Here is a 70,938-nt window from a genome sequence, read left to right as displayed (position 1 = left end):
CTATCTACTGCAGAGAAAGCCTGTAGAGATCCGTCATACTATCCAGGTCTGTGCCCAAACAATTTGAGTTCTACTATTAAAAAAAATCCACCTTTCCAGAAACAATTCTCTCTCCGTTGCCGCTTGCTATTGACCACCTTCTGCCCCCAGCTGTGCCCTGGACACCATATGTGAATTGACTGCCCCCCATCTATCTTCAGAGCTCGTGCTGTTAGGTGACCTAAACTGGGACATGCTTAACACTCCGGCCATCCTACAATCTAAGCTTGATGCTCTCAATCTCACACAAATTATCAATGATCCTACCAGATACAACCCCAAATCCGTAAACACTGGCACCCTCATAAATATCACACTGGCCAATCATCCTGACCAACCTGCCGCCCAAATACACCTCTGTCGTCTTCAACCAGGATCTCAGCGATCACTGCTTCATTGCTTGCGTCCGTAATGGGTCTGCGATCAAACGACCACCCCTCATCACTGTCAAACACTCCCTAAAACACTTCCGCGAGCAGGCCTTTCTAATCAACCTGGCCCGGGTATCCTGGAAGGATATTGGCATCTTCTACTGACGCATTGAGGTCTGGTTATTCTTTAAAAGTGCTTTCCTCACAATCTTACATAAGCATGCCCCATTCAAAAATGTTAGAACCAGGAACAGATATAGCTGTGGTTCACTCCAGACCTGACTGCCCTTGACCAGCACAAAAACATCCTGTGGCGTTCTGCATTAGCATCGAATAGCCACCATGATTTGCAACTTTCAGGGAAGTTAGGAATCAATACACAGGCAGTTAGGAAAGCAAAGGCTAGCTTTTTCAAACAGAAACTTACATCCTGAAGCACAAACTCCAAAAGGTTCTGGGACACTAAACTCCATTGAGAATAAGAGAACCTCCTCCCAGCTGCCCACTGCACTTAGGCTAGGAAACACTGTCACTACCAATAAATCCACAACAATTGAGAATTTCAAGAAGCATTTTTCTATGGCTAGCCATGCTTTCCACCTGGCTACCCCAACCCCGGCCAACAGCCCTGCACTGCTCACAGCAACTTGCCCAAGCCTCCCCCATTTCTCATTCACCCAAATCCAGATAGCTGATGTTCTGAAAGAGCTGCAAAATCTGGACCCTTACGAATCAGCTGGGCTAGAAAATCTGGACCATCTCTTTCTAAAATTATCTGCCACAATTGTTGCAACCTCTATTACTAGCCTGTTCAACCTCTCTTTCGTAACGTCTGAGATCCCCAAAGATTGGAAAGCTGCCGAGGTCATCCCCCTCTTCAAATGGGGAGACACTAGACCCAAACTGCTACAGACCTATATCTATCCTACCCTGCCTTTCTAAGGTCTTCGAAAGCCAAGTTAACAAACAGATCACCGACCATTTCGAATCCCACCGTACCGTCTCCACTATGCAATCTGGTTTCCGAGCTGGTCATGGGTGCACCTCACCCACGCTCAAGTTCCAAAACGATATCATAACCTCCATTGATAAGAGACAATACTGTGCAGCTGTATACATAGACCTGGCCAAAGCTTTCGACTCAGTCAATCACCACATTCTTATCGGTAGACTCAACAGCCTTGGTGTCTCAAATGACTGCCTAGCCTGGATCATCAACTACTTCTCAGACAGAGTTCAGTGTGCCAAATCGGAGGGCCTGTTGTCCGGACCTCTGGCAATCTATGGGGGTGCCATAGGGTTCAATTCTCGGGCCAACTCTTTTCTCTGTATGTCGCTCTTGCTGCTGGTGATTCTCTGATCCACCTCTACGCAGACGATACCATTCTGTATACTTCTGGCCCTTCTTTGGACACTGTGTTAACTAACCTCCAGACGAGCTTCAATGCCATACAACTCTCCTTCCATGGCCTCCAACTGCTCTTAAATGCAAGTAAAACTAAATGCATGCTCTTCAACCGATCGCTACCAGCACCCGCCCGTCCAGCATCACTACTCTGGTTAGTTCTGACTTAGGTATTTGTAGATGTCCACATATTCTAGGTGTCTGGTTAGAATGTAAACTCTCCTTCCAGACTCACATTAAGCATCTCCAATCCAAAATTAAATCTAGAAATCGGCCTCCTATTTTGCAAAAAAAGCATCCTTCACTCAAACATACCCTCATAATACTGACTATCCTTCCGATCCTTGACTTCGGCGATGTCATTTACAAAATAGCCTCCAACACTCTACTCAGCAAATTGGATGCAGTCTATCACAGAGCCATCAGTTTTGTAACCAAAGCCCCATATACTACCCACCACTGTGACCTGTATGCTCTCATTGGATGGCCTTCGCTTCAAATTCATTGCCAAACCCACTACCACATCCAACTACCTCAGCCCCATTCTGTTATTTATTTTTGCTACTTTGCACCCCAGTATCTCTACTTGCACATGTATCACTCCAGTGTTTAATTGCTAAATTCTAATTATTTTGCCACTATAGCCTATTTATTTCCTTACCTCACCTCATTTGCACACACTGTATATAGACTTTTTTCTATTGAGTTATTGACTGTATGTTTGTTTATTCCATTTTTGTATTTAACCTTTATTTAACCAGGTAGGCTAGTTGAGAACAGGTTCTCATTTACAACTGTGACCTGGCCAAGATAATGCAAAGCAGTGCGACACAAACAACAACACAGAGTTACACATGGCCTCCAACACTCTACCCAACAAATTGGATGCAGTTTCCCACAGTGCCATCAGTTTTGTCACCAATGCTCTCTTTGGCTAGCCCTTGCTTCATACTCGTCGCCAAACCCACTGGCTCCAGGTCATCTACAAGTCTCTGCTAGGTAAAGCCCCGACTTATCTCAGCTCACTGGTCACCATAGCAGCACCTATCCATAGCACGCGCTCCAGCAGGTATATCTCACTGGTCACCCCCAAAGCCAATTCTTCCTTCGGCCACCTCTCCTTCCAGTTCTCTGCTGCCAATGACTGGAACGAACTGCAAAAATCACTAAAGCTGGAGACTCTTACCTCCCTCACTAGCTTTAAGCACCAGCTGTCAGAGAAGCTCACAGATCACTGCACCTATACATAGCTCGTCTGTAAATAGCCCATCCAATCTACCTCATCCCCATACAGTATTTATTTATCTTGCTCCTTGCTCCAGTATCTCTACTTGCACATTCATCTTCTGCACATTCTACCATTCCAGTGTTTAATTGCTATATTGTAATTACTTCGCCACTATGGCCTATTTATTGCCCAACCTCTCTTATCCTACCTCATTTGCACATGCTGTATATAGACTTTTCTACTGTATTATTGATTGTATGTTTGTTTATTCCATGTGTAACTCTGTTGTATGTGTCGAACTGCTTTGCTTTATCTTGGCCAGGTCGCAGTTGTAAATGAGAACTTGTTCTCAACTATCCTACCTGGTTAAATAAAGGTGGGGGAAAAAAATATGAATGGGGTTATGGCTCCCTCTAATGTTCATTCACGCAGTCTTACCTGCTATTGCACTTTGACCAACCAATATCCAGACTGAATCCTACTGTAAAGATGGGATGGTACCTTTTCCCATGTGTTGAACTCGCCTCCATCTCGCCGAGCATAAACAAGCGATATAAATAAATAAATTCAATAAAATAAGATTGAGGCTCTTCCACCTAAAACCAAGACTGGGCACCAACATAGATTCCCACACATCTCAGTCTGAGCTAGGGTTGCTAACTTTCTCACTACCAAATAAGGAACAAAAGGTGGCGTGCCAGTGCACGGTGACACGGCGGTGTGGGTGTAATGGGAATGAATATACTGTGTATATTCTCATTCAATTGGAAAGGCAAAAGGCATTATGAGCTATGTGAGCTGGGCAATTAGCTTTCAGAATGCGATTGTTGTCACTGCTCAATAACTGGTAAACGGAGTGGTGTTTTCCAAAGTTGACATTGGCATTACCTGCTGCATAGACTGTGATGTGTCTAATATCCAGTTCATGCTTTTCCAGACAGTTCCTCAAAGCTTGATGTTTGCCATTTCATCACCGTCTTCATAAAAGTCAAGTAACTTGCACTGCACTCCATCAGACATAGAGAAATATCTGACGCACACTGGAAACATTTTTCTATTTTCCTTGTTTGAGGCATCACTGGCAACTGAGAAATACACCGGCTCGCCTTCCGTAGGAGGCAGATAATAATTTTCCGCAGTAGACGTCACGAAGAATGCGCCGATATTGCTAGCACATTTAGCTAGCGTGGCCTCCTTGTGCAATTCTGTGGATGCATGCCGAGTTTGGTCACTCTCCCCTCCATGGCCAATTGAGAATTCCTAACGGCATAAAGTACAGAAGGCTTTCGCCGAGTCACCACTGACAGCCTTAACCCACGTCTTTTTTTTTTGCTTCCCATTGTTTGTTGTAGCTGCACAGTCTTTTCTTTTTTTGCAGGTTTACCCATATTTCCTTGATATGACAAACCGACCGAAAACAACAACAGAAATTACTTTGCCGGAATTGGCGCGTTTACGCTATTACCGTGATTGGATGAAAATACCAGACAAGGGAGATCACTTTCGGGACAAACCAATTTAGCCCAATATAAGGCACATCCCGGCTAATACGGGACAGTTGACAACCCTAGTCAGAGCTATAGTGGCAGTTACTTTAGCAAGAAAAATGATAAAACATACGAATATTGCTGAACAGGAGCACTTGAGAACTCACATCACTGCTTCATGATCAGATTCAAGTAAAAAAAGTTATCCAATGCTGCGGAGGTGCAGCTGAAAGTTATTTACCTGAGAGAGTCAATAAACGCAGCAACCTCTTCTGGTGTGTAAAGTTTTTTTAGGCGATCCGTTGACCATAATCTTCAATGTGGCCGGGTACATCAGTGCGTAGTCCATATTCATTATCTTGAGTCGAGCCTTCACCTCATCAAACGACACGCGTCTTAGTACAACCGCTGTGGAATAATCATTGAAGAATGAGACCCTTGGACCTTGACTACAGTCAGAACCGATATGCGTCTGGCCGCATCCAGGACGCGCTGCTTGTGGGTGAAGTTGTGGAACTTTCTAACCACTGGCCGTGGGCGCTGGTTGTGACCGTGTATCGGTTCTTGACAGCGATGGGCTCTGTCCAGCTTCACACGACCAGCCCTAGTATCAATTTGTAGGTAGCCAGGGATCCATTCCACGAACATGTATACTGAACGAGTACCTTTCCGGGAGTCCCACAACACGGATATTGCATCTGCGTCCTCGATTATCCAAGCCGTCAATGTGCTCCGCAATTTCGCGCACCTGTTTCTCAAGTGCCTTTATTTATTGATCTAGTTGAAGTTTCCACAGTAGCAATTCTTCCTCCTGCCTCATCCACACGCTTGACAACCCTCTGTAGTTCAGCTGAATGGCCTGCTATTGCTTCCAAAGACCGTTCCTATCTTAACATCGATCTCTTTAGTAATGTTATCCGTCTTCTTTTCAATCACCTTCCTTGTCCTATCGAGATTCTGGAAGGGGTGTAGTTTTCCAACCAGCAATGACCTGAGTGAGGATGTTGAGGACCTCTGGGAAATGGGACCAATGGTCATCTGGTCTTTGCATGGCTCGGTGGTGGGAGGTGGCTGTTTGAACGTTAAATGACGAGACAGAGGCATTGTTCAACAAGTCATGTTCAGTACATCACAACACATCCGGATATCTCAAGCACCCCGGTAAAACACAGAGTTGCAGTAATGAACATTTACCAACAGATGGCATCACTGTGCCATTTTACACCCATAACAGTGGCTGGATGTTGGACTTAATCCTGATAGCCTCCCAGCCCTCAGGGAAGAGCTCCATGTGTTTCTTGAAAGCCATTTCATTAGCAGCATGGTTTTTTAAATCACTACTTGCTGGCTGAGAGGCAGATTCTTTCTGCATCGATGCCACCAAATACCCAGCCCAGCACACTTTCAACCACCCACTTGAAGGTCTGCTCCTTATAAAGGCCAAACTGCATCTTATGCTGACCCGGCAAATGTGCTCTGCTTGCTGGGTTGCCACCTCTGAGCAGTACAGCCCTCCTGGCTGAGTCCACCACTTTGTCTGGAGACACAGCCCTGCTCCATGCTCTTTTAGTAGTTTTTTGTCCTGTAACTCCTTACTGTCCTTTAAGACAAGGATTCCATTTGGCAGTTTTCTGAAGCTGAAGCTGGACTCCCTGTCTGCTGTGAAAATCAAGAGGGAAGTTTTTATTTAATTATTTAATTTTATTTAATAAGCATAAATTATATACATTTTAATCACAGTGAGCAGATTAGATTAATAGATGGAACAATACAATTAAGTGTATAAACTCTATGTTATCTTTAGCTACTTGCTAAAGGACATTTCTACCACAAACAGACACACCAGCATAAGCAAGAGCATAGGATATCGCTCGTGCTTTTTCATTCATAGTTAACATGATGACCCTAGCTTATTTGATATGAATACAATGTTTGGTCTATTTCCGTGGACAAGTGAAGCTTTTTTATTTCACTTTTCTCCTGCAATTTTATAGCTTCCCTGGTGGTCTAGTGGTTAGGATTCGGCGCTCTCACCGCCGCGGCCCGGGTTCGATTCCCGGTCAGGGAACAACATTTTTTACTCACGGAACAATTTCTGGTTGCAAGTCTTTTTCATTGTGTTTCATTCACCTTGTTAACTGTGAATGACAATGAAAAACTTTGCTGGACATGTTAACTGTTTTTCTTCATGTTAACAAAGTCGGTAGAGAAAAGGTGCAGACGCTCGGAAGTACTACAGGGCTACTTTGGACTATCGCCGTAGTGCTGTGAGCTTTCCGGTGCCCTGTTGAAAATGTCAGATACATTAATTTGCTTGACCATGCTGTCGGTCATGTAACATGAAAAAATGCTTTGTGGACTTCACCAGACAGATCTTCTTATTGTCTCGGCCTTAGGCCTATATATCACGGTGGCTTGGCCTATGAGCTAACAGGTTATAGAGCAAACAACGCAATAATCACAACACGCTTTTTTTTATGGATTGGCTTCCCCAGTGAATTTACCCTCACACCGCTACTGCAGAGTGATTTGCTCACCGTGTGCTCCCCTCTTCCCTAGTAAAAGCCAAGTGTGAATACTTTATGTGTACATCGTGTAATATATGTGATGTCACTTGTTGGAGTTAGAAATATAGTTTCCCTGGTGGTCTAGTGGTTAGGATTCGGCGCTCTCACCGCCGCGGCCCGGGTTCGATTCCCGGTCAGGGAACAACATTTTTTACTCACGGAACAATTTCTGGTTGCAAGTCTTTTTCATTGTGTTTCATTCACCTTGTTAACTGTGAATGACAATGAAAAACTTTGCTGGACATGTTAACTGTTTTTCTTCATGTTAACAAAGTCGGTAGAGCAAAGGTGCAGACGCTCGGAAGTACTACAGGGCTACTTTGGACTATCGCCGTAGTGCTGTGAGCTTTCCGGTGCCCTGTTGAAAATGTCAGATACATTAATTTGCTTGACCATGCTGTCGGTCATGTAACATGAAAAAATGCTTTGTGGACTTCACCAGACAGATCTTCTTATTGTCTCGGCCTTAGGCCTATATATCACGGTGGCTTGGCCTATGAGCTAACAGGTTATAGAGCAAACAACGCAATAATCACAACACGCTTTTTTTTATGGATTGGCTTCCCCAGTGAATTTACCCTCACACCGCTACTGCAGAGTGATTTGCTCACCGTGTGCTCCCCTCTTCCCTAGTAAAAGCCAAGTGTGAATACTTTATGTGTACATCGTGTAATATATGTGATGTCACTTGTTGGAGTTAGAAATATAGTTTCCCTGGTGGTCTAGTGGTTAGGATTCGGCGCTCTCACCGCCGCGGCCCGGGTTCGATTCCCGGTCAGGGAATTACTCATTTTGCTTGCGCATTCAATCGAAAGTACCGTTTTTTGACTGCTTGGAAGTATTCAAAAGCCCATAGGCTTCCCCACCTTCAACTTCTGTTTCCAAGGATTTTGCATAGTTCAAAAAATAATAATTATACAGTTAACATGGTGAAAAACAATGAAAAACTTTGATGGTCAGCATGTTAACTGATTTTCATCAGGTTCACTGAGATGACAGAGGCAGATGCTCCGGAGTAGTACAAAGCTGCTTGAGACTATTACCGATGTGCCGTGAGCTTTCCAGTACCCTGTTGAAAATATCAGAAGCATAACTTGCTTGACTATGCTGTAGGTCATGTAACTGTTTGTCAAGTTTAGTCAAGTAGTCAAGTAGTAGGCCTGATTACCAACAATGACGAGACAGCCTACAGGGAGTAGGTGAGGGCCCAGGGAGTGTGGTGCCAGGAAAATAACCTCTCACTCAACGTCAACAAAACAAAGGAGCTGATCGTGGACTTCAGGAAACAGCAGAGGGAGCACCCCCCATCCACATCGACGGGACCGCAGTGGAGAAGGTGGAAAGCTTCAAGTTCCTCTGCGTACACATCACTGACAAACTGAAATGGTCCACCCACACAAACAGTGTGGTGAAGAAGGCACAACAGCGCCTATTCAACCTCAGAAGGCTGAACAAATTAGCTTGGCACCTTAAAACCCTCACAAACTTTTACAGATGCACAATTGAGAGCATCCTGTTGGGCTGTATCACCGCCTGGTACGACAACTGCACCACCCGCAACCGCAGGGCTCTCCAAAGGGAGGTGCGGTCTGCCCAACACATCACCGGGGGCAAACTACCCGCTCTCCAGGAACCGATGTCACAGGAAGGCCAAAAAGATCATCAAGGACAACAACCACCAGAGCCACTGCCTGTTCACCCCGCTATAATCCAGAAGGCAAGGTCAGTACAGGTGCATCAAAGCTGGGACCGAGAGACTGAAAAATAGCTTCAATCTCAAGGCCACCACCATACTGTTAAATACTCATCACTAGCACATTAGAAGCTGCTGCCCTATATACATAGACTTGAAATCACTGGCCACTTTATTAATGGAACACTAGTCACTTTAATAATGTTTACATATTTTGCATTACTCATCTTATATGTGTATATACTGTATTCTATTTTATTCTACTGTATCTTAGTCTATGCCGCTCTGACATTGCTCGTCCAAATATTTATATATTCTTAATTCCATTCCTTGACTTTAGATTTGTGTGTATTGTTGTTAAATTGTTAGATATTACTTGTTAGATACTACTACACTTTTGGAGCTAGAAGGACAAGCATTTCACTACACCCGCAATAACATCTGCTCAACAAATTTGATTTGATTACATGCAAAATGCTTAGTGGACTTCACCAGACATATGTTGCATTGAATTTCCCACTGTGTCTTCTTATTTTTGTTTATATATATTTTTTTTTATATATATATATATTGTGTGGGGGGGGGGGGGGGGGGGCAGATTTAATATTGCGGATAGATTGAAGCTTCCATTAATGTAATTTTCTGCATCATAAATATATATATTTATATATATACACATACATACATATATGTATAAATAAACTCAGGAAAAAAAAGAAACGTCCCTTTTTCAGGACCCTGTCTTTCAAAGATAATTCGTAAATATCCAAATAACTTCACAGATCTTCATTGCAAAGGGTTTAAACACTGTTTCCCATGCTTGTTCAATGAACCATAAACAATTAATGAACATGCACCTGTGGAACGGTCATTAAGACACTAACAGCTTACAGACGGTAGGCAATTAAGGTCACAGTTATGAAAACTTAGGACACTAAAGAGGCCTTAATACTGACTTTGATAAACACCAAAAGAAAGATGCCCATGGTCCTTGCTCATCTGCGTGAAGGTGCCTTAGGCATGCTGCAAGGAGGCATGAGGACTGCAGATGTGGCCAGGGCAATAAATTGCAATGTCCGTACTGTGAGACGCCTAAGACAGAGCTACAGAGAGATAGAACGAACAGCTGATCGTCCTCGCAGTGGCAGACCACGTGTAACAACACCTGCACAGGATCGGTACATCCAAACATCACACCTGCAGGACAGGTACAGGATGGCATCAGCAACTGACTGAGTTACAACAGGAACGCACAATCCCTCCACCAGTGCTCAGACTGTCCGCAATTGGCTGAGAGAGGCTGGACTGAGGGCTTGTAGGCCTGTTGTAAGGCAGGCCCTCACCAGACATCACCGGCAACAACATCACCTATGGGCACAAACCCACCGTCGCTGGACCAGACAGGACTGGCAAAAAGTGCACTTCACCAGGGGTGATGGTTGAATTTGCATTTATCGTTGAAGGAATGAGCGTTACACTGAGGCCTGTACTCTGGAGCGGGATCGATTTTGGAGGTGGAGGGTCCATCATGGTCTGGGGCAGTGTGTCACAGCATCATCGGATTGTGCTTGTTGTCATTGCAGGCAATCTCAAAGCTGTGCGTTACAGGGAAGACATCCTCCTCCCTCATGTGGTACCCTTCCTGCAGGCTCATCCTGACATGACCCTCCAGCATGACAATGCCACCAGCCATACTGCTCATTCTGTGCATGATTTCCTGCAAGACAAGAATGTCAGTGTTCTGGTCATGGCCAGCGAAGAGCCCAGATCTCAATCCCATTGAGCACGTCTGGGACCTGTTGGATCGGAGGGCTAAGTTCCCCTTAGAAATATCCGGGAACATAGAAATATCCGGGAACTTGCAGGTACCTTGGTGGAAGAGTGGGGTAACATCTCACAGCAAGAACTGGCAAATCTGGTGCAGTCCATGAGGAGGAGATGCACTGCAGTACTTAATGCAGCTGGTGGCCACACCAGATACTGATTGTTACTTTTGTTTTTAATATACTTAAGTAACAATAGTATAAATAATTTCAAATTCCTTTTATTAAGCAAACCAGACGCACAATATAAAAATTGACGGATAGCCAGGGGCACACTCTAACACTCAGACATCATTTACAAACAAAGCATTTGTGTTTAATGAGTCCACCAGATCAGATGCAGTAGGGATGACCAGGGATTTTCTCTGTTTAGTGAGTCCTCCAGATCAGAGGCAGTAGGGATGACCAGGGATTTTCTCTGTTTAGTGAGTCCTCCAGATCAGAGGCAGTAGGGATGACCAGGGATTTTCTCTGTTTAGTGAGTCCTCCAGATCAGAGGCAGTAGGGATGACCAGGGATTTTCTCTTTAATTGAATGTGTGACTTAGACCATTTTCCTGTCCTGCTAAGCATTCAAAATGTAACGAGTACTTTTTTATGTAGTAGAAAACACATTATTTTCTTTAGGAATGTAGTGAAGTAAAAGTTGTCAAAAATATAAATAGTTAAGTACAGATGCCACAAAAAACTACTGAAGTTGTACTTCAAAGTATTTTTACTTAATACACCACTGGATGTAGTTTCCTGTTTATCAACTTTCCAGTAATGAGTAATGTCACATTTCCCTCCAGAGGCAGTCAGTGTGTGTGCCAACACTCTTTCTGCTGACACTAGACGGCATCAAGACCAGACCAAGGAAGATACTCGGTGAAACACAACGGTATTTTACTTTTATCTTGATATGAGACCATCATTCTAACCTCTCTATGTTATTAACACTTAAGCCTAACATGTCTTGTGCTGTTTTGAGCTTTTGATATGTCCAATGTTAAGGGGGCAATTTAGTGTTTTGTGTTTCTCAACTGTCTAAAACCCATGAGTGTATATCATCAAGTTTCCCTTAGATGCTGTTCCAAGGTCAGTCTGGTTTGTACTGGAAAGGGGAAGGATTTCATGTAGTTAAGCTGGTCTCCAAAATCTAATTTTATTTGTTACATGTGTCCCGAATACAACAGTCAATCCTTACAATGAAATGCTTACTTACAAGCCCTTAACCAACAATGCAGTTTTAAGAAAGAAAATAATTAAAGAGCAGCAGTAAATAACAACAGCGGGGCTATATACAGGGGGCACCGGTGTCTTAGATCTATACCTGAGAGAAGCCTCTACCAGAAGCTATAAAGCCCATGGAATGACATGATTAAAGAAAAACTCCAGGCGACCCTCTTAAACCTGGTAGAAATAAGTAAAACATGTGTGGCCCTCTGAATGTTGAAGTTCTGATGTGCCTTGAGTTTTTATTTTATTTTATTAGGATCCCCATTAGCTGTTGCAAAAGCAGCAGCTACTCCTCCTGGGGTCCACATGAAACATAATACAGAATTACATGATGTCTATTGATGTTCTAATAGACAAGAACTGCTCAAGGACTGTAACTACATACATTTTTAAAAAGGCACACGTAGCCTAGATATCAGTGCATACACACAAACTATCTTGGTAAAATGGGGGAGAGTCGTTGTGCCCCGAGCTGTTGCTTTATCTGTTTTTTGAAACCAGGTTTACTGTTTATTTGAGCAATATGAGATGGATGGATGGAAGGAAGTTCCATGCAATAAGGGCTCTATATAATACTACACGCTTTCTTGAATTTGTTCTGGATTTGGGAACTGTGAAAAGACCCCTGGTGGGATAAGTGTGTCAGAGCTGTGTGTAAGTTGACTTATGCAAACTATTTGGGATTTTCAACACATTGTTTCTTATAAATAATAAGTGAGGCAGTCAGTCTCTGAGCCAAGAGAGACTGGCATGCATAGTATTTATATCAGCCCTGTGATTACAATGAAGAGCAAAACGTGCTGCTCTGTTCTGGGCCAGCTGCAGCTTAACTAGGTATTTCCTTGCAGCACTGAACCACACGACTGGACAATAATCAAGATTACACAAAACTAGAGCCTGCAGATCTTGCTTTTTGGAGTGTGGTGTCAAAAAAGCAGAGCATCTCTTTATTATGGTCAGACCTCTCCCCATCTTTACAACCATTGAATCTATATGTTTTGACCATGACAGTTTACAATCTAAGGTAGCGCCAAGTAATTTAGTCTCAACTTGTTCAACAGTCACACCATTCATTACCAGATTTAGCTGAGGTCTTGAATTTAACGAATCATTTGTACCAAATACAATTTTTTAAATACGTTTTTTATTTCACCATTATTTAACCAGGTAGGCCAGTTGAGAAGAAGTTCTCATTTACAACTGGGACCTGGTCAAGATAAAGCAAAGCAGTGCGACAAAAAGAGTAGGGAGGTAGGCAATACATAGGCCCTAGAGGCGGAAATAGTTACAATTTAGCATTAATACTGGAGTGACAGAATGTGCAATTGATGATGTGCAATAATAATATGGGGATGAGGTAGTCGGGTGTGCTATTTACAGATTGGCTGATGCTTAAAGTTAGAGAGGGAGATATAAGACTACAGCTTCAGAGATTTTTGCAATTCGTTCCAGTCATTGGCAGCAGAGAACTGGAAGGAAAGGCGGCCAAGGGAAGTGTTGGCTTTGGGGATGACCAGTGCATTATACCTGCTGGAGCGCGTGCAACAGGTGGGTGTTGCTATGGTGACCAGTGAGCTGAGATAAGGCGGGGCTTTACCTAGCAAAGACTTAGATTAGTTTGTTTGAGTGGGTTTGGCGACAGATATGTAGTGAGGGCCAGCCAACGAGAGCATACAGGTCGCAGTGGTGGGTAGTATATGGGGCTTTGGTGATAAAACGGATGGCACTGTGATAGACTACATCCAGTTTGCTGAGTAGAGTGTTGGGGGCTATTTTGTAAATGACATCGCTGAACAATCATTCAAATAATTGGCAACCTCAAATGGTTTTGTGATGAATAAGCCATCTGATTTGATGAAAGATGGGGTTGAATTTGTCTTTTTGCCCATAACTTGAGTACTTTAAATTAAATGTTTCCATTATTCTTTATATCATTGATCTTGTCTTCATAATACAGTTTCTTCTTTTTGAGTTCTCCATTTGCAGTAAGTCAGCCAGTCAGATGTACAGCCAGACTTATTAGCCACTCCTTTTGCCCCATCTCTTTCAACCATACAGTTTTTCAATTCCTCATCAATCCATGGAGCCTTAACAGTTCTAACAGTCAGTTTCTGTTATGGTGAGTGAATGAGGACCCAAAAGCGAACTAACTTAAACAGAGCTTCTTTAATAACCAAACATAGGTAGGCTCAGATAGACCGGCAGATTCCGACAGGACAGGACAAGGTTACAGCAAACATGACGATAGTCTGGCTCAGGCATGAAACACAACAAACAAGAATCCGACAAGGACAGGAACAGAAACAGAGAGAGATATAGGGACCTAATCAGAGGGAAAAAGGGAACAGGTGGGAAACGGGGTGAATGGGTAGTCAGAGGAGACAAGGAACAGCTGGGGGAAAGCGGGGGAGAAAAGGTAACCTAACAACGACCAGCAGAGGGAGACAGGGTGAAGGGAAAGGACAGAGACAAGACACAACATGACAGTACATGACAGTACCCCCCCACTCACCGAGCGCCTCCTGGCGCACTCGAGGAGGAAACCTGGCGGCAACGGAGGAAATCCTCGATCAGCGCACGGTCCAGCACGTCCCGAGAGGGAACCCAACTCCTCTCCTCAGGACCGTACCCCTCCCAATCTACGAGGTACTGGTGACCACGGCCCAGAGGACGCATGTCCAAAATTCTACGGACCCTGTAGATGGGTGCGCCCTCGACAAGGATGGGGGGGGGGGGGGGGGAAGACGAGCGGGGGCGCGAAGGACGGGCTTGATGCAGGAGACATGGAAGACCGGGTGGACGCGACGAAGGTATCGCGGAAGAAGAAGTCGAACTGCGACAGGATTAATGACCCGAGAAATACGGAACGGACCAATGAACCGCGGGGTCAACTTGCGAGAAGCCGTCTTAAGGGGAAGGTTCTGAGTGGAGAGCCAAACTCTCTGACCGCGACAATATCTAGGACTCTTAGTTCTACGCTTATTAGCAGCCCTCACAGTCTGCGTCCTATAACGGCAAAGTGCAGACCTGACCCTCTTCCAGGTGCGCTCGCAACGTTGGACAAAAGCCTGAGCGGAGGGGACGCTGGACTCGGCGAACTGAGATGAGAACAGCGGAGGCTGGTACCCGAGGCTACTCTGAAAAGGAGATAGCCCGGTCGCAGACGAAGGAAGCGAGTTGTGGGCGTATTCTGCCCAGGGGAGCTGTTCTGACCAAGACGCAGGGTTACGAAAAGAAAGACTGCGTAAGATGCGACCAATAGTCTGATTGGCCCGTTCTGCTTGACCGTTAGACTGGGGGTGAAAGCCGGAAGAGAGACTGACGGAAGCCCCAATCAAACGGCAAAACTCCCTCCAAAATTGAGACGTGAATTGCGGACCTCTGTCCGAAACGACGTCTGACGGAAGGCCATGAATTCTGAAAACATTCTCGATGATGATTTGTGCCGTCTCTTTAGCAGAAGGAAGCTTAGCAAGGGGAATGAAATGAGCCGCCTTAGAGAACCTATCGACAACCCTAAGAATAACAGTCTTCCCCGCTGACGAAGGCAGTCCGGTGACAAAATCTAAGGCGATGTGAGACCACGGTCGAGAGGGAATAGGAAGCGGCCTGAGACGGCCGGCAGGAGGAGAGTTACCGGACTTAGTCTGCGCGCAGACCGAACAAGCAGCCACGAAACGACGCGTGTCATGCTCCCGGGTGGGCCACCAAAAACGCTGGCGAATGGAAGCAAGCGTACCCCGAACGCCAGGGTGGCCGGCTAACTTGGCAGAGTGAGCCCACTGAAGAACGGCCAGACGAGTAGGAACGGGAACGAAAAGAAGGTTCCTAGGACAAGCGCGCGGCGACGGAGTGTGAGTGAGCGCTTGTTTTACCTGCCTCTCAATTCCCCAGACAGTCAACCCGACAACACGCCCCTCAGGGAGAATCCCCTCGGGGTCAGTGGAGGCTACTGAAGAACTGAAGAGACGAGACAAAGCATCAGGCTTGGTGTTCTTAGAGCCCGGACGATAAGAAATCACGAACTCGAAACGAGCGAAAAACAGCGCCCAACGCGCCTGACGCGCATTAAGTCGTTTGGCAGAACGGATGTACTCAAGGTTCCTATGGTCAGTCCAAACGACAAAAGGAACGGTCGCCCCCTCCAACCACTGTCGCCATTCGCCTAGGGCTAACCGGATGGCGAGCAGTTCGCGGTTACCCACATCATAGTTACGTTCCGACGGCGACAGGCGATGAGAAAAATACGCGCATGGGTGGACCTTGTCGTCAGAGAGGGAGCGCTGAGAAAGGATGGCTCCCACGCCCACCTCTGACGCGTCAACCTCGACAACGAACTGTCTAGAGACGTCAGGTGTAACAAGGATAGGAGCGGATGTAAAACGATTCTTGAGGAGATCAAAAGCTCCCTGGGCGGAAACGGACCACTTAAAGCACGTCTTGACAGAAGTAAGGGCTGTGAGAGGAGCTGCCACCTGACCAAATTACGGATGAAACGACGATAGAAGTTCGCGAAGTCGAGAAAGCGCTGCAGCTCGACGCGTGACTTAGGGACGGGCCAATCAATGACAGCTTGGACCTTAGCGGGATCCATCTTAATGCCTTCAGCGGAAATAACAGAACCGAGAAATGTGACGGAGGAGGCATGAAAAGTGCACTTCTCAGCCTTCACAAAAAGACAATTCTCTAAAAGGCGCTGGAGGACACGTCGAACGTGCTGAACATGAATCTGGAGTGACGGTGAAAAAATCAGGATATCGTCAAGGTAAACGAAAACAAAGATGTTCAGCATGTCTCTCAGGACATCATTGACTAATGCCTGAAAGACAGCTGGAGCGTTAGCGAGGCCGAAAGGAAGAACCCGGTATTCAAAGTACCCTAACGGAGTGTTAAACGCCGTCTTCCACTCGTCCCCCTCCCTGATGCGCACGAGATGGTAAGCGTTACGAAGGTCCAACTTAGTGAAAAACCTGGCTCCCTGCAGGATCTCGAAGGCTGAAGACATAAGAGGAAGCGGATAACGATTCTTCACTGTTATGTCATTCAGCCCTCGATAATCTATGCAGGGGCGCAGAGACCCGTCCTTCTTCTTGACAAAAAAAAACCCCGCTCCGGCGGGAGAGGAGGAGGGGACTATGGTACCGGCGTCAAGAGCTACAGACAAATAATCTTCGAGAGCCTTACGTTCGGGAGCCGACAGAGAGTATAGTCTACCCCGGGGGGGGGGTGGTTCCCGGAAGGAGATCAATACTACAATCATACGACCGGTGTGGAGGAAGAGAGGTGGCCCTGGACCGACTGAACACCGTGCGCAGATCGTGATATTCCTCCGGCACCCCTGTCAAATCACCAGGCTCCTCCTGTGAAGAAGAGACAGAGGAAACAGGAGGGATAGCAGACATTAAACATTTCACATGACAAGAGACGTTCCAGGAGAGGATAGAATTACTAGACCAATTAATGGAAGGATTATGACAAACTAGCCAGGGATGGCCCAAAACAACAGGTGTAAAAGGTGAACGAAAAATTAAAAAAGAAATGGTTTCACTATGATTACCAGAAACAGTGAGGGTTAAAGGTAGCGTCTCACGCTGAATCCTGGGGAGAGGACTACCATCCAGGGCGAACAAGGCCGTGGGCTCCTTTAACTGTCTGAGAGGAATGTCATGTTCCCGAGCCCAGGTCTCGTCCATAAAACAGCCCTCCGCCCCAGAGTCTATTAAGGCACTGCAGGAAGCTGACGAACCGGTCCAGCGTAGATGGACCGACAAGGTAGTGCAGGATCTTGAAGGAGAGACAGGAGTAGTAGCGCTCACCAGTAGCCCTCCGCTTACTGACGAGCTCTGGCCTTTTACTGGACATGAAGTGACAAAATGACCAGCGGAACCGCAATAGAGACAGAGGCGGTTGGTGATTCTCCGTTCCCTCTCCTTAGTCGAGATGCGGATACCTCCCAGCTGCATGGGCTCAGCACCCGAGCCGGCAGAGGAAGATGGTAGTGATGCGGAGAGGGAGGCGACGGAGAGCGCGAGCTCCTTTCCACGAGCTCGGTGACGAAGATCAACCCGTCGCTCAATGCGAATAGCGAGTTCAATCAAGGAATCCACGCTGGAAGGAACCTCCCGGGAGAGAATCTCATCCTTTACCTCTGCGCGGAAACCCTCCAGAAGACGAGCGAGCAAGGCCGGCTCGTTCCAGCCACTGGAGACAGCAAGAGTGCGAAACTCAATAGAGTAGTCTGTTATGGATCGATTGCCTTGACATAGGGAAGACAGGGCCCTGGAAGCCTCCTCCCCAAAAACAGATCGATCAAAAACCCGTATCATCTCCTCCTTAAAGTCCTGATACTGGTTAGTACACTCAGCCCTTGCCTCCCAGATTGCCGTGCCCCACTCACGAGCCCGTCCAATAAGGAGAGATATGACGTAGGCGACACGAGCAGTGCTCCTGGAGTAAGTGTTGGGCTGGAGAGAAAACACAATATCACACTGGGTGAGGAACGAGCGGCATTCAGTGGGCTCCCCAGAGTAACACGGCGGGTTATTGATTCTGGGCTCCGGAGATTCGAAAGCCCTGGAAGTGGCCGGTGGATCGAGGCGGAGATGGTGAACCTGTTCTGTGAGGTTGGAGACTTGGGTGGCCAGGGTCTCAACGGCATGTCGAGCAGCAGACACTTCCTGCTCGTGTCTGCCTAGCATCGCTCCCTGGATCCCGACGGCTGAGTGGAGAGGATCCGAAGTCGCTGGGTCCATTCTTGGTCGGATTCTTCTGTTATGGTGAGTGAATGAGGACCCAAAAGCGAACTAACTTAAACAGAGCTTCTTTAATAACCAAACATAGGTAGGCTCAGATAGACCGGCAGATTCCGACAGGACAGGACAAGGTTACAGCAAACATGACGATAGTCTGGCTCAGGCATGAAACACAACAAACAAGAATCCGACAAGGACAGGAACAGAAACAGAGAGAGATATAGGGACCTAATCAGAGGGAAAAAGGGAACAGGTGGGAAACGGGGTGAATGGGTAGTCAGAGGAGACAAGGAACAGCTGGGGGAAAGCGGGGGAGAAAAGGTAACCTAACAACGACCAGCAGAGGGAGACAGGGTGAAGGGAAAGGACAGAGACAAGACACAACATGACAGTACATGACAGTTTCTTAACAGGTGCATGTATATCAATAACTGGAAGAAACAATTTCATAAATTCATCAAGTGGATCAGACCAAAAAATATTAACATCATCAATGTAAATCACAGCAGAATCTTTTGTATGATCTCTTATACACTATTTTAGGCCCAGCTGTTGGAACTTTGGCTTTCCTGGATATAGCCACTATATTGTGATCACTGCATCCAATGGGTACGGATACAGCTTTAGAACAAAGCTCTACAGCATTAGTACAAATGTGATCGATACATGTGGATGATCTTGTTCCTGTAGTGTTTGTAAACACCCTGGGTAGGTTGATTAATAACCTGAACCAGATTACAGGCACTGGTTACAGTAAGAAGCTTCCTCGGACAGCTTGATGAAAACCAGTCAATATTCAGGTCCCCAAGAAAGTAGACCTCTCTGTTCACATCACATACACTATCAAGCATTTCAGACATGATTTAGATACTGACTGTTAGCACTTAGTGGCCTATAGCAACACCCTGAAAGAAAAGGCTTTAGATGTGCCAAATGAACCAGCAACCACAACACTTCAATAACACTTGACATACGATCTTAGTAAAGCATTACAGGGATATGGCTCTGAATATTTATATACAGCAACACCTCCCTCATAAGCATTTCTGTCTCTTCTGTAGATGTTACTTCCTTGTATTGCTACTGCTGTATCATCAAATGAATTATCTAATTCACTCTCATAAATGTCTAATATAAATGTTATCTGATGTTAGCAAATTATTGATTTACATTAACATAATCTCAAAGGCTACATGTATTAATATGGGCTATTTTCATCCCTGCTGAAGTAGATAGGTTTTTATCATGGTGTGATATCTGTGTTTGTGTCCCCCCCCCCCCCCCCCCAGGTTTGCAATGGGGCTATATCTGGTGGTCCTCTGGGTCTGTGCTGTGGTGCTGCATTCCCTTGGGAGAGCAGAGAAAGGTGTGTGAATGTGTGTGTATCATCCTTACATGCGTTTACCCTGCAGTGTTGGGGAGTAGCGAACTACATTTAAGTCAACTAGTAATTAAACTACATTTTGCAGTAGCATGGTGGAAGTTGAATTCCAATCAATTCAAATCCATATAGTGGAGTAGCTAACTATTGGAACTACACATTTTTATTTATTTTTTGCAAAAAGAGAAGATGTGTGTGATATAGGCAAGAATTTAATTTCCTTTTCAGGTTCAGAACGGCCTATTTCTCACTTGAAACAGCTTTTGTCTTTATTAATAATCGGTCAAATTACACATTTAGTTAAAGATCGAGTGCAGTCAAATGTGATTTTCCTGTGTTTGACATGTATTTCCACACTATGAGGATGAAAAAAGACTGTGAAATTGTGAAAATTATGATATCCTTTTCATTTAAGAGCTATTTGAAAAGACCGCCTGAAATTTGTCCCTGTTTTGGTGGGATGGAGTTTTGGCCTGTGGTGACATCAACATGCATTCAATTAGTTTGATAGACCAATAAGAAAGAGTTCCAAACCTCTCTGCCAATAACAGCTTGTTTTCAGTTTTGCCCTCCCCACTCAGACCACTCCCAGACACTCTTAGCAAAATTATTGCTTGAGAAATGGCTCTTCGCTAAGAAGCTATTTTCGTTTATTTTTGACTACAGTGATTGCTTTCAATTAAATTGAAGTACTTAATTGTTACCCAGAAATGATTTGATATTGAGCTAAGATAAATGGCAGCATTGAACATTTAACACCTGACCCCAGAGTGATGTGTTTTTGTAATTTGTAGTCTATGACATTTCAGATTTAGATGTGATCATTTTTTTCTCCCAAAGTAGCTTGGATGTAGTGAACTGCTTTTTCAATGTAGTTTTAATTAATTAAACTACAAAACATTAAGAACACCTTCCTAAAATCCTTCTTTAACCTATCTCATCCCCTTCATCTACACTGATTTGAAGTGGATTTAACAGGTAACAAGCTTTCACCCAGATTCACCTGGTCAGTCTGTCATGTCTATGTTTTGTACAGTCAGTTCCTAAGGGCATCTTTAATGTAGCTTAACTTCTAGTGTGAAGTAATTGTAACTATGAATAACTATGAGTAACTATGATTTCAGAGTAGCTTCCCCAAAACTGTTACCCTATAGTGTGCGACCTTACTGAGCTCTATTTCTGTCTCTGTCTGTCTGACAGTAACTCAAACGACTGAAACAAGTTTCTCTGAGAGCACAGAAGGGTTGACTGCGGGGACAGTTACTACAAGGCTGGATGTGACCCGAAGCCCTGCTAGACACACACACCAGAGCCTAGAACCTGACCAGAAGCAAGAACTGCCTCCCTTATACCCCTGTCAGGATGACGAGACGGATTACAGTGAAGTGAGATCACTATGATAGTCTGTGGTCTCTAATGGCCCTGTCTCAAACCATTTTAGATTTACAATATCTTTGTCTCTTAAAAAAAAAAAGTCTTTCTTTTTCTGTCCCCGGTGCGCCAGAGAGTGTACCAGAGGGATTCTCATGGTGTTATGCAGCTGGTTCAGAGCGACGACGATGAAGACAGCGAGGACTATGAAGACACTGACATTGACACCAGCATTCACCCCTGCAACCTATCACCCAGTAACACAAAATGCACAAAGACCCAAACACACACTCACACACGCATGCACACTCGCTGAAACCCTGTCTGTAACTCTAGGTGGACTGGCCTGCTGTCTTATCTACCCAACCAATCAACTCAACTGCTCCTGGAAATTCCATGGTCTCCTTAATGACAGCCAATCCTCTGCCTTTGTCTCGTAAGCCCCTCCCACAATATCCAAGATACATAGAAAATGAAAGGCTTAGCAACAATTGTGATAGTAGAACTTGTCAATTTATTGGTTATTACTGTGCAATTACCATTTTACCGTATAATAAAAATGTAATCTAATTTTAGTACATGACACCCACCTTTAATTAAGGTGTCTGTTAAAAGTGCTGGGGTGTGTGTGTGTGTGTGTGTGAATATCAGTGTGTGTAGGAACAATGAGAGTATCTCCAGTGTGGACTGTGTCTCTGAGGTCATGGGAGGCCAGGGATGGCCTGGCGGTGTGGTTCGAGGCGTGTCTGCTGGCTGCCAGGGGAGTGTGGGTGACGGCGTCACCTCTTTGAGTCTGACTTTCAAAGTGTCACGCCCTGGCGTGTGCTGCATCTACACCAATAAAATGGACACCATAGATATTGAAGTACTGCGCCCGCCCCCCAACATCACTGCCTGGGTCAGAGAGGAGGGTCTGCTGGTCCAGTGGGATCTTCCGTCCAACACCACACCCAGATGCTTCCACTACCAGCTCCAGATCAATGACCTGGTAATACTATCAAATCAAATTGTATTTGTCACATGGGCCGAATGTGAAAGGTTTAGACCTTACAGTGAAAAGCTGACTTACAAGCCCTTAAAGTTTTAAGAAAAGTGTTAAGTAAAAAAATAAATAGATGAGTATACCAGAGAGTTGTCTTAACTTGTGTTCAGTGGTGGCCCTGTTTTTATTAAGAGGCTATTTGTATGTGTGTCTTGAAAGGTGAGGAGCTTCACAGAGGGACTGACATTCACTGAGACCAACCTGGACCACACACAACGGTACGACGTGAAGATGAGGGTGAGGAAGAATAGTAACTGCAGAGGATCTGAACACTGGAGCAGCTGGAGCAACACCATCCGTGAGTCCGCAGTCATCGATATTATCATGACATCTGGATTAGAGGTCGACCGATTAGGATTTTTCAACGCCGATACCGATTATTGGAGAACCAAAAAAAGCCCAGACCGATTAAATCTGACCATTTTTATATATATTTGTAATAATGACAATTACAACAATACTGAATGAACACTTATTTTAACTTAATATAATACATAAATAAAATCAATTTAGTCTCAAATAAATAATGAAATGTTCAATTTGGTTTAAATAATGCCAAAACAGTTTTGGGGAAGAAAGTAAAAGTGCAATATGTGCCATGTAAAAAAAGCTAACGTTTAAGTTCCTTGCTCAGAACATGAGAACATATGAAAGCTGGTGGTTCCTTTTAACATGAGTCTTCAATATTCCCAGGTAAGAAGTTTTAGGTTGTAGTTATTATAGGAATTATAGGACTATTTCTCTCTATACCATTTGTATTTCATATACCTTTGACTATTGGATGTTCTTAAAGGCACTATAGTATTGCCAGCCTAATCTCGGGAGTTGATAGGCTTGAAGTCATAAACAGCGCTGTGCTTCAAGCATTGCGAAGAGCTGCTGGCAAACGCAGGAAGTGCTGTTTGAATGAATGCTTACGAGCCTGCTGCTGCCTACCACCGCTGAGTCAGACTGCTCTATCAAATCATAGACTTAATTATAATATAATAACACACAGAAGTACGAGCCTTAGGTCATTAATATGGTCAAATCCGGAAACTATCATTTCGAGAAAAAAAAACGTTTATTCTTTCAGTGAAATACGGAACCGTTCCGTATTTTATCTAACGGGTGGCATCCATAAGTCAAAATATTCCTGTTACATTGCACAAACTTCAATGTTATGACATAATTACGTAAAATTCTGGCAAATTAATTACGGTCTCTGTTCGGAAGAAATGGTCTTCACACAGTTCGCAATGAGCCAGGCGGCCAAAACTGTTACATGTACCCCGACTTTGCTTGCCCTGGAACGCAAGAGAAGTGACACAGTTTCCCTAGTTAATATTGCCTGCTAACATGAATTTATTTGAACTAAATATGCAGGTTTAAAAATATATACTTGTGTATTGATTTTAAACATCCTTTCTTATGGTTAGGTACATTGGTGCAAAGAGTGTGCTTTTTTTCACGAATGCTCTTTTAAATCATCACCCTTTTGGCGAAGTAGGCTGTGATTCGATGATAAACAGGCACCGTATTGATTATGTGCAACGCTGGACAAGCTCGTTAAACTAGTAATATCATCAACTAGTTAACTAGTGATTATGTTAAGATTGATTGTTTTTTTATAAGATAAGTTTAATGCTAGCCAGCAACTTACCCTGGCTCCTTGCTGCAGGCGTGTAACAGGTGGTCACAGCCTGCCACGCCGTCTCCTCGTGGATTGCAATGTAAATTGCCATAATCGGCGTCCAAAAATGCAGATTACCGATTTATTATGAAAACTTGAAATCGGCCCTAATTAATTAATCGGTCGACCTCTAATCTTTTTTTGAATGTATTTCTACATTTGATTTAGCAGTCTTTTCTGTCTGTTTATGTATACACTGCTGTGTGTGTGTGTGCAGCGGTGGCCCCGTCTGAATCACACAATCAGCTGAACACTCCGGCGGTTGTTGGCATCACTCTGGGGATACCCATGATCCTCCTGGCTCTGCTGCTGCTGATCAGACTCCAGAGGTATTTATTCTGTTGGGTTCATGGGGAGGGAGGAGACACTGAGAGCAAAGACACACAGAGTAAAGAGACAAAGAGACACAGAGAGAGAGCCAAGAGACACAGAGAGAGAGAGCAAAGAGACACAGAGAGAGAGCAAAGAGACACAGAGAGAGAGCAAAGAGACACAGAGATAGAGCAAAGAGACACAGAGAGAGAGCAAAGAGACACAGAGATAGAGCAAAGAGACACAGAGAGAGAGCAAAGAGACACAGAGAGAGAGCAAAGAGACACAGAGATAGAGCAAAGAGACACAGAGAGAGAGCAAAGAGACACAGAGAGAGAGCAAAGAGACTCAGAGAGAGAGCAAAGAGACTCAGAGAGAGAGCAAAGAGACTCAGAGAGAGAGCAAAGAGACTCAGAGAGAGAGCAAAGAGACTCAGGGAGAGAGCCAAGAGACTCAGGGAGAGAGCCAAGAGACTCAGGGAGAGAGCCAAGAGACTCAGGGAGAGAGCCAAGAGACTCAGGGAGAGAGCCAAGAGACGCGGAGGCAGAAAGAGAGCCAAGAGACGCAGAGACACTGACACTGAGAAAGAGCAGAGACACTGACAATAAGACAACATATTAATAGAGTAAGTGCAGAGGTGTTAGATTTTAGCTTCTGTCTTTCACAGTGACACTGAACTTCCTTCCAACGAGAGAGAGCAGAGCGAGCAACTGAGAAAGAGAGCAACTGAGAAAGAGAGCAACTGAGAAAGAGAGCAACTGAGAAAGAGAGCGACTGAGAAAGAGAGCGACTGAGAAATAGAGCAGAGAGAAGCGGAGCAGCAGCAGACAGCAGCAGACAGCGACAGAGCGACTGAGAAAGAGAGCGACTGAGAAAGAGAGCAGAGAGAAGCGGAGCAGCAGCAGACAGCAGCAGACAGCAACAGAGCGACTGAGAAAGAGAGCGACTGAGAAAGAGAGCGACTGAGAAAGAGAGCAGAGAGAAGCGGAGCAGCAGCAGACAGCGACAGAGAGCGACTGAGAAAGAGAGCAACTGAGAAAGAGAGCGACTGAGAAAGAGAGCAAAGAGAAGCGGAGCAGCAGCAGACAGCGACAGAGAGCGACAGAGCGACTGAGAAAGAGAGCGACTGAGAAAGAGAGCGACTGAGAAAGAGAGCGACTGAGAAAGAGAGCAGAGAGAAGCGGAGCAGCAGCAGACAGCAGCAGACAGCGACAGAGCGACTGAGAAAGAGAGCGACTGAGAAAGAGAGCGACTGAGAAAGAGAGCGACTGAGAAAGAGAGCAAAGAGAAGCGGAGCAGCAGCAGACAGCGACAGAGAGCGACAGAGCGACTGAGAAAGAGAGCGACTGAGAAAGAGAGCGACTGAGAAAGAGAGCGACTGAGAAAGAGAGCAAAGAGAAGTGGAGCAGCAGCAGACAGCGACAGAGAGCGACAGAGCGACTGAGAAAGAGAGCGACTGAGAAAGAGAGCGACTGAGAAAGAGAGCAAAGAGAAGCGGAGCAGCAGCAGACAGCGACAGAGCAGCAGAGAGAAACAGAGAGCGGCTGAGATCGACAGAGCAGCAGAGAGAAACAGAGATCGACAGAGCAGCAGAGAGAAACAGAGATCGACAGAGCAGCAGAGAGAAACAGAGAACGACAGAGCAGCAGAGAGAAACAAAGAGCGACAGAGCAGCAGAGAGAAACAGAGAGCGACAGAGCAGCAGAGAGAAACAGAGAGCGACAGAGCAGCAGAGAGAAACAGAGAGCGACAGAGCAGCAGAGAGAAACAGAGAGCGACAGAGCAGCAGAGAGAAACAGAGAGCGACTGAGAAAGAGAGAAGGAAACAGAGAGAATGGGAGGGACCAGAGAGAAACGAAACAGTTACAAAAAATCGACACCCAGAGAAAGATAGAGAGAAGACAACAACTTATTAATAGAATAAGGGCAGAGGTGTTAGATTTAAGCATCTGTCTACAGACCGCACACATTTTCACTGTGAAACAGAACTTCCTTCCAACAAGAGGTGAAAAACACCCGTTTATTCTTAGAAAAACAACAGAAGGGGGAAGAAAATTGCCTTTGTGATTCAACAGTAACTGGCAAGAACAATATGAAAACAGTATACGGTTTAAATGTAATGATATAACGCTATGGTATTAGTTGTCTGATTCCCTGATTGACTGTGGTGTGTGTGTTCAGGGACCGTCTGGACCGTCTGTTTCCCCCCATCCCTGGTCCCCCACTGAAGATTAAACACCTCTTGGAGAGAGACGACCTACTTCAGGTGAATAAACACACGCACAGAGCAGAAACAGTCATGTTTACTTTTGTAAACTAACATATCCTCTCTCTTTGTGGAGCTAACAAAACTTCTCCTCCTTCTGGTTTCCACCGTTTGTCCCTCAGGCCCTGCCGTCCAAATGTGTTGAGGAGATCACAGTGGTGGAGGAAGCTGAGGAAACACCTGTCAATATAGCCAGTTAGACAAGATGGCCTGTTTTTAAAGTAGCCTCGTAAATACCAGCGTGAAGCTTGCGGGATCAGATGGCTTTGCTAGGCCGTTTTAAAGCCCCGTCAACATTAGCCCCTAGGCTCTCTGGCCGATCTGTAAGAAGGATCCCCTTAGCCTATCAGAGGTCAAGATGCAGTCATTATCATTTGTTAATACAGTCCTTTCCGATCTACAAGTAGGACAAGGAGAGTGTGTAAGGGCAAGTGTGACCTTCCTGGTCCCATCCCTCAAGTCTGTGAGTCAACACAGGAAGGAGTAATGGATGGATAGTTATTTTATTTCCAAAGCTGCAATCATGGGACACACACAGTATGGATGAATGATGAGTAGTAGACAGGATATAACAGCATTCCTAAAGAAGATGCATTCTCCAGTTAGCTACCAACTTCAAAGAGGGAACATTAGCTAGCATAAAACCCACATTGGCAAATAACATATCTGACGCCAAACCAACAGCATTAGTTACTAATAACATAAATTGCTAACGTAAAATGTGGATTTTTTTAAATATAATGTCAACTTTATACATTTCCATCCCGGGACCATTCAATTTTCAACTCACCCACAGCAATTCTCCATAAATTTGCTGTGGATTACCCAGAATCCCATACTTTTATCACTGAGTGTATTAGAGAATGTAAACCCACTAATCCACCAGGAAGTGGCATAATACCAATTTTATGCAGGAATTTTACAATTTAATCACACCGTTACACAAGCAGTTTCCTTGGTCAGATATGTTGGATTCTAGCTTGAAATATACTTATTCATATTACCTACTATAAATTATTGATGACTTTACATGTATAATGAATGTATGTGTTTGGGTAAATGGCGGATAAGAACTAGGTGAATAGAAAGTTAATCAGTGGGTCCTATGGAGGGAGGCAAAGGGCAATAGTCTGGTTTCAGTCACTGGTAAGGTAGGACAGCTGTGGATTAGGGAGGAGTGAGAAATTTGGCCTGAAGTGAGAAGGAATAAGACATTTTTGCATTTGTATAAAGAAAAACGATCACATTTACATAAGTATTTAGAACCTTTACTCAGTACCTTTTCCAGCGGTTACAGCCTCAAGTCTTTTGGGGTATGACGCTACAAGGTTGGCACACCTGTATTTGGGGAGTTTCTTGCATTCCTCTCTGCATATCCTCTCAAGCTCTGTCAAGTTGGATGGGGAGCGTTGCTGCACAGCTATTTTCAGGTCTCTCCAGAGATGTTCAATCGAGTTCAAGTCCGGGCTCTGGCTGGGACACAAGGACATTCACAGACTTGTCCCAAAGCCAATCCTGCTTTGTTTTGGCTGTGTGCTTAGGGACGTTGTCCTGTTGGAAGGTAAACCTTTGCCCCAGTCTGAGGTTCTGGGTGCACTGGAGCAGGATTTTATCAAGGATCTCAGCCAGCCATTATGAACGGTAACCCTGGAGCCATAAGGGTTAAGTGCTTTGCTCAAGGGCACATCCATAGATGTTTCACCTTGTCGGCTCAGGGATTCAAACTAGCAACCTCTGTTACTGGCCCAACACTCAAACCGCTAGGCTACCTGCTTAAACCCCACCATCATTAACCCCTAGGCTTGTGGGCCAATCTGTAATGAGGATCCCCTTAACCTATCACAGGGCAAGATGCAGTCGTTACCCTTTAGTTAATACCTATCCAATCCTTTCAGGGAGTGGGATTTGGAAAAAAAACACACAAAAACACATTTCTAAATCTCATGTGAAAGAGGACAAATATTAGTACCCACCAAATTACTACACACACACTTCAAAGCGTTCCTCCATCTGGAACCACAAACGTGCACTTTTGTAAACAACAAAAGCATCTCAAAGGCTCAATTAAATGCATGCATATATATATATATATACACACACACACACACACACACACACAAACAAATCGTCCCATCTCTGTAGGAAAAAATAAAATTGTTAACTATATTACAAGCACTGTGTGTGTGTGTGTGTGGGACGACCTACCACTCCACAGACTCTCGTCTCTCAGCTGTGTTTTGTTCAGGGGGTGTATGGTCGGGGGCATTCTGTCAGCAGGGACTATCTGCAGACGTGGACTTGGTGATTTGGAGGCTGTTATGTTTGCTGTATTGTGTTGCATTATGGGCTGCTACTTTGTGTACTTGTTGATTGTTAATGAAGTGCAGTTACTTTCACAAATGCACAGCTCATAACACTGACAAAAAAGGCCTTGCACGGACTGCTATAACATGGGAGGTAATGGCGCGTGTGTGTAGGGAGGAGTAAGAGTTTATTTTCCATGTTTTTAAATGAATACTTTTGAAATCCTATTGATTCATGTTCTCAGAATAATACAGAGTGACTCACCTGAAGCCTCCATCCTTCAGATTCATTCTGAAACGGTGGACGTACGGTGTCCTCCTGAACCAGAGAGAGGATGAGTTTACACTCGGTTTCAGTAGGGTCATGTAAATCAAAAAGGTGAGACAAACTGGGTGACATTAAAACACACTCAAATGTTGAAAACACTATCCACTCGTTCTGAAAGTGCTTTTTAGTTCTAATGAGGTATTACTACTCATCTCACTGCAATACTTCTTAAGAGTATTGTAGTGAGATGAGTATAGACCATGCCAAGAGTGTGCAAAGCTGCCACCAAGGCAAAGGTTGGCTACTTTGAAGAATCTCAGCTATAAAATATTTTGATTTGCTTAACACTTTTTGGTTACCACATGATTCCATATGTGTTATTTCATAGTTTTGATGTCTTCACTATTATTCTACAATATAGAAAATAGTACAAATAAATTAAAACCCTTGAATGAATAGGTGTGTCCAAGCTTTTTAGATACTGTGGAGATAACGTGATTTACTTGTTATTTTATCTGTGGCCAATGACCTTGAGCCTTCTTGGATGGGCACTTCTAATGTAATTCTATGGCAGCACCCAAGGGGCTAGAATTTTAGAGCTCTACCCTTAGACTTGGCAGTGACCTAGTGTCCCCATGAGTGACAGAACACTGAGCCAATCACGGTGCAACGCTACGTATTTTCTACTGGCTTGCCTTGCCCAACCATTGCAGAAAGCACTGAGCTAGGCTGAAACACCTGCATCTTGGAGCTGCCTCACTCAAGAAAACAAAAAAGAGACCATGTTTGTATGCAGCTTTATTAACTGCCCTGAATGACGGGTCGCCACTGAACATGGGAGACAATGACCAACAACATGGCTTAGTTTTCTTTATTTACTAGGTTATTTCAAATTATTGTTTGGAAGCTTCTTACATATTAAACCACTTGAGTTTTTCCCCTGTCATAACAGCATAATTATTCCCTGTATATAAAGACCGACTTCGCGGCGGGTCAGACAGCGGAGCGAGGTGCTCAGTGCGCTATAGGCTTGGGACATAGCAGCGGCTGACCAAAGAGAGACACACAAGTGGTTTTGGAAAGAGAAACAGATCCGACGCATTCAGATGCTATGCGAGAGATGGGCCTACCGCAGCTCAAGCATCTGTTTAGGGGTGGTGGGGGTTGGGGATGTGTCAAATGTATAGGTCTCAAGAGCCTAAAGTGGCTGTCTAGTAGTACACACACCTAGGACCACTACACACATCACAGCCAGGTGAGTATCTATTTATAAAAAAGGGAGAGGAGTTGCCTTTCAGGAATATTTAAGATCCATGTTCTTATTTGACTTAATTCTCTCTCAACCTTGGTATGAGAATATAGCCACGCTACTATGGTCTCCCTACCCATCCACCACCAGACACATAATATATATCCACTTCACTTCATCCCCACACACACACACCCTTCCCTCTCTCTGTGTGCATCTCATGGGAAACGGACTGTCAGCCTGAACAGGATGTCAACACACCCAGGTCAGAGTGCAGTAGCACCGCCGGCCTGGCGTCAGATGGTATGTGTAATAATATGTTCACAGACAGTCACATTATTAGGTGCTGGTGCAGAAATAACAATAAATAGCAGAACGGTATTCCTGACACCTGACTCCACTGGCCTCCTGTCTAGGAGTGTCTAAATTGGGATGAGGCTAATCAAGCACCAACACACAGGTACCAGAGCTACAGGGAGAGAGCGACCGAAACAACTCTTGTTGCAAAGAGTTGAGTTATTTCTTTCAGGATGTGGTACGGAGAGACTGTCTTGGCCATGCAATGTGTTTGGAAGTGGTTTCTGGCTCTATACCCTCATTCAACGCACACACCAATGTTTCCTGTGGTAGTGTGGTTAAGAGGAGCTCTGGTGCCCACTGGGGGAAGTATTAAATGAAAGCATCGACCATCATGACTTTTAACATTAGTCAAAAAATGATTTAGGCAATGTAAAGTTAAGAGGGAAAGGTAAATGAAGACGAAGTGATGCCATTTAAAAAATATATGTTTATTGACTAGTCGTCAGACTCTCTTCATCAGATGTTGAGACCAACGACATTAGAGTTGTTATATTGGGGCTGAAACCTCAGCATGCTGGTGATAATGTTTCAACCAACCCACTCCAGGATTCCACACAATTCGCCCGACATTACTCACACTCAGCCAACCATACAAAATACTTTGGCCAGTGACAGCGGAACGGTTACACCAGTGTTCCCCATTAACCCCTGTTCACACCAGTAAGACCAGTCATTTAAGTACATCATTCAAAGTAGTGGATGGTATTTTTTTATTATCAGAGCCTTTTCATTTAGTGTTAAAATACTTCGGTAATTGTTACAGATTAAAATGTAATACATCTGGGTTGCACAAAAGTACATTCATTATGTTACTAGACAGAGTACAAAAATAAAAGAGCTGCTAAATGTCGGATCATTTCATATCAGGACCCTGGTGGTAAAAACAGTGCATACCAAAGAGTGAATTATATATAGTATTAAAGCCATACTATTACAGACAGACACATCTGTCAACAACACCACTAGCCGGATGAAACACAGAGGAAAAGAATGAGGGAAAACTTGGAAGAGAGAGATCCAGACTGGGAAATAGAGGACATTTTGTCATTTCATGCAGGAGCCACGGGTAAGTAAAACTATGTTTTATGATTGGTCAGTGGGCCCTCAGTTGGTGCTTCCGTCACAAAAGTATTTGACCCGCCTCTGCAGTTCATCGATTAATTTCTTCTTCGCTTTCTCCAGGCTGGCTTGCCACTCTTCAGAAGGACAGAGAAAACAGCCAATCAGAAAATAGCCTGAGAGCGAGAGTGTGTGTGTCCCCTACAGGGGACCAGTATGAAAATATATGCATTTACTACTGTAAGTCCCTCTGGATAAGAGCATCTGCTAAATCACTGAAACGTAAATGTGTGAGTGTGTCAGAAGCCTACCTTTGTAGGAGCAGATGAGAGGGGCAGAGAAGGTGACTTTTGTCCCAAACTTGTCATTAGTGTACTCAAATCCAGGTTTCTCCAGACCTTTCTTCGCAAACCACTCATCTAGAACGTTCCTCACCGAGGCTGTGGAGTCTGTGGAGGGATTCACAATATCAACGTATGTGTGTGTGTGTGTGTGTGTGTGTGTGTTTGTGTGTGTGAGGTACTGACCCATCTCATCCTCCCCAAGTAGGCCCAGTAAGCGCTGGCTGAGTTGGGCTCTGGTAGCTTTCCTACTGTCCTGTCCTTCAGTCTCCATGCTGTACCTGCCAATCGCGATCACAATCATGCACCACCATCAGGCAGTTACTCCTACTCACTACAAACAAGTCCATTATATAATTGTGTGGTAAAGAGAGAGTTCACTCAAAATACACATTTTCAACATGTAAAAAAACAAAACACTGAGGGACTATTCAAATGTATTGATATTTAGAAAGGAAACTTATATAGATTGTTATCAGTCTTTACCCCGAGAACCTAAGCTGGGCGGAGATTCTGTACTGAGTTTCTGAAAGGGCGGACTTCACAGATGTAAGGGCTGTCCCCTCCAACAGAGTGCTGAGCCTTTGCTTCGCATCCGCAGTGCTGCTGGGTGGGGCCACAGGACCACAGTAGCCAATGAAAGGAGCAAGACGAGACAGCGCCCTCTGGTAGGCCGACTGACATGCTGCAGCCTCACTGGAACCTGTCAATCAAATCTGCCTTTAGCAATGTGATACAGTTCACTCAGTACATTCATTTACTAGCATTATCCTGCACTACGCTCTCATACAGTGCATTCGGAAAGTATTCAGACCCCTTGATTTTTTCCCCACGTTATTACGTGATGTCCTAAAATGGATTGAATATTTTTTCCCCTCATCAATCTACCCACAATACCCCATAATGACAAAGCAAAAACAGGTTTACAGAAATATTTAAATATGTATAAAATAAAATGGAAATATGACATTTACATAAGTATTCAGAACCTTTACTCAGTACTTTAAAGCACCTTTTCCAGAGATTACAGCCTTGAGTCTTCTTGGGTATGACGCTACAACTTGGCCCACCTGTATTTGGAGAGTTTCTCCCATTCTTCTCCGCAGATCCTCTCAAGCGCTGTCAGGTTGGATGGGGAGCGTCACTGCACAGCTATTTTCACGTTTCTCCAGAGATGTTCGATCGGGTTCAAGTCCGGGCTCTGGCTGGGCCACTTAAGGACATACAGAGACTTGTACAGAAGCCACTCCTGTGTTGTCTTGGCTGTCTGCTTAGGGTCATTGTCCTGTTGGAAGGGGAACCTTCCTGAGCACTCTGGAGAAGGTTTTCAAGGATCTCTCTGTACTTTACTCCGTTTATCTTTCCCTCGATCCTAACTGGTTTCCCAGTCCCTGCCGCTGAAAAACATCCCCACAGCATGATGCTGCCACCTCCATGCTTCACCAAAGGGATGGTGCCAGGTTTCCTCCAGATATGACGCATGGGCATTCAGGACAAAGTCTTCAATCTTGGTTTCATCAGACCAGAGAATCTTGTTTCTCATGGTCTGAGTGTCCTTTAGGTGCCTTTTGGCAAACTCCAAGCGGGCTGCCATGTGCCTTTTACTGAGGAGTGGCTTCCATCTGGCAACTCTACCATAAAGGTCTGATTGGTGGTGCTGCAGAGATGGTTGTCCTTCTGGAAGGTTCTCCCATCTCCACAGAGGAACTCTGGAACACTTTCAGAGTGACCATTGGGTTCTTGGTCACTTCACTGACCAAGGCCCTTCTCCCCCGATTGCTCAGTTTGGCTGGGCGGCCAGCTCAAGGAAGAGTCTTGGTGGTTCCAAACTTCTGCCATTTAAGAATGATGGAGGCCACTGTGTTCTTGGGGACCTTCAATGTAATTTTTTGGTACCCTTCCCCAGATCTGTGCCTCGACACAACACGGTCTCGGAGCTCTAGGGACAATTCCTTCGACCTCATGACCTGGTTTTTGCTCTGACATGCAAAACTGTGGGACCTTATATAGACAGGTGTTCCAAATTATGTCCCATCAATTGAATTTACAAGGTGGACTACAATCAAGTTGTAGAAACATCTCAAGGATGATCAATGGAAACAGGATGCAACTGAGCTCAATTTCGAGTGTCATAGCAAAGGGTCTGAATACTTATGTAAATAAGGTATTTCTGTTTTTTATTTTTAAATTCAATTAGCAAACATTTCTACAAGCCTGTTTTAGCTTCGTCATTGTGGGGTATTGTGTGGAGATTGAGGATTTTATTTGATTGAATCCTTTTTAGAATAAGGCTGTAACGTAACAAAATGTTGGAAAAAAGGGAAGGGGTCTGAATACTTTCCGAATGCACGGTATGTGATAAATAAATCCATTCCTACTAATCATGGTCTTTATATACCCTCTCCACGGTAAGTGAAGACACAGGTGATGTCTTTGAGATTGCAGCAGAACCTGCCCTTCTCTGGTTCTGCTACTTCCTCCACAGGCAACGGGAACGACCGCTGCAGGAAAAAAGTCTTCACCACCGCCGTGGACTTACTCTCGTCTACAGAGAGAAGGAGAGAGAGAGACGGGAGGAGAGGAAGAGCGAGAGAGAGAGAGAGAGAGAGAGAGCGAGAGACGGGAGGAGAGGAAGAGCGAGAGAGAGAGAGAGAGAAGGGGTGTGAAGACGGGAGAGGAGGAAGATAAGGAGGATGGTGAGATGGGTATTATGTAGTGTAACCATTTCCTGAGGAGTGGTGTTTGAAACATTTTTTTTAAAATAACGATCTGTGGCTCAGCTCTGGCTGATTAATTGATTGAATGACTGATTGACTGCTCACCGGTGCCAGGCTGGAAGATATCCCCTGCTGTACCCAGGCTGTGGCAGGACCAGCGGATAGCCTCTTTCTTAGAGCTGAACAGGGTCTGGTTCCGGAAGGCGTGACGGTCTAGTCGGACCTCCACCGTCCACTCACACAACTGCTCCACAGACACATTCTCACACACCACACACGGGGGCTGCAGACTCCACAGTGCCAGACACCGCCGGATTTCTGAAACACACACACACACACGCGTTAAGTAAAAGATACTGAGTAAAAGGTTACTGCTAATTGACTGATATTGAGGCTTAGAATGATTCAGAAAGAGGGTAGGTCCAGGGGTAGGGACCTCAATTATTTTCCAATCGTTTCATTTTGAACCACCATTTTCTTTGTTCCGTCCCACTTTTCCGACCAGATAAATACAGTTCTGAACTGGTTCGGACCCCCAAAAAGTACTGGCTAATATTGTTCCTTTCGGTTTCTTTTTAAATCTCTATTTAAAAAACAAATTTTTTTTTACATTTAGCTCGACATTAAATGACTTCACCAATCATGCAGTGCGGATATAGCAGCTTGCTATGGGGCGGGCAAGCTATAGTACAGTGAGTTATTTACGTGTGTGATGGAAAGACAAGTCTAGGGCCGTGAGATGCAATTGACATTTTCCGAGTGGGGAGAGAGCGGGTGAGGGTGGAGGAGGAGGCTTGCCTTGAAGCGCTGGGCATCTTGATATAACATGCATTATCTGAATTAGGCCCGCGGTATTACACCTACGGAGAAGTGGCTTCTATGGAGGAACTTTGAATGTCCTTTAACTTCAGAGTTGGCTTAACGTTGGACCGGAGATAGCTAGCTGACATGCTTGTGTGTGCAGACCGTCACCAGAATTTTTAAAAATAAGGTATTTTTGTAGTTAATAAATACAATGTGAAATGTGATAACTATAGTATCCCCAAGAAGTTAATCCATTCTTCACTAATTCAAAATCTCTCTCTCCATCTTCTGAATCATGCTTGTAACGTCAGTAGGCTACAGCTATTCTTCGGAGGGGGAAGGGCAGGTAGCCCACACACACACACACACACACACACAAAGATGTTCAGCTGGCAGGCAGACACTGGAAGAAGTTTCTGAATGACAGAGGGAGTGCTTTGCGTAGGTGCTTTGTTGCTTTCTTTGTGGGACTGAACATTTTTTGGTCTGGAATATAAAAGAACGCTATTAAAACGGTTGCTTTTAAAATAACGGTTCTGTTCCGGAACAGTATAGACCAGTTTCGTTCCTGGTTCTGATTCTTTTCCTTGAAAAAGGACATTTTCCAGTTTTTTGAGCAGAGTAACAAAGAGAGGACAGTCACCTTCCATCTCTCCCCCTGCAGATCTCTTAGACGGAGGCGGGCCGGAATCGTCAGGTGTCGTCTCCGTGGTAACTGACAACTTGTCACCCTGTAGAGTAGTGCCAACAGCAGCAGTTTCCCCGGTCATCTGACTTGCAGCTGTGGGGAGAGAGAGCATGAGATAGATAGAAGTCAGGAGAGAGAGAGAGCGACAGACATAGACATAGAGAAAGATACAGAGAGAAGATAATGTATTAATAATGGAATAAGTGCTGTGTTAGTTTTTAGAGCCAGCAGCAGCAGTTTCCCATCACCTGACCTGCAGCTATGGGGAGATAGAAAGAGGTCCAGACTAACCGGCTCCTGTTCTGATCTTGTTAGCCTCAGTATTTTTGTACTCTGGCTTGGCTCCTCCTCCATGCTTGACCAGCAACTCCTGGAGTTTACCCTTGTAGTTTGGACCCGCTCTGCCAATGTCTCCGCCCAAAACCCCACTCAGGACCCCATTCAGACGCCTCAGGGCCTCCTTAGCGGCGCAATGCTCTGCCTGCTGCTTTTTGGGGGCCGCCTCTTAGAGAGACAGAGAGAGAGGTGAGGGGGTTACAGGTGATTGTGAGACATCGATTATTTCATGTCCTGGAAAAACTGCAATTACCCTTTATAACCAATGTTTACCTCTCATCAAATGTGCCATTGTGATGACATTTGTGTATATATACAGTGCCTTGCGAAAGTATTCGGCCCCCTTGAACTTTGCGACCTTTTGCCACATTTCAGGCTTCAAACATAAAGATATAAAACTGTATTTTTTTGTGAAGAATCAACAACAAGTGGGACACAATCATGAAGTGGAACGACATTTATTGGATATTTCAAACCTTTTTAACAAATCAAAAACTGAAAAATTGGGCGTGCAAAATTATTCAGCCCCCTTAAGTTAATACTTTGTAGCGCCACCTTTTGCTGCGATTACAGCTATAAGTATGTCTCTATCAGTTTTGCACATCGAGAGACTGAATTTTTTCCCATTCCTCCTTGCAAAACAGCTCGAGCTCAGTGAGGTTGGATGGAGAGCATTTGTGAACAGCAGTTTTCAGTTCTTTCCACAGATTCCCGATTGGATTCAGTTCTGGACTTTGACTTGGCCATTCTAACACCTGGATATGTTTATTTTTGAACCATTCCATTGTAGATTTTGCTTTATGTTTGGATCATTGTCTTGTTGGAAGACAAATCTCCGTCCCAGTCTCAGGTCTTTTGTAGACTCCATCAGGTTTTCTTCCAGAATGGTCCTGTATTTGGCTCCATCCATCTTCCCATCAATTTTAACCATCTTCCCTGTCCCTGCTGAAGAAAAGCAGGCCCAAACCATGATGCTGCCACCACCATGTTTGACAGTGGGGATGGTGTGTTCAGCTGTGTTGATTTTACGCCAAACATAACGTTTTGCATTGTTGCCAAAAAGTTCAATTTTGGTTTCATCTGACCAGAGCACCTTCTTCCACATGTTTGGTGTGTCTCCCAGGTGGCTTGTGGCAAACTTTAAACGACACTTTTTATGGATATCTTTAAGAAATGGCTTTCTTCTTGCCACTCTTCCATAAAGGCCAGATTTGTGCAATATATGACTGATTGTTGTCCTATGGACAGAGTCTCCCACCTCAGCTGTAGATCTCTGCAGTTCATCCAGAGTGATCATGGGCCTCTTGGCTGCATCTCTGATCAGTCTTCTCCTTGTATGAGCTGAAAGTTTAGAGGGACGGCCAGGTCTTGGTAGATTTGCAGTGGTCTGATACTACTTCCATTTCAATATTATCGCTTGCACAGTGCTCCTTGGGATGTTTAAAGCTTGGGAAGTCTTTTTGTATCCAAATCCGGCTTTAAACCTCTTCACAACAGTATATCGGACCTGCCTGGTGTGTTCCTTGTTCTTCATGATGCTCTCTGCGCTTTTAACGGACCTCTGAGACTATCACAGTGCAGGTGCATTTATACGGAGACTTGATTACACACAGGTGGATTGTATTTATCATCATTAGTAATTTAGGTCAACATTGGATCATTCAGAGATCCTCACTGAACTTCTGGAGAGAGTTTGCTGCACTGAAAGTAAAGGGGCTGAATAATTTTGCACGCCCAATTTTTCAGTTTTTGATTTGTTAAAAAAGTTTGAAATATCCAATAAATGTCGTTCCACTTCATGATTGTGTCCCACTTGTTGTTGATTCTTCACAAAAAAATACAGTTTTATATCTTTATGTTTGAAGCCTGAAATGTGGCAAAAGGTCGCAAAGTTCAAGGGGGGCGAATACTTTCGCAAGGCACTGTATATTTTTTACCTGTGCTGTGGAAGGTGAGCTCGCCTACGATTCTTAGAGCGCATCTGTGCTTTCCCTCCATAGTTGTTACACAGTCCTCCACTGGGGGGTCACACTTTGTCCGTCTGAAGAACTCCAACACACTCTGCTTCTCACCACCTGCAAGGGCAGCACTGAGTTCAGGCTGAGTCACAACAACACCCACTAACCAATTAAGTAGGATGAAGTTGTCCCCCCCGTATCTAAAGTGTGTAGTGTACCTGCTGTAGGCGGCGGACCCAGGGACAGGCCCTGGAGCAGACTGCAGTAGGCTGCCTGTAGCGCCTCCTCTCGAGAGGAGGCCTCGTGTGGGTCGAGGTCCTTCTGCACACGTACCGCCACACACATAACGAACCCCCGGCCATCTGAACAATGGAGGACAGATAAAAGGACCTCACCTTTTTCATACGTTCTCGTTTTCATTGACTTCAATTTCACACTTCTTTTAAAGTGTGTTCTTTTAACAGTGTTGACTGTTGTCTTATTTTTTGTTCTTGTTTCTTCTAGGTACATTGTTGTCTGTTAATATGAACTGGACAATAAAGCTGTGAGTTTTAATTTCGATTCTGTGTACCTGAAGAGACGCTGCTCTCCTCTGGGAGGGTGGGTGTGGCTTGGTTGGGGTCTGACTCTGAGGCCCCTCCCCCCTGGGTCTCCATGGTAATTGTGGTATTTATGGGGGCTGTGGTATGCATGGCAACCATGGTGACTGTGGTAGCCATGGGGTCCATAGTAACCAAGGTTTCCATTAGTGACACTGGGACCACCTGACTCTCGGGGGGCTGCACGCTATGTATCATGGGAGCTGGTGGGAGGTGAGGGCAGCCCTCACCTTCGCTTGACCCCACTCCTTTCTCCTTCTTGCCGATCCCCCCCCCACTTGTCACCCCTCCACGTTCCTCCACTCCCCCCCCCCTCTCAGTGACCTCCCCCGCTCCCCTTCCTCTGTCTGTGACATCATACGCAGGCTTGTCCAGTTGTGGGGTCTGAGCCTCCAGCAGCTCTTTCAGGGTGCTCACGTAGTTCCCTCCCACCACTTCCTTACTGCCGAGGACTCCGGACAGCCGCTGGAGGGCCACTTTAGCTGCCTGCTGACATGCCTGTTTCTTTTTGCTGGAACCCTCTGGAGTGAACCAGAAAACATATTTTAAACATTATATAATACTTACAGTATATATCTATATACATTTGACATACACACAATATATTTACATTCAATACATCATGAAACATAACATTGTAAAGTATCCATACGGCCTACTGAATGTGGTGTTACCTGGGACATAGAAGGTGATTGGTCCAGTGAATTGAAGAGTGCATTGGTACGTCTTCTCCTCTGCATCAGATTGGACAGCCTCCTCTGGGGGTGGGACATCCCGCGTATGACAGTGCTTCAGGACCACATCCTTATAGGAGGAAGCTGAGGTACAAGAGAAGAGTTTCCATGACCACAAGCATTTTGATGGACATAAGTGAAAACAGAAAAGGTAGATGTACATTACTGTACTGTACTGTAGGGGTCTTTAACCTGATTCTGGTAGATCCAACAGGAGAGCTAGTTTCTTGTAGGCAGACTGAACAGCCTCTGTCATTCCAGAATGCCCCTCTCCAGAGGTGATGTCAGTTTTAAGGACCACAGTGACACTACCAAAGAACATGGGGCCTAAAGACAGAGTTACATGGTAGAGGTTAATCAATCAGACACTGATACCAATTTAGGACTATTGGTCATTTGAGAAACAAAACATGATGATATTATGTTTTAACAGATACTATTGACACAATATTTTTTACTCATACCATACATTTGATTGGCTGAGGAATACAGCACCTGTGCATGAGAGGCTTTGTGGTTGGTCCGTCTGGCTACTGGATGCCTCTCCCTCCTCTGTGTCATTGGCTAGCTCACTCAGGCTAGCACTGTCCTTGGCTAGCTGGCTCAGGGCCAGTTTAGCCACTTCCTGGTGCGCTGTCTTCGACTTTGGGCACACCTGAACACCTTCAAATGTCTGACCTCTCACCTGCACACGACCCCTGTAACCTGGACAAACCCATTTTGGGAGAAGCCAGAGGGTCAGTCTTCACAGAGACACAGCTGCATGCATCTCCAACGTTTTCACATAATAATACATCATTTATTTACAATCAACACATTTTTATAGAGCTGTTTCCTGATATTATAAAGCTATTACATTTAATATCATAAAACAACCCAGCATAACCCACCATAAGACATCTTCTTTACACCACAGAATTGGTTAAGGGCCAGGAGTTTTTCCTGACCATGTAACGTTGCCAGGATAGTCTGGATGACCGTTATGGGCGACATTTTGGGCATGTTAAGGAAGAACTCCAGGCCCAAAGCTAGGGATAAGGTTCTGACCTACCGAGGGCTTCCTTTATCTCTGAGAAGACAGGCTCAGGCCACCCTTGCCTCCTGGCCTCTTCATACAGATGGTTCTTATATTTGAGGATGTCAGTACTGAACTCAGGATCTGAAAAACACACAGCTGCCATAGGTCAATATTTTTCCTCTGTTCATGGTAAAGTCTGTCTGTATGAAATTATGTAAATGTGGTGAACACTTAAAGTTGTACACTAGATTAATTTGCCGTCTAAGGCACTGCATCTCAGTGCTAGAGGCGTCACTACAGACCCTGGTTCGATTCCAGGCTGTATCACAACCGGCGGCACACAATTGCCCATCGTCGTCGGGTTAGGGTTTGGCCGGGGAAGGCCGTCATTGTAAATAAAAATGTGTTGTTAACTGCCTAGTTAAATAAAGGTTAAATAAAAATGTGAATCTTTTAAGTAATTTTAACCCTCAAGTCTCTCTCTCTGAGTAGGGCTGGATTCCTCAGTAACTCCATTATCTGTCACTCTACTATCTCTCTCTCTCGGTCTCTCTCTCTACCTGGGGTGTATTCATTAGTTGTATTCTGTTGCAAAACGTTTAGTCTGTTACAAAATTTTTGCAATGGAAACCGTTTACTCCAAATGAAAAATGAGCGTTTCTATTGGACAAATTAAGGTAGGTCCCTTCCCGTTTGGTTCCGTTTACTCTGTTTGCTTGTTTGTTTCTTAGTGTAAACGGTTTACGTTAAATCTTTTTGCAACAGACAAAACTTTGCAATGGAATTTGACTAATGAATACATCCCTGCTCTCTCTCTGGAAAACAAATGCTCTGAGTGGGGTTGAATCCATCTCTCTCTCTATGTTCCTCTTCCTCACTCACCGTGTGTGCGTGTGTTCATCTCCAGTGTGTCCACTCTGACGGTGAGTGTGTCCACTCTTTCCTGCACCTCTGTCAGTCTCTCCCACTGTGGCGCCAGGCTCTTCTGCAGGTCATTGTTCCCCTCCAGAAACACCCTCACACACTGCAACTCCTCCAGCTAGGGGTACACACACACACACAAACATTTGAGGTGCCTTACAGTGAGGATGTCTGTGTGTGTGTGTGTGTGTGTGTGTGTGTGTGTGTGTGTGTGTTTGTGTGAGTGTGAGGGGACTTACATTTCCCAGGTCCCCATGAGGACAAAGGCTATTTTAAGCTTAGGGTTACAATTAGAGTTCGAATTAGGTTTAGAGTTAGAATTAGGGTTAGGTTTAGAGTTATAAGTTAGGTTTAGGGTTATGGGTTAAAGTTAGGGGTGTAGGTCCCCACGAGGATAGAATAACATGACGTGTGTGTGTTTGTGTGTGTCTTACAGTAAGGGCTGTCTCTCTGTCCTCTTCATAGCGTTGGGACAGACACTCCAACTTTTCCTTCAGTATCTGTTGTTCCAGACTCAGAAAGTTCTGGAGTTTCAGCATGCTCTCAGAATGCTCTGCCGCAAGTGCAATCTTCTTCCCAACACAGCTCATGATAAAACTGAAGTCTGTATTCTGGAGCTGGGACAAAGATACCGGTCAGGTTCCCAATGTAAAAGTGAGGTATGGACTTACAGTGCCTTGCGAAAGTATTCGGCCCCCTTGAACTTTGCGACCTTTTGCCACATTTCAGGCTTCAAACATAAAGATATAAAACTGTATTTTTTTGTGAAGAATCAACAACAAGTGGGACACAATCATGAAGTGGAACGACATTTATTGGATATTTCAAACTTTTTTAACAAATCAAAAACTTAAAAATTGGGCGTGCAAAATTATTCAGCCCCTTTACTTTCAGTGCAGCAAACTCTCTCCAGAAGTTCAGTGAGGATCTCTGAATGATCCAATGTTGACCTAAATGACTAATGATGATAAATACAATCCACCTGTGTGTAATCAAGTCTCCGTATAAATGCACCTGCACTGTGATAGTCTCAGAGGTCCGTTAAAAGCGCAGAGAGCATCATGAAGAACAAGGAACACACCAGGCAGGTCCGAGATACTGTTGTGAAGAAGTTTAAAGCCGGATTTGGATACAAAAAGATTTCCCAAGCTTTAAACATCCCAAGGAGCACTGTGCAAGCGATAATATTGAAATGGAAGGAGTATCAGACCACTGCAAATCTACCAAGACCTGGCCGTCCCTCTAAACTTTCAGCTCATACAAGGAGAAGACTGATCAGAGATGCAGCCAAGAGGCCCATGATCACTCTGGATGAACTGCAGAGATCTACAGCTGAGGTGGGAGACTCTGTCCATAGGACAACAATCAGTCGTATATTGCACAAATCTGGCCTTTATGGAAGAGTGGCAAGAAGAAAGCCATTTCTTAAAGATATCCATAAAAAGTGTTGTTTAAAGTTTGCCACAAGCCACCTGGGAGACACACCAAACATGTGGAAGAAGGTGCTCTGGTCAGATGAAACCAAAATTGAACTTTTTGGCAACAATGAAAAACGTTATGTTTGGCGTAAAAGCAACACAGCTGAACACACCATCCCCACTGTCAAACATGGTGGTGGCAGCATCATGGTTTGGGCCTGCTTTTCTTCAGCAGGGACAGGGAAGATGGTTAAAATTGATGGGAAGATGGATGGAGCCAAATACAGGACCATTCTGGAAGAAAACCTGATGGAGTCTGCAAAAGACCTGAGACTGGGACGGAGATTGGTCTTCCAACCAGACAATGATCCAAAACATAAAGCAAAATCTACAATGGAATGGTTCAAAAATAAACATATCCAGGTGGTAGAATGGCCAAGTCAAAGTCCAGACCTGAATCCAATCGAGAATCTGTGGAAAGAACTGAAAACTGCTGTTCACAAATGCTCTCCATCCAACCTCACTGAGCTCGAGCTGTTTTGCAAGGAGGAATGGGAAAACATTTCAGTCTCTCAATGTGCAAAACTGATAGAGACATACCCCAAGCGACTTACAGCTGTAATCGCAGCAAAAGGTGGCGCTACAAAGTATTAACTTAAGGGGGCTGAATAATTTCGCACGCCCAATTTTTCAGTTTTTGATTTGTTAAAAAAGTTTGAAATATCCAATAAATGTCGTTCCACTTCATGATTGTGTCCCACTTGTTGTTGATTCTTCACAAAAAAATACAGTTTTATATCTTTATGTTTGAAGCCTGAAATGTGGCAAAAGGTCGCAAAGTTCAAGGGGGCCGAATATTTTCACAAGGCACTGTAATAGCACACCCACACACACACCTGTTCGATCTCCTCTGTCAGCTCACTGAATTTGGGGTAGTGTGTTTTCAGAGCCTGGCCCAGGTCTTTGATTCGCCCTAGGTAGGATTCTAACTCCCTCTTCTCCACCCGGAAGTCAGCCGAGTGCATCACCTGGTTCCTCACGTTGGTCACCTGCACACATACACACCGTCATACTTATACACAGGTAAATGTGCACATTTGTGAGTGTGAGAAAGTTTACCTGTGTGATAAGAGTTTTGGACTTCACAAACTTGGCAAAGTAGCTGCATTGGGACATGAGATTGAGGAAGGCCGAGATGTCAAATTGGTCCACAGTGGTGTGGTCTATATTTCCACGGGGCATGTAGACCTAAACACACACACACACACACAATGATATACCAACTACCAAGGCAGGATGTAACACACTTATGATAAATACAGGAAGAGCATTACTCCAGATGTTGGTACTTTACCTTGGCAACCTCCCATTTCTTCGTAGGCCACAGGTACGGCTTGGAGTTATTCCAGTAGACCTGTCCGCCTTTACATGAATGGTTGGCCCAGATCTCATCTCTCCATGGCACGCACACTTCACACACTTGAGGAACCTTACACAGGAACAACCATAGAATTACTTTTGTGTTTTTAACATCAAGATAACCTTTCCAATTCGAGAATTTTTTTTCTTTATTGCAAACACAAATAATAATATTGAACGCAAACATTAACCCAAAAGTATTGAGAGCAAAATAGATAGTATTGCAAGAAAATCATTTTGAAAGGTAAAAACTAATTGTAAATTAATTAAAAAATATATATCATCTGGGAAACATTTTCAATGATTACGCAATTGCGATTAAACACCTCTGACTGCAATTTTTTAACTCTATTTGGTTACATTATCCGGCCCTTTTCTTCACTGCCTTTTTTGGGTTTGCAAAGTTTTGGCATGTTCATTCCGGGTAGGCGGGTTTAGAGGGAGGAGGTACAGTGGGGCAAAATAGTATTTAGTCAGCCACCAATTGTGCAAGTTCTCCCACTTAAAAAGCTGAGAGAGGCCTGTAGTTTTCATCATAGGTACACTTCAACTATGACAGACAAAATGGGAGAAAAAATCCCGAAAATCACATTGTAGGATTTTTTAATGAATTTATTTTCATGTGCCCACTACTCAGCTCCACTGTTGCCCCTAGTGCTTTCCAACTAATCCATTTTGTGTTCCAACCCTTAGGAAAGTATGAGAAGGGAGAGGTTCAGCTGGCTAAAGTCATTGCTGTGTGCAGGCAAACCCAGCAGTTCCTCCAGCAGACGGCCCCCTCCTGTCTTCCAGATGCTGCTGGCCAGCTTCTGGAAGAAACAGCCCTTCTAAGCTGCACGGTCAGGATGCTCTCTCACGGGGAGCAAGGGCTGTAGTGGCACCAACGTGGCTGAAAAATTACTTGGTGCCCTAAACCCCCTTCTTCAAATGGCATTTACTTGTTAACTCCCTTTCATGGATTTAAGGCAATGGATTGCTACAACCATGGTTGAGTGGAGTTCCGTCATATTCCTTACACCGCCAGTTCATTCCTTTAACCCCTTACACTCGTGGGAATTGGCCTACATAGATAGGGCTACATTTAAATGTTTATTACATGAGAAATAAGATAAGCAAAGCATTACCATGGTAGCAACTCAAAGGGAACCGTCTGGAGATCATGGGGAAATGATTGGACTAAAGGTGAGGACATGACGCTTCACCTGACAAGACTGAATCCAAGACTTTACGTGCATTTTACACTTACTGTACCTTTTTTTTTTGTATCAAAATCTGAAAATACTCTAAATACATTCAGTGACATGACAAGAATATTGTTGGAAAATGTGGGGTTCTATTGCCAACATGACTTACAGTGTTAGGCTTTCACTAGGCAATTCAGAGAAGCAGATGGTAATTTTGGTGCGCATGGAATGAAGTCGTGAGTGCATTCAGATGTGTGGTCCACTGTAAATGTTCTTCACAACACAGCAAGCATAGGCTCATTGTGTTCAGGACAACCCCAGGGTATGACATCATGTCATCTTGTAACTGTACATCAAACATAGTGATGATAAACACTGACACTGTACATGACATGAGGTTTATGATGTGGAAATGTGAAGTGTACATTTGGATTCACCGGTTGTTTGACTTGCTCGTATGACATCAAAGTGGTATTTATTATAAATCCTCAACGTCACATCTTTCAAAATCCATAGAGTCCTCGTAACTTAAGGCATTTCCCTCACTCAGACACACAAAATCATTTGCAAAAGTTGGCCAATTAGCGGGAGGAATGGGGCAACCTTTTTTGGGGGCTGTGCGTGCTGCTCAAGTTCCTAACGGCTTTCATTCAAAACCCAATACAGCTCTATGAACTGGAGGCCCTTGAGCTCTGACGTCTTGTGTAGCATGTTACTGTACAGCCACTGCCTTCCAATTTACGTGCTTATCAATGTCCATATCTGCCATTTTCAACCCGTATACATACGGGTACGAGTGTAAAGGGCTTCGGCCAAGAGGGAGATTGTATGAATGCGTACTTCGGCTTAAGGGGAGAGGGTCGGCTTGTGTCCTGATTCTTCACCCTTTCTACCAAAGTGTGCACGAGTTCAATGTTCCTCATTCCTGGCCCTGAAGGGCAGCAGTGTTTAAATTGTCATCCCTACCTGTGCTATAACACCCAACTGAACTACAATCAGACCATACTTGAGTAAACGTAATGAATATATAGCTGGTTGTGACAACATTGACAAAACCGGAGCGTACAGTTACCGTGAACAATAATAAATAAATAAAGTTTTTAAAATTGAATTATGACTTGTGCGTTAGTTGTACATTGAGAATCTGTGTTTAAGTTTCCACCCATGTTAACCTTTTTGCTTAATTCCTGTTCCTTTTCCACAGGTAGTTTGGCTGATGATCTGCCTCCGTAGCTGGGAGAAGCCGAAGAGGAACATCACTTCGTTCCCAACAATACTACAAACACTTCTAACTGTACAGATGAGAATGAGTAGGGCAGACTTAATCGCTAAACTGTGTTCAGTCCAGTTTACAGTACCAATTTGTTACCAGCCACATGTTCAATAAGGTATCCTGCAAATACAATTACAATGCAGAGATGTTCTTGCTCTTTAGTTAAGTTCTGCCAATCATATGTTGGAAACCATTTATCAAGGAAAACGAGTTGAACACTTTGTGGAAATTGTACATTTCTTGAACATTCTTCTAAGGACAATGTGTCTATCACAGGTCTAAATGTACAGTAAGGGGTATGTCCTTAATAAAATCATTTGTGATGGTTAATTGTGCAGACTGATTGCGGCGGCGTGGACATGACAAATCAATCAACTACTGTAATTAAACACTTATCTGCTTTATGCATCTGATTTTCCAGTCGACATTAGTCAAGAAAAACTCTGTGGTAATGCCCATGTCTTGCAGCTTTAACAGTATTGAGTCAAGTAACAGCTTTGTCAACTGTCTCGCCAAGGACTAACTCAAAGATTCTTGTAACGAGTGCGCTGAGTCGGGAAGCAAGTACAGGGAGTGTGTGTTTCAATAAGTAAACAAAACAATAACCGCGAAACACAAAACGCGCCGACGTGGAAACAGAGTCGATAACACCCGAGGAGAGAACCAAGGGGAGTGGCAGATATAGGGAAGCTAATCAAGGATGTGATGGAGTCCAGGTGAGTGTCATGAGGCGCGGGTGCGCTTGACAACGGTGACAGGTGTGCGGGATAATCAGCAGCCTGATGATCTAGAGGCCGGAGAGGGAGTATACGTGACAATTATGTTTATTACTATGACTAGTACATAATCGTCACTGGCCATATACGTGTAGATTGAGGTGTTTAGAAAAAGTTGGTTTTGACTTTGGTCTTGTTGCACTGCAGCTACCTACAAATGACCAGTCATGTGTGAATCAACTTGCTAGCTAGCTTCTTAACCTGTTAGCTACCTAACATAGTTAGGGACTGAAGATCATTTAGATGTGTATTGTATCCCCTGAATTCTGGAATTAGCAATCAAGCTACTTTATAGAGTAACAAACAAGTATCTAGCAAGTTATCTGGGTTGCATGGTAGCTATATCTAACATACCGAGGTCTACATAGCCTTGGATGTAAACAAACTGGATCACTGGGTGAGGCTGACCTTTTCCCTCAAGTTTTCATGTACTGAATAAAAATATAAAGTTCAGTGTGTTTCCATTGTATTTTCTACTCTACCCATAGTTTTTCACAAAAATTAAATAGCAAATGTGCCTAGTCTGGTTTTAGCACATGTGCTCTAGCCAACAGCTGGCAGATACAGGGCGAGTAGGCTATGAGTAGGATAGGCTCAGGGTTGCCAGGTCAAGTTCAAATTTCTAGCCCAATGACACCTCAACCCACTTACCAGGCCTGAAAACTAGCCCAAAAATGTTTCTTTTTTTTCGCAGCAGAAGAACAGTTGCCACATTTATCCAATAAACCCTTTTTCTATAATGTTAGAGCGAATTAAGAAGGAATATCTGCGGAATTTGTAACGATGTAAGCTAAGAAGCAAACTTCAGTTTTCCATCAAAATAATAGCTATTGTGAGTTTAAGAATATGTCGCAAGAGAAAGGCTAATTCGCCCTTATTAAATCTGCCAGATCATTTTCCATCAATGGATGTCGATTTAACTTGTTTTGACTGCTATGATTAAGCAATAAGACCCGAGGAGGTGAGGTACATTGCCAATATTTCACGACTAAGGGCTGTTCTTAGGACACAGCCCTTAGCCGTAGTATAATGGCCATTTACCACAAACTCCTGAAGTGCCTTATTGCTATTATAAACTGGTTAAACATATTTAGAACAGCATAATTTTTTTTTTGTCATACCGTGGTACACTGTCTGATATACCACAGCTTTCAACCAATCAGCATTCAGTTTATAATTGTAATTAAATCCCTTTTGCACATAACTTGATAAATCCGACAGGAGAGTTAGAGGGATGAAAGTTGGACAGAGGATCTCGAAATCTCTGAAAAAAGAAACACTTGAACGAACTTCAAAAAAGAATGCTAGGCTATTTTCTGGCAATTGTGCCATTGTGTTAGATGTTAAGACTACAAACCGTTATAAAATGGCCTGTTTGTGAGATTGACTCGTTATTTCAATAGGCATAGGCTACTGACTAAAATCTGGGTTTATAATTGCAATTCAACTTGCTGAGCGAGATGCAGGTAGCCTTATAGGCCCTGATAGGCCAACATGCCGAAGTCCACAATGAAACTGACATTAAATGTGGTGAATGATACATTTGCGATAGAGCTGTCACCATGATAACAATTGATAATTTCTAATTGAATTATCCTAACACGGCCATTAATAATTGCCTAATTACACAAGGCTACAATAACAAATTGAAGTTATAGGCCATTTGTTAAAATCTGTTTGCCAGCTCCAGGTAGACTACACAAGTGGCACAAATTGATTTGCAATGACTTCAGTGATATCGCGTTGAACATCTCATTCCAAAATCATGGGCATCAATATGGAGTTTGTGCCCCCATTGCTGCTATAACAGCCTCCACTCTTCCGGAAATACATTCCATTAGATGTTGGAACATTGCAGCGGGGACTTGCTTCCATTCAGCCACAAGAACATGTGTGAGGTCGGGCACTGATGTTGGGCGATTAGGCCTGGCTGGCATTCAGCGTTCCAATTTATCCCAAAGTTGTTCGATGGGGTTGAGGTTAGAGCTCTGAAGGCCAGTCAAGTTCTTCCACACAGATCGACGAACCATTTCAGTATGGACCTCGCTTTGTGCACAGGGGCATTGTTATGCTGAAACAGGAAAGGACCTTCCCCAAACTGTTGCCACAAAGTTGGAAGTACAGAATCGTCTAGAATGTCAATTTATTCTTTAGCGTTAAGATTTCCCTTCACTGGAACTAAGAGGCCCAGCCCAAACCATGAAAAACAGCCCCACAACATTATTCCTCCTCCACAAAACTTTACAGATGGCACTATGCAGTCAGACAGGTATTGTTCTCCTGGCTTACGCCAAACCCTGATTCATTTGTGGGACTGCCAGATAGTGAAGCATGATTCATCCCTCCAGAGAACACGTTTCCACTGCCCGAGTCCAATGGCAGCGAGCTTTACACCACTCCAGCCAAAGCTTAGCTTGCGCATGGTGATCGTAGGCTTGTGTGAGGCTGCTCAGCCATGGAAACCCACTTCATGAAGCTCCCGACTAACAGTTTTTGTGCTGATGTTGTTTCCAGAGGCAGTTTGGAACTCTGTAGTAAGTGTTGCAACTGAGGACTGACCATTTTTATGTGCTACGCGCTCCCAGCACCGTTGTTGCTCCTAGATGTTTCCACTTCACAATAACAGCACTTACAGTTGCCCGGGGCAGCTCTAGCTGGGCAGAAATGTGACGAACTGACTTGTTGGAAAGGTGGCATCCTATGACAGTGCCACATTGGAAGTCACTGAGCTCTTCAGTAAGGCTATTATACTGCCAATGTTTGTCTATGGAGATTGCATGGCTGTGTGCTCGATTTTATACACCTGTCAGCAACGGGTGTGGCTGAAATAGCCAAATCCACTCATTTGAAGGGGTGTCCACATACTATAAATACTTTTATGTGTATAGTGTATCAAACGGTAAGCTACAGTAGCCTACAATTGCATAGAAATGAATAGACTACATGACGGCCAACAAATGCAAATGTATCATTCTCCAAATTTAATGTCAGGTTTATTGTGGACTTATTCCCGTAACAGAAGCATCTATAAATTCCATTTCAAGTGCTCGAGACCCAAGAACTAAGCATGCGTAAAACCCTTTGCTTGATAAAGTTTTCCATAAGAAAAGTCGACTTTCAAATGCAGTTTACTTTAAACCACCTCTGAGCGAATTTATCTACAGCATACTAGTGAGCCTAAAGTCGTATTCCAGTCGTTGTCGGGGTTATATCAGTTATAGCGCATTAATAGGTTTTATGGAAAAGGGTTGTAAATAGGTGTCTCCATAATGACAATCTAAATAGCCTACCTACAACTGGTAAAACGTTGTCACGACGTGTGCGTGCTGCCGTCTCAATGACTCAGCAGCAGCGCTCTCAACCAGTGCTCTAAATTACACACACACACCCTTCCAGCCATCCCCACCACTCACTCAGTAACAGTCTGCTCACTGCCTGATAATCTGCAGCAACAGGTTACAACAATTTACAGAAAGCCGCAGACATGGCAACCCCGGGTAGACTAGTCTACAGGGGGTTAGGGATCAGGGGTCATGGGTTGATCAGTGAGATTATTATGGATAAACCCGAGAATATGTGTTTTTGTCAAAAGGCAGTCAAGCATCGATCGTCAAGTCACCAGAATCGAACCCTCGATATATATTTGAAATACGCATCACGATCACCGAGCACTTTCACCACCCTGTGAAGATCATTACATTTTCATCTGTAGCCTAATAAACTGTAGTTTCCCCGAGTCGTAGTGGAAGGACCACACGACATATCATCACGTGACTCCACGTTTACTTCAGTAGGATGGCTATTATTTCAACATTTACGCATAAAGGCGTTTCCACCGCCATTTCTCGCATAATTAATTTTACCAACAGCGATCCCACCATGTCGAACAAACACGTTTTCTGTCGGCATTTATAAAATTGTACCGAAACTTCCTGTTTCTATCACAACTGTGCGATGTATTTTATACTTCACTCCATACAAACTGTGGATGGAAACGTGCTTACTGAAGAAGAAAAAAATCCATTAATTTGCAAGTCACTTGTTCTTGCCTTTAAAAAAATAGTTTCTTGCAATATTATTGATTTTTCCTCTCAATACTTTTGGGTTAATGTTTTGCCCTCAATATGATTATTTTGGTTTGCAATAATACGAATTTGGTTCTCGAATTCAAACGGTTTGTTTTATATTACAATCACAAAAGTAATTCCATAAAACAACAGTTGTAGCCTATGACATCCGTGCATGGGCAGAACATATTAGGGACGGAAACTCAGATATCGTGCGAGTTACATTTTAACTCACATATTTTAATCACCTGCTTAGGCCTGGGCATCCATTTCTTCAGGTTACATTGTGTTTTACATAGATCGCCTTTGTTTGCGTTCACTTTGTTTCGGAGGTGATCGTGGTACGTTTCGGTTTCGTGTTCCAGGAATCCTCCTAGTCGCGTTTTAAGACAATTCAGACCCATGGTCGTTTTAATCCAGTTTTTATAGTCGTCATCCTGAAACCGTCTGAATGAGTCCATGGTGAAACAAATGCTGTATCGTTGTGCTGGATAATAATTCCTTCGGTACCGCCCGATTCGATCAGTCCCGTAACCGTTGAGCCTACATTACCTATGAGCTGGGTTTGACAGGCTGTCTGCAGCCGAACTGTCAGGCGCACAGGGTCCCGGTTCAACCAATGAGCAGCGTTCTCGCCACCGTCATACCGTGTACGTAGATCGATTCCTGTACATGTCTTTTGGGGAAAGTTCTCTCACCTCCAAGATACATATTTAACCCGTTTATACCATATACTTTGCTTCCATGTATTACCACAGCAAAACAAACCTTCCAATGTACGGCATTGCATTCAAACCAATAATGATAGAAACGCAGGACATTTCAGTGATTGTGCATTTATGTATGTTTTATGTATGTTTTTTTCAGTACGTGTTCTTGCTCTTACAGTTCTGGTCACTATTCAATCACAAAGTGTCTCAATGTGATCTACAGCATAGACATACCTACATCTCAATATAACGTATTTAACAAATAAAACAAAGTATGGTCATGTTGGAGAGTTGTTTTTGGGGGACAATCAATTTCCCCTTCTGGTCCTCCATGATTTTTAAAACGGAACAGTTAGGGTCTGTTCAATCAAAGTGTGGCTGGATTTACAGAGTAAACATAAAACTTTTTGTACATGCACATTCTCATTCAGTCGGTCAACAAAACCAAGTTCATATCGATAAAAACATGCTCGCAAGCAAAATCTGAAACCTTTTCAAGACTTTGAATAGTTCCCTGGGTTCTACTGTCCCGTCCTCTGGTAGATCACTGATCAACCCATTACCCTTGACCCCTAACCCCTCTTCTGGCATAAAGGCATGATTGGTCAGTACAGACTTAGATTAAATAAAGGTTCAATTTTAAAAAGTATGTTCCCCAACTGGCTTCCCACAGGTGGTTTTATCCCCATTGTATTTTTATTTTTTTTGCATTTTCATTGTTGGACATCATTTTTTATTAAAAAAAGTAACATTAAACTAGGAAATATGTTCACACGTATTTCCACGCATAATAGCGAGACACGTGATCATAAACAAATGTAAGCAAGGTTTGAAATTATTACATTTTAGTCAAATACTATATCCGTGTGGACTTCTTGCGGTCAATTTGCTGTCTACAAATTATTTGTAATCATGTTCCGGCTCCCCGACCATCCACTCAATAAAAAAATAGAAAAAAAATGGGCCGCGTCTGAATCTAGTTGATGATCCCTTACTTAGACATTGCATCATTGTATCTGTCCCATTATAGACCCATGAGAGCATGGGCAATGCCATTGAGGCCATCTCCATTGTCTTCTTCTACGAGTTGGCAAACAAGATGAGTGTAGTCACCTGTAGTCTGGCCGGTATACCGTATTTTAATATATACCAGTATTGATGCACGGACCGGTAAGGGTTTTTACTTTACGTTCTATAACGGTATTTTGAAGGTTTTGCTTGTTAAATGTGATACACCTTGTGTGATGTTCATTTGTATAGTTTACTCCGATAATTGAAACATCTTTCTCCCCTCACTCTAAGGCCGCTTTCCACACAGACCTAGTCCCACCCCTTCACTCAAGGAGCGCATTTGTTGTATCTCGACCATGAGACACTTGGTCAATGCAGCACATGCAACAATGAGAATGACTACGATGCTGTTTCCACTTTCCTTCATAATTTAAAAAATAATAATATGTTTATTATTTTCCAATAAAATGTTACATTGACATTCATTGTACTGTTGAATGGGATGGCCAATTTAGAGGACAAAACAAAACTTAACTCACACATACACAAAATAAAATCCTATTAGGTGGTACATGTATAAGAAGTCAGCATAGTCATTACAAGCAGTGTAGTTAAGCCCAAAATAAATTGAGTGGAGTACAGCACAGAGTAGAAACAGATAGTCAACCCAGTTATGAAGCGGGACTAGACCATTTATCCAGTATCGGCTGCCATATTCTGTAAAACAATGGACTTCTATTGAAGGTATTGTATCGTATCTTTTCCATATGTATTACATTTCCTAAATCCCATAACCACATTTCAAAAGGTAGGTACAGTCTCCAATTTCCAAAATTGCAATATGAGCCTTTTGGCTAATAAGAGAGACAGCCTCCCCTCCTGGTTATTCCCATCAACTGTACCAAACAGAGCGATCAATGGGTCTGGGGCTAGAGCTCTATCGAAGGTTTTAGATAAGTAATCAAAAATAAGAGCCCAGTAAGCATGTAACATATGACATGTCCAAAATAAGTGGGTCAACGTCCCCTCATCCGGTTTGCACCTCTCACACAGTGGTGAGGTGTCCGGGAATATTTTATGCAGTTTCACTATTGAGTAATGTAACCTGTGTATCACCTTAAACTGTACACGGTTTGTGAAAACCCATTCAAAATGGTCGGTCTCTAGACGGTATGATGTGCTACAGGCCCACATAGAGGTATCCACAGACACTTTTAAAAGGGCTTGGGAACAAGAACTTGGTTCATAAATCTCAGATGAGGACTGGGTAGAAGCTCCCAGGGAATATAAACCACAGTTCTTGTTCCCAAGCCCTTTTAATAGTGTCTGTGGATACCTCTATGTGGGCCTGTAGCACATCATACAGTCTAGAGACCGACCCTTTTGAATGGGGTTTTACAAGGATCAGGCTATGTAATGTAGGATATTTGGCTTAATGCCATACTGTGGGATATGTGTCCTTAAGAAATTCCTGATTTGGAGGTATCTGAAAAAATGTGTTGTTGGCATGTTGAACTTTCCCTGTAATTGTTGAAAATGAAGCTAACTAACCATCCATGTATAAATAACCAATTGTTGTGAGCCCCTTCTCCCTCCACTGTGAAAACACCATATCTTCCAATGCAGGGTGGAAAGCATGATTCAGGCAAATCGGGCTGTCAATGTATACAATGGGTATGTTAAGAAAATACCTCATCTGTTTCCAGATGCTAAGAGTATGACAAAGTGGCTTTTAGAGTCATAAGTGGCTTTTTTCACATATGATGGACTATTAACAAGTGCAGGGAGTGAGGAACGTTGACAGGAGGCCTGCTCAATCAAAAGCCATATCATTCTGTCACATCCCAGGTAAACTTTCCCTCCAGAAAGCACAATGTTCAGATTAGCAGCACAATAATACAGTTTAAAGTGAGGAAGGCCAAAGCCCCCCCTCTATCTTGTACTTGCATAAATGCTTCTTTGAAACTGTCCCAATTCGCTTTCAGTAGCTGATCAAGGTCTCGTCACTACAATGCCAAGGCGTGTGAACTTGTACATCACTGTTCTAAATGGGGTAGATTGCAGAAATTGCATATCCACAGGCCGTGATAGCGGCATCAATTCACATTTTGGCAGTTTATCTTGTAGCCAGAGAAGGAGCAGAATGTATTTATCAAGTTACGGGCGGAATAGAAGTTTTAGGCTTGGATAAAAACAAAATAACATCATCTGCCTATAGGGAAATTTTGTGGCGAGTGTCTTATTTTAACAGAAGCCATATCGGCACATGCCCGAATGCGAGGAGCAAGGGATTCCATGGCTATAGCGAAGAGAGCAGGCGAAATAGGGCACCCCTGTCGGCAGCCCTTGAACAGGTGAAATGACTGCGACATTGACTGATTGGTTACCACGGACGCCATTGCGTGTGCATAAATAATTATTATCCAATTAATAAATTCCTTTCCAAACCCGAAGTGCTCCAGAACCGACATCATATACTTCCACTCAATCTGATCAAGAGCTATTACCACTGCCTCAACCTTATGATACATTACGTTGAAAAGGAGTCTCAAATTGTGGTATATATATGTCAGCCCGGGATAAAAACCTGTCTGGTCAGGGTGTATGATGTCGGAAACATATTTTTTCAATCGGTTTGCCAATATCTTTGTCAACACTTTATTTCCTATGGAGGGTAACGACATGGGGCGATAAGACGACATCTCCATGGAATCTCTATCATATTTTTTCAAGATCAGTGCTATTGTATCCTCATACAGTGTTTGCGGGAGTTTGGCATTTTCTTTGGATCGTTTAAACATTCGCAACATAAGTGGAGCTAGACTGGCGCAGTACTTCTTATAGAATTCTATTACATATCCATCGGGCCCAGGGGCCTTGCTGTTTGTAAATTGTGCTGTCGCTGTGTTAATTTCCTCTAAAGTTATCCCAGCGTCGAGTTCAGCAGCTGCCCCCCTGTCTAGTTTAGGAAGTTCACATTCCACTTTACTTCTTAATATAAATCCACAAGCATTCTATAATTACACTATTAGTTTGTGTTTCTTACATCTGTAAACAGCTAGTTTCTTTTCTTAGCAAGTTGTGGCTAAGTCGCGTTAGCCGCTAATGCTAATCGCTAGTCAGCTGGCTAGCCAATAAATGTACTGAGTCAGAGCAAATGTAGCTGGCAATACAGCCTGATACCAGTGATGGTGGAGGCCTAAATCAGCATGTTGTTTGTGCAACAGTATCTTCTAAATCAAAGAGGAATAGGCAAAGCATGAATATGTTCGCTACATGAAGAAAACATTTAATGTAGCCAAAGATTATAGGTAGGAAACACTGACCAACACTTTGGTTCCTACCCTGTCACAATAACTCCTCCCTGGCATTTTCATGTCAAACACTGTATTCAAAGTGTCCACTCTTATATTCTAACTATAAAATTATGATAACTATATTTCCATGATTCCATCAGTTCACCCAAGTGTTCTGATCTAAATCGCAAGTCAAATCACAATTGCAACATTTGGTAAAAAAACATTTTTTTAAAGGCCTACATTTTTGGCCAATATCGTGCAGCACTACGTGGCAATATGGAAATGATCTCAAATGAGTGCAGGACATTTATGAAAACTATTTTGGGTGGAAGTTTAATATAACAGTATAACACAATCAGAACAGAGAACCCATTGAAATCAATTAATGTATGTGTTGTCACCCTAGGGTCACACACTACTCAAAGCAAATTCAGAACATTTATTACTCAAACCATTAAATACCGTGACATGATATTGTCACCATATAGCCCAGCCCTACTGTAGTGAATTGTTTGAACAGGTACAATGCCAAGGTTGCCGATTTAATGTCGCCTGCAGTTATGGAATGCTTGCTCACTAGTATAATTCATTGGCTGATCCCTCCTGATGACCCAAAATGGAATCATGTGATCCTTCCTTAACCCATAGGAAGTCCCACCCTGTTGATTACTTAAAAATGGTAAAAGTCCTCAATGGTGCTGCCCATGCTAAAACTGGCATTTGGGCACTAGTCATCCATCTCTTCTGGTTTAGTCCTCACCTCTGCTCTCCTCCTGCTCTCTTCCCCTGCCCTCTGATGAGTTAGTAGGTTAACTGGTTACTCAGGTGTCTCATTCCCTCCCCCTTCTCCCCTTCTCCTCATCTGTGTCTCCATTGATGTGATGGTCTGGAGTTCAGAGGAGAACTGGTCACTCAAGTCTCTGTTGGCCAGGAGGAAATCCCTCAGTCTCAGCAACTCCTCAGTGTCCTACAGAATACAGCAGGCAGTCAGACATTAGTCAGACAGAGTCAATCAGTCAGACAACTAATGGTTAGAATTGTAGTTAGAAGTACCTGTGTGTCTGTGTCAGTAAGCAGCTCCTGCAGCCTCTCTCTCAGCAAGTCTGCTTCCCATTGGCTGATAGACTCAGGCTCCACCCCCTCCGACAAGGAACCGTCCACTCGGTCCACACCAGGAACTAACACCGACAAATCAACAGCCAGCATCTGGACCCAAAAACACACACAGCATTTACACTCCATAGATCAGAGGTGATACAACACACAGATCTGAGAGCTGATATCACACACACACACACACCTCTAGTATCTGTTGTCCGGCTGCTTTCACTTCTGGTAGGTGTGTGAATTGCTGTAGGAGCTGCTGTATGCTGACCTGGTAGCGCCTCATCCACTGGTCACACACTCGCATCTCACAGGAGTGCATCAACTCGTTCCTACACCTGATAACCTAAGACAAGACGCATACACATTCATAACACACAAACACAGGAAACGTGTGTTTATACTGTGTGCGTTACCTCTCTGACACAGTGCTGGTCCACGTAGTTGAAGTGGGAGCAGAAGTTGAGGAGGTTGAGCAGTGCGGACGCATCACACAGCTCCGCCCCCTTAACCCCAGCTTGACCCCGCGGCATGTAGGCCTGAGGGAGACAAAGGAAGAAAGAAGGAGAGAAGAGGTCAATTATCTAATATAACATGAGTGTAAGCGGAGTACAATTTCAATAACAGAACCAATAATTCAGTAATATTTAGTTTGCACACACACACTACCTTGGCCAGTTCCCAGTGGTCCTGGTTCCAGAGTGGGGGTCTGCAATTCCCCCAATTCACCACCCCCCTGGGGTTTGTGTGGTGCCTCAGGATCATGTTCCTCCACTCTGTACACACCACACACACAGAGTACAGCTGTGGAACACATACGAGAAAGAATCATTCAATCAAACGTCATCATGACAGGTCTCTACTGGTGTAGTCTCTCGTGACCACGAATCCAAATCTCGTTTTTGTTCACTCGACCAGCGACGACGAGGCGAAGCGAGAGGGTTTTACGCCCGTCTAAATCTGTCCACGATAAGCAGACTGATAAGACCGGCTGCCTTCCCACCCTTTGGGTCGACGACTTCCATTGTTAGAACAGTCACTTGACTATCTTGTCAATATAGTATCAAATCTGACTCAACACAAGAGCCGGACAATAAGGGTGGGATTGTGTCTTCTTGGAAGTGCTAGAGATGGTCGAAGCAGATTCCAGGAGTGGTGGAGCACGTCGCCTAAACGTGTAGAAGATGGAAAGAAGGAGGAAAGTCAAAATTGGTGTTACTGATGTTTGAAGAACAGTATGCCTATTCATGGGAAGCTGGGATCCAGAAGATACACAGTGAGTTTGTGAATAAACCCTTGCAGTGTCAAAATTGCAAAAGGTATGGTCATGTATCAAGTGTGTGTCAGCAGAAGCAACATATTGGTGATGATCTACGGTGTTGCAATTGTGGTGGGAATCACCTTGCCGAATTCCTGGCGTGCCCCGTTAGGATGAAGGAGTTTGAAGGAGCACGGATCCGGGCTGTACAGCAGGTCACCTACATGGAGGCGCAGGAAATTGTTGAAGGGGTGAATGGTGCTGAGGAAGCTATGGCAGTGGATGCCCGGCAGCCAGTTAAGATTCAGAATGTTGTTCACGAGTTGAAGGATACAGACACATTGATAGTGAAGGGCGATTGTGGCGTTTATTGCACAAGTGATTAATTGTACTTCCCAAACGAAGAAAGTCCAAGAAGCTGGGCATAATTGAATCTGCAAGGTTTGGGGTATTCAGGAATTAACAACTGAAACATTGCATGGAATACTGACTGAAGATGATTCTTCCCCCCCCCCCCAGGCCCCTGAGCCTGTGTAGTGGTGTGAATTGGATTGGACTCTGACTGGAGTGAGATCGTTATTTTTTTTGTTTTTTGAATTATATATTTTTTATTACTCCTTTTCTTCAGTTCATTACCAGTACGGTTGGTGCCAGCATGCATGCACATTAAATTAGTGCGAACACCATTATAGCAGAAAAGAGTACGCGAGAGCCAGGGGCGTATTCCGATTCTTTAACAAAACGTTCTTACGGATGCAAACGGAACGAAACGGAAGGGACCTACCTACCTGAATGTGCTTCATCTTGGCCAGGTCGCAATTGTAAATGAGAACTTGTTCTCAGCTTGCCTACCTGGTTAAATAAAGGTGAAATAAATTAGTGTTTTCCGTTTTGCAACTGTTCGAACTAATAAATACACTCCTAACGTCCAGGCTACTACTGGAGTAAATTGACACATGATCTAGCTAGCCCATAATAATTTCCTTCTTAAAATGATTCAGGTTATTTGGGGAGGAGTTCAACTCAACTGACATTATGCCAGCAGACAACTTTTGACTCTCACCTGATTCCCTTTGGGTTTGCACCCGCTCCGACATGGCCGCCGCAGACCCGGGTTCCTAGTGACTAGATTTCCGTGGAAGGATCTCATCTCAGTATCGGTGAAAGGGTGCAATCCCTCCCGCAGTTTGAGGAGACAGTACCCCGCTTTGAGCCAGTTCTTATACCCGCCATCGTTCAGACGAGCGCTCAACTCTTCGTGTACCATGTACAAATTAAAACAAACACCAACATAAAGCAGAGCTAGATCTTAAAACAAACTGAAGAGTACGCCGACTATATCTCTGGAACGCTACATAAGAAAAGGTCAACAAAGAAACAAAAGTGCGTATCATCCGTGATGTCAAGTTTCCGCTTTTGTCTCGACTCGAACCACGCCCATTCTCTGTCAGTGCAGTATGGGGATTGTAGTAAACTAGCTAGACTTTTCCAACTGCCGTCGGTCTGTCCTGAAACAGCGAAACTGTCTGTATAGCCTGAATATGATTTATTAAAGTGATAACGACAATACAGGTAAAATAATCTAAATGATTCATTATAAAATCTAAAGATGTATCTATAACTATAGGCTTAGGCCATACATTATCAGTACTCTAACTGCCTTGCCTACATAAATCCAACCTGTAGTTTACCTACATAGCAGTACTCACCTATACAAGACTTTAAGTCATAGAATACTAAAAGCTATAAGAAACGTAGGATAGTACAGTTGTCAGGATGGCCGAGCGGTCTAAGGCGCCAGACTCAAGGTGAAAATCCTTCCTGGGTAAAAGGGGTATTCTGGTCTCCGAATGGAGGCGCGGGTTCGAATCCCGCTTCTGACAATGTTTTTCCTTAACAAAATCAGATTGAAAGAGTCTACTCAGTGGATTCCCTCAAGTGGTGGAAAGAAAACACATTATCATTTTACGTTTTACCATTGCCTAGTTATAAATGCGCTCACCTGGGCTATTTTCGAGTGATCCAGACAGAGCAGCGAAATTTCAGGTAGGAGGAAAAGAGTGTTTTCGTGTTTTCGTCCATGAGGTGGCGCCATCATCATACCAAACGCCAGAGGCAGCTCTGCATGGACGAGTTTTACTGCTGGCTGAAAGGAGAAGTTTTACTGGTCACCCTCCTAGAGATTTATTTACAGGGTATCCACATAACCAAGGTGTGGTTGTGTGTGTGTGTGTGTTAGAAATATATACCAAGATGTGCATTATAAGAAACGTGTGGCCTAACCCTGCAACAGTAAAGCGTGCATATTCTGTTTCTGTAGTTAGAGGACAGAAAACAACCCACACACCTAATTTAAGGACCAGTGGTATTCTCTGATACAGTGAATCACTTACTTAGAATTATAGGACCCAACTTCAAACAGATTTATACAACAAAGAGCAATTATGAAAATGAAAATACATTTTGTGTTGTATCAAATAATGTCATCTTTACATGAACATTTAATTAGTCTTTTAGGATGCTCACCGAAAAACAAATATCCCTCTATCTTTGTAATTGGATCTCTACGGATTCGATTAAAGCTAAAGTAGATTAGACACCCTGGAGTGTGTGTATGTGTGTGTGCACGCGCTTGCGTCCGTACTTCCCTGCGAGTGTAAGTGCATAAATGTGGCCTGCTTAGTGAATTGAGAGGGACACAACAATGGTGTGCGTGTGATCCCAGCAGGGGGTTGTTTTAAGCAGAGGGAGATCAAAGAGACATTAGTATTCTGAAATAAATCATACGCCCAGGTCTCACTGTGAGAGTCCCCAACCCCCATATACACACACACAGGCGATCACGCACACAAACAGGCAACTCCGCGCACACATACACACACACACACACACACACACACAAGCACACACAAGGATACACACACACAAGCCTGCATGCTTTTACATACACACGCACACACATCCACATATTCTCTCGCTCCACTCGGCTCAACCCACTGTCTCTCTCTTCAAACGTCTGCCCTCCCTTACCCCGATGGGGCTTCATAACAATCTGCTCACTGGCTCTGTTTCCTTTGTTACCCTCTCAATGTTTCTCACTTTTGCACAAAATACAGTTTCCACCCACTTTCTGCAAATATGCAGTGCAGAAAAACGCTTTGTCAGAGAAAATGGTTGTTCATTTCTCAGAGAGAAAGTCAGAAACGCCAACCACATGGTTTGACATATTTATCCTCAGGGAAGCCGCACCGTCTTTCGCTCTCGTTCTCTCGCTGTCTCTGTTTTTCAGTCTGCTACCTCTGGATGGGATGGTTTAATTTATATGTCATTGTCCTTACCTCGTGGTTTTACTGAAACGTTAGTGTTTCACTTTCTAAGGACGTACTGAGTTTCATGTTGTTAGTTTTATTAAATAGTCATTCTAGGGATGGGTATATTATTCATCGAAGACTGTCACCTGGAGATCGAAAAGAAGGAGAGAAAAAGGGAAAGGGAGATGGAGAGAGACAGAGAGGGAAGAAAGACACTGGAATCAATTTCAAATTAAATCCCATTTGTCACATACAACAAATCAAATCCCATTTGCCCGAATACAACAGGTGCAGACCTTACCGTGAAATGCTTACTTAACCAACAATGCAGTTCAAGAAATAGAGTCAAGAAAATACATGACAATAACGAGGCTATATACAGGGGGTACCGGTACTGAGCCAATGTGAGGGGGTACAGGTTAGTTGAGGTAAAGTTTTGTAAAGTGACTATGCATGGATAATAAACAGTAAGTAGCAGCAGTGTCAAAACAAAGGGGAGAGGGGGCTCAATGTAAATAGTCCGGGTGGATTAATTGTTCAGCTGTCATATGGCTTGGGGGTAGAAAATGTTAAGGATCCTTTTGGTCCCAGACTTGGCGCTCCAGTACCGCTTACCGTGCGGTAGCAGAGAGAACAGTCTACGACTTGGGTGACTGTAGTCTTCCTCTGACACCGCCTAGTATATAAGTCTTGGATGTCATGAAGCTTGGCCCCAGTGATGTACTGGGCCATATGCGCTACCCTCTGTAGCACCTTACGGCCAGATACCGAGCGAGCAAACTGGTCAGGATGCTCTCGATGGTGCAGCTGTAGAACTTTTTGAGAATCTAGGAACCCATGCCAAATCTTTTCAGTCTCCTGAGGGGGAAAAGGTGTTGTCGTACCCTTTTCACAACTGTCTGGGTGTGTTTGGACCATGATATTTCGTTGGTAATGTGGACACCAAGGAACTTGAAACCCTCTACCCGCTCCACTTCAGTCCAGTCAATGTTAATGGGGGCCTGTTCGGCCCTTGTCTTCCTATAGTCCAGGATCAGGTCCTTTGTCTTGCTCACATTGAGGGAGAGAGTGTTGTCCTGGCACTACACTGCCTTGTCTCTGACCTCCTCCGTATAGGCTGTCTCATTGTTGTCGGTGATCAGGCCTACCACTGTTGTGTCGTCAGCAAACTTAATGATGGTGTTGGAGTCGTGCTTGGAAATGCAGTCGTGGGTGAACAGGGAGTACAGAAGTGGACTAAGCATGCATCCCTGAGGGGCCCCAGTGTTGACGATCAGCGTGGCAGATGTGTTGTTGCCTAACCTTACAACCTGGGGGCGGCCCATATGGAAGTCCAGGTTCAAGTTGCAGAGGGAGGTGTTTAGTCCCAGGGTCCTTATCTTAGTGATGAGCTTTGTGGACACTATGGTGTTGAATGCTGAGCTGTAGTCAATGAACAGCATTCTCACAACTGTATTCCTTTTGTCCAGGTGGGAAAAGGCAGTGTGGAGTGCGATTGAGATTGCATCATCTGTGGATCTGTTGGGGCTGTATGCGAATTGGAGTGGGTCTAGGGTTTTCAGCATGATGGTGTTGATGTGAGCCATAACCAGCCTTTCTAAGCACTTCAAGACTACTGACGTGAGTGCTAAGTGGCGGTAATCATTTAGGCAGGTTACCTTCGCTTTCTTGGGCACAGAGACTATGGTGGTCTGCTTGAAACATGTAGGTATTACAGACTCGGTCAGGGAGAGGTTGAAAACGTCAGTGAAGACACTTGCCAGTTGAGCCATGCATGCTTTGAGTATGTGTCCTGGTAATCCGTTTGGCCCCACATCTTTGTGAATGTTGACCTGTTTAAAGGTCTTGCTCACATCGGCCACAGAGGGTGTGATCACACAGTCTTCCTGAACAGCTGGTGCTCTCATGTTGCTTGCCTCAAAGCGAGCATAAAAGGCATTTAGCTCGTAGAGTCTTTGTAGTCCGTAACATTTTCAAGCCCTGCCACGTCCGACGAGCGTCAGAGCCGGTGTAGTGGGATTAAATTCTTCGTTTTTTCATATGTAGAATTAGAATGAGTAAAATGTTGTTTTATGACTTGAGCATGTGTGTGGGACTGAGGAGACTTAGGGTCAGAATAGTTCTTAAGTGACGCTGGTGACACAGAGAGCAAACAGCATATGCCCCAGTGTCTACAGGAACAATAGCAAGCAGTTGTCAATACAGTTATCATCACTCCCACAAAGGATATCGTGACACATACATAGGCACACGTCTGAAGGCATCCAGTGTTTTAGAAAAACAATCAGATCCACAAAAGTTGAACACTCTGCTCCTGGCAGTAACTCAAACATGTGATTATGAGGTTGTGTGCATGTGTGCGATTGTGTAATTGTCTGTGAGTGTCTGTGTTCCCACACGTGTATCTGCATATGTGTGTGTGTACTTTGATAGCCACCCACATGAATATGCAGATGTATTTCAGGGAGCGTATGTGCTCGGCATTAAGCCCACTCTCCACTGCTGACCCAATTTCACACCGCATATTTTGTGTGTGTGTGTGTGTGTGTGTATGCTTCTATGACTGTTATTGCATTTCACCACCCTAAAGCAGTGAGTGATGGAGACTCAACCAGACAGGCATGCATGTGTGTGTGTGTGTGTGTGTGTCTGTGTGTGTGTGTGTGTGTGTGTGTGTGTGTGTGTGTGTGTTACCTCTCCTGTGTGTGAGTTCATATAAAACAAACAGGTCATTAATGTAGTTTTCTCCCCACCCAGAGTGTCACAGTGGGAAACATGTTACATTACTCACATGTGATGCCCGGAGGTTTAATACTGACCTGGGATTCAATCATCACACACTCTGTCTGCACCCCGAGAAGCATCACACACACACATATAAACAAACACGCGAGCACACACACACGCACACACACTGAGAGAGAGGTTAGTCAGTGACCTGTGAGGTGAGAACACGTTTTGAACTGAAGGTGAGACATTTGGCGAGAGTCATTTTTTAGTGGCCGACCAAAGATTCTGACATTTGGAACTGTGGTGTGTGTGTGTGAGAGAGAGATATATAGTGCATTCGGAAATTATTCAGACCCCTTGACTTTTTCTACATTTTGTTACGTTACAGCCTTATTCTAAAATGTATGAAATAGTATTTTTCCCTCATCAATCTACACACAATACCCCATAATGACAAAGTGAAAAAATGTTTTAAGACATTTTTGCTAATTTATTAAAAATAAAAAACAGAAATACCGTATTTACATAAGTATTCAGACCCTTTGCTATGAGACTCGAAATTGAGCTCAGATACATCCTGGTTCCATTGATCATCCTTGAGATGTTTCTACAACTTGATTGGAGTCCACCTGTGGTAAATTCAATTGATTGGACATGATTTGGAAAGGTACCTGTCTATATACGGTCCCACAGTTGCCAGTGGCCTCCATCATGTCATACAGTTAAAGGTTAAATACTTATTCTTTTTTACAGGATTGTGTCAAGAAACAGATCTGAGGAAGGGTAGCAAAAAATGTCTGCAGCATTTAAGATCCCCAAGAACACAGTGGCCTCCATCATTATTAAATGGAAGAAGTTTGGAACCACCAACACTTCCTAGATCTGGCCGCCTGGCCAAATTGAGCAATCTGGGGGAAGGGTCTCTGTCAGTGAAGTGACCAAGAACCAGATGGTCACTCTGACAGAGCTCCAGAGTTCCTCTGTGGAGGTGGGATAACCTTCCAGAAGGACAACCATCTCTGCAGCACTCCACCAATCAGGCCTTTATGGTAGAGTGGCCAGAAGGAAGCCACTTTTCAGTAAAAGGCACATGACTGCCCCGCTTGGAGTTTGCAAAAAGGCACCTAAAGGACTCAGACCATGAGAAACAAGATTCTCTGGTCTGATGAAACCAAGATTGAACTCTTTGTCCTGAATGCTAATCGCCATGTCTGGAGGAAACCTGGCACCATCTTTCCAGTGAAGCAATGGTGGTGGCAGCATCATGCTGTGGGGATGTTTTTCGGTGGCAGGGACTGGGAGACTAGTCAGGATTAAGGAAAAGATGACCGGAGCAAAGTACAGAGAGATCCTTGATAAAAATCTGCTCCAGAGCGCTCAGGACCTCAGACTGGGGTGAAGATTCACCTTCCAACAGGACAACGACCCTAAGCACACAGTCAAGACAACACAGGAGTGGCATCGGGTCAAGTCTCTGAATGTCCTTGAGTGGCCCAGCCAGAGTCCGGACTTGACCCCGATCAAACATCTCTGGAGAGACCTGAAAATAGCTGTGCAGCCATGTTCCCCATCCAACCTGACAGAGCTTGAGAGGATCTGCAGTGAGGAATGGAAAAAACTTCCCAAACACAGGTGTGCCAAGTTGTAGTGTCATACCCAAGAAGACACAAGGCTGTAATCGCTGCCAAAGGTGCTTCAACAAAGTATCGAGTAAAGGGTCTGAATACTTATGTAAATATGATATTTCAGTTTTTTTGTTGTTGGATAAATTAGCTAACACTTCTAAAAACCTTTTTTTGTTTCGTCAATATGGGGTATTGTGTGTAGATTGATGAGGGGAAAAAACAATTGAATCCATTTTAGAATAAGGCAAAATGTGGAAAGGGTCAAGGGGTCTGAATACTTTCCTAATGCACTGTATATGTAGTTTTTCTGTTTGATATGATTTTCTTCCCCAGTGCATTTCCATAGAATTTTCATAAATAATATTTTCATGAAAGAAATATAAATCGATACATTTTTTGTGATTAAGCTTGCTTCTCCTAGTGATGATACAGGTGACATACTTCAAAGGGAGCAGCTCATTGGATAAACACTAGATGGCGATAACGAGAGGGAAACTGCATGGCAGGGTTGGGAAAGGATTTGTTCATTGTTTTAACCATGGTTGGGGAGTAACGGATTACATGTACAGTGCCTTGCGAAAGTATTCGGCCCCCTTGAACTTTGCGACCTTTTGCCACATTTCAGGCTTCAAACATAAAGATATAAAACTGTATTTTTTTGTGAAGAATCAACAACAAGTGGGACACAATCATGAAGTGGAACGACATTTATTGGATATTTCAAACTTTTTTAACAAATCAAAAACTGAAAAATTGGGCGTGCAAAATTATTCAGCCCCCTTAAGTTAATACTTTGTAGCGCCACCTTTTGCTGCGATTACAGCTGTAAGTCGCTTGGGGTATGTCTCTATCAGTTTTGCACATCGAGAGACTGACATTTTTTCCCATTCCTCCTTGAAAAACAGCTCGAGCTCAGTGAGGTTGGATGGAGAGCATTTGTGAACAGCAGTTTTCAGTTCTTTCCACAGATTCTCGATTGGATTCAGGTCTGGACTTTGACTTGGCCATTCTAACACCTGGATATGTTTATTTTTGAACCATTCCATTGTAGATTTTGCTTTATGTTTTGGATCATTGTCTTGTTGGAAGACAAATCTCCGTCCCAGTCTCAGGTCTTTTGCAGACTCCATCAGGTTTTCTTCCAGAATGGTCCTGTATTTGGCTCCATCCATCTTCCCATCAATTTTAACCATCTTCCCTGTCCCTGCTGAAGAAAAGCAGGCCCAAACCATGATGCTGCCACCACCATGTTTGACAGTGGGGATGGTGTGTTCAGCTGTGTTGCTTTTACGCCAAACATTTTGCATTGTTGCCAAAAAGTTCAATTTTGGATTCATCTGACCAGAGCACCTTCTTCCACATGTTTGGTGTGTCTCCCAGGTGGCTTGTGGAAAACTTTAAACGACACTTTTTATGGATATCTTTAAGAAATGGCTTTCTTCTTGCCACTCTTCCATAAAGGCCAGATTTGTGCAATATACGACTGATTGTTGTCCTATGGACAGAGTCTCCCACCTCAGCTGTAGATCTCTGCAGTTCATCCAGAGTGATCATGGGCCTCTTGGCTGCATCTCTGATCAGTCTTCTCCTTGTATGAGCTGAAAGTTTAGAGGAACGGCCAGGTCTTGGTAGATTTGCAGTGGTCTGATACTCCTTCCATTTCAATATTATCGCATGCACAGTGCTCCTTGCGATTTTTAAAGCTTGGGAAATCTTTTTGTATCCAAATCCGGCTTTAAACTTCTTCACAACAGTATCTCGGACCTGCCTGGTGTGTTCCTTGTTCTTCATGATGCTCTCTGCGCTTTTAACGGACCTCTGAGACTATCACAGTGCAGGTGCATTTATACGGAGACTTAATTACACACAGGTGGATTGTATTTATCATCATTAGTCATTTAGGTCAACATTGGATCATTCAGAGATCCTCACTGAACTTCTGGAGAGAGTTTGCTGCACTGAAAGTAAAGGGGCTGAATAATTTTGCACGCCCAATTTTTAAGTTTTTGATTTGTTAAAAAAGTTTGAAATATCCAATAAATGTCGTTCCACTTCATGATTGTGTCCCACTTGTTGTTGATTCTTCACAAAAAAATACAGTTTTATATCTTTATGTTTGAAGCCTGAAATGTGGCAAAAGGTCGCAAAGTTCAAGGGGGCCGAATACTTTCACAAGGCACTGTAATCCCTTGCATGTAAGGGATTACGAAAAAACGGTAACTGTAATCCGTTACTTTACCAGCAAAAACATTGCAATCAGATTACAGATACTTCTGAAAAACTAGATGATTACTTCGAGGATTACTTTTAAATTCAGAAAGGATGTTTGAGGAAAAAAATCTTTGACACTTCTCTGTTTGTTCAATGACATTCAATTCAGCATTGAAAAACAGGGGCAAGTGTAAGTTTGTTCCACCTGAGCGAGTCTGACCACAAGTCAGATACCACTATGATGGCACACAAACTGTGTTTGATGGATCGGAGGCTAAGAGCAGGAATAGGCTTTTGTAGGCTACAGTCCAAGCTATGTCTTCCAATGGTGCGACTGCTGGTGGCATCCAAAAATTATCCAACTTGAATAAACACTTGGAGGCAAGGATGACAGCAGTGGTGTAGACTACGGCGATATGGATATCACTTATTCATGATATTTACAAAGTGCATTGATGTGAATCGCACTGCTGCCCTCTCATTTAGTTATTTGCGCTTTACGGATTGTGGTTGTTGTGGATGGCTGTTCACAAATCTAAATGTGCATTTGAACCCAATAATGGTTGAATTCAAGAAGTTTAAGCTGGTTTTTGAAACCAGTGGACAACCAGTGAAAAATGTGCTCTTACAACAGCTGCATAGTGCGGATCCCAGCCTATAGAATAAAAGTGGGGCTTTAATTCATGCTGATAAAAAAAAATCCATAGACCTAATGGACACATGCTCAAACTCGCACACTTTTAGACTTAAAGTGACAATATATATACAGTATGAGTCAAATGTTTGGACACACCTACTCATTCCAGGGTTGTTCTTTATTTTTACTATTTTCTACATTATAGAATAATAGCAAAGACATCAAAACTATGAAATAACACATGGAATCATGTAGTAACCAAAAAAGTGTTAAACTTATATGTTTTATTTGAGATTCTTCAAAGTAGCCACCCTTTGCCTTGATGACAGCTTTGCACACTCTTGGCCTTCTCTCAACCAGCTTCATGAGGTAGTCCCTGGAATGCATTTCAATTAACAGGTGAGCCTTGTTAAAAGTTAATTTGTGGAATTTCTTTCCTTTTTAATGTGTTTGAGCCAATGAGTTGTGTTGTGACAAGGTAGGGGTGGTATACAGAAGATAGCCCTATTTGGTACAAGACCAAGTCCATATTATGGCAAGAACAGCTCAAATAAGCAAAGAGAAATGGCAGTCCGTCATTACTTTAAGACATGAAGGTCAGTCAATCCGGAAAATGACAAGACATTTTTAAGTTTCTTCAAGTGCAGTCGCAAAAACCATCAAGCGCTATGATGACCACCACAGGAAGACCCAGAGTTACCTCTGCTGCAGAGGATAAGTTCATTAGCATTACCAGCCTCAGAAATTGCAACCCAAATAAATGCTTTACAGAGTTCAAGTAACAGACACATCTCAGCATCAATTGTTCAGAGGAGACTGCGTGAATCAGGCCTTCATGGTTGAATTGCTGCAAAGAAACCACTACTGAAGGACACCAAAAAGAAGACAAGACTTTCTTGGGCCAAGAAACATGAGCAATGGACG

General features: G+C 43.8%; 3 protein-coding genes, 1 long non-coding RNA gene and 4 other non-coding genes across 9 annotated transcripts in view; 5 read left to right on the top strand and 3 right to left on the bottom strand.

Moving 5' to 3' along the window:
* The window catches only part of LOC118944864, a 16,895-nt gene extending 11,230 nt beyond the window's left edge, over nucleotides 1-5,665 (bottom strand). Inside the window, exon 1 of the long non-coding RNA XR_005040256.1 lies at nucleotides 4,772-5,665. This is a non-coding gene — a long non-coding RNA (uncharacterized LOC118944864). The remainder of the gene's footprint in view (nucleotides 1-4,771) is intronic.
* Nucleotides 5,666-6,526: 861 nt separating this feature from the next.
* trnae-cuc lies at nucleotides 6,527-6,598 on the top strand. The gene has a single exon. It is a non-coding gene; the product is annotated as a tRNA-Glu (tRNA).
* A 569-nt stretch (nucleotides 6,599-7,167) lies between these two features.
* trnae-cuc lies at nucleotides 7,168-7,239 on the top strand. Its single transcript has one exon. It is a non-coding gene; the product is annotated as a tRNA-Glu (tRNA).
* Nucleotides 7,240-7,808: 569 nt separating this feature from the next.
* Nucleotides 7,809-7,880, top strand: trnae-cuc. Its single transcript has one exon. It is a non-coding gene; the product is annotated as a tRNA-Glu (tRNA).
* An 884-nt stretch (nucleotides 7,881-8,764) lies between these two features.
* Nucleotides 8,765-27,258, top strand: LOC110508465. The gene is made up of 12 exons (XM_036966384.1): nucleotides 8,765-8,819; nucleotides 11,404-11,492; nucleotides 19,872-19,948; nucleotides 20,930-20,941; nucleotides 21,164-21,348; nucleotides 21,468-21,591; nucleotides 21,671-21,770; nucleotides 21,986-22,322; nucleotides 22,536-22,674; nucleotides 24,266-24,377; nucleotides 26,542-26,626; nucleotides 26,749-27,258. Exons 3-12 carry the CDS (start codon nucleotides 19,879-19,881, stop codon nucleotides 26,824-26,826), a joined length of 1,242 nt encoding a protein of 413 aa, XP_036822279.1. The 5' UTR covers nucleotides 8,765-8,819; nucleotides 11,404-11,492; nucleotides 19,872-19,878; the 3' UTR covers nucleotides 26,827-27,258.
* A 4,231-nt stretch (nucleotides 27,259-31,489) lies between these two features.
* si:ch211-91p5.3 lies at nucleotides 31,490-52,737 on the bottom strand. Of its 2 annotated transcripts, none has more exons than XM_036966383.1 (21): nucleotides 52,354-52,737; nucleotides 44,754-44,888; nucleotides 44,519-44,647; nucleotides 44,296-44,448; nucleotides 42,416-42,598; nucleotides 41,943-42,099; nucleotides 41,094-41,201; nucleotides 40,538-40,747; nucleotides 40,235-40,369; nucleotides 39,983-40,126; nucleotides 39,281-39,829; nucleotides 38,928-39,071; nucleotides 38,689-38,826; nucleotides 36,707-36,919; nucleotides 36,371-36,508; nucleotides 35,029-35,241; nucleotides 34,605-34,751; nucleotides 32,693-32,909; nucleotides 32,393-32,487; nucleotides 32,177-32,314; nucleotides 31,490-32,002 (listed from the first exon to the last, which is right to left on the bottom strand). In XM_036966383.1, the coding sequence occupies exons 3-21, from the start codon at nucleotides 44,639-44,641 to the stop codon at nucleotides 31,911-31,913; spliced, it is 3,297 nt and encodes a 1,098-aa protein (XP_036822278.1). In that variant the 5' UTR covers nucleotides 44,642-44,647; nucleotides 44,754-44,888; nucleotides 52,354-52,737; the 3' UTR covers nucleotides 31,490-31,910. The 2 variants fall into 2 exon arrangements, with proteins under 2 accessions (XP_036822278.1, XP_036822277.1); XM_036966382.1 differs by having other exon boundaries at nucleotides 52,367-52,736.
* A 4,366-nt stretch (nucleotides 52,738-57,103) lies between these two features.
* Nucleotides 57,104-60,932, bottom strand: zgc:153935 (uncharacterized protein LOC777611 homolog). The gene is made up of 6 exons (XM_021588996.2): nucleotides 60,564-60,932; nucleotides 58,912-59,046; nucleotides 58,659-58,781; nucleotides 58,439-58,588; nucleotides 58,192-58,344; nucleotides 57,104-58,105 (listed from the first exon to the last, which is right to left on the bottom strand). Exons 1-6 carry the CDS (start codon nucleotides 60,765-60,767, stop codon nucleotides 57,956-57,958), a joined length of 915 nt encoding a protein of 304 aa, XP_021444671.2. The 5' UTR covers nucleotides 60,768-60,932; the 3' UTR covers nucleotides 57,104-57,955.
* Nucleotides 60,933-61,270: 338 nt separating this feature from the next.
* trnal-caa lies at nucleotides 61,271-61,383 on the top strand. Its single transcript has 2 exons — nucleotides 61,271-61,308; nucleotides 61,338-61,383. It is a non-coding gene; the product is annotated as a tRNA-Leu (tRNA).
* The last annotated feature ends 9,555 nt before the right edge of the window (nucleotides 61,384-70,938 follow it).

Source organism: Oncorhynchus mykiss, chromosome 28 (assembly GCF_013265735.2).
Source record: "Oncorhynchus mykiss isolate Arlee chromosome 28, USDA_OmykA_1.1, whole genome shotgun sequence".
NCBI lineage: Eukaryota > Metazoa > Chordata > Actinopteri > Salmoniformes > Salmonidae > Oncorhynchus > Oncorhynchus mykiss.
Note: the sequence above shows the minus strand (reverse complement) of the source record. Positions and strands in the feature narration are given on the sequence as shown.

Bases quoted from the DNA above. Each gene is read 5' to 3' on its own strand.
- LOC110508465 (XM_036966384.1), top strand. From the start codon at position 19,879: ATGGGGCTATATCTGGTGGTCCTCTGGGTCTGTGCTGTGGTGCTGCAT. The intron at 21,771-21,985 runs GTAAGCCCCTCC...TGTGAATATCAG, and splicing joins CAATCCTCTGCCTTTGTCTC to TGTGTGTAGGAACAATGAGA. The intron at 22,675-24,265 runs GTGAGTCCGCAG...GTGTGTGTGCAG, and splicing joins CAGCTGGAGCAACACCATCC to CGGTGGCCCCGTCTGAATCA.
- zgc:153935 (XM_021588996.2), bottom strand. From the start codon at position 60,767: ATGGTACACGAAGAGTTGAGCGCTCGTCTGAACGATGGCGGGTATAAG. The intron at 59,047-60,563 runs GTGAGAGTCAAA...TGTGTTCCACAG, and splicing joins GCAAACCCAAAGGGAATCAG to CTGTACTCTGTGTGTGTGGT. The intron at 58,589-58,658 runs GTAACGCACACA...GTCTTGTCTTAG, and splicing joins ACCAGCACTGTGTCAGAGAG to GTTATCAGGTGTAGGAACGA.
- si:ch211-91p5.3 (XM_036966382.1), bottom strand. From the start codon at position 52,579: ATGGACTCATTCAGACGGTTTCAGGATGACGACTATAAAAACTGGATT. The intron at 34,752-35,028 runs GTGAGCAGTCAA...TTCTCTCTGTAG, and splicing joins TATCTTCCAGCCTGGCACCG to ACGAGAGTAAGTCCACGGCG. The intron at 32,910-34,604 runs GTATATAAAGAC...TTTGATTGACAG, and splicing joins CTTCACTTACCGTGGAGAGG to GTTCCAGTGAGGCTGCAGCA.